The 52,379-nt window shown below is 43.4% G+C and overlaps 2 protein-coding genes across 4 annotated transcripts; both read left to right on the top strand.

Annotated features, from left to right (window-relative positions):
* The first annotated feature begins 286 nt into the window (after positions 1 to 286).
* Positions 287 to 33,737, top strand: LOC118794268 (myosin phosphatase Rho-interacting protein-like). Of its 3 annotated transcripts, none has more exons than XM_036552485.1 (24): positions 287 to 1,017; positions 4,335 to 4,412; positions 6,120 to 6,185; positions 9,489 to 9,640; positions 9,874 to 9,958; positions 10,352 to 10,511; positions 11,299 to 11,656; positions 12,627 to 12,747; positions 16,454 to 16,555; positions 17,002 to 17,058; positions 20,810 to 20,878; positions 20,991 to 21,080; positions 21,164 to 21,273; positions 21,815 to 22,226; positions 22,935 to 23,054; positions 23,420 to 25,447; positions 26,656 to 26,803; positions 27,391 to 27,508; positions 27,612 to 27,771; positions 28,574 to 28,684; positions 29,216 to 29,302; positions 30,026 to 30,236; positions 30,459 to 30,544; positions 33,044 to 33,737. In XM_036552485.1, exons 1-24 carry the CDS (start codon positions 895 to 897, stop codon positions 33,113 to 33,115), a joined length of 5,124 nt encoding a protein of 1,707 aa, XP_036408378.1. In that variant the 5' UTR covers positions 287 to 894; the 3' UTR covers positions 33,116 to 33,737. The 3 variants fall into 3 exon arrangements, with proteins under 3 accessions (XP_036408378.1, XP_036408379.1, XP_036408377.1); XM_036552486.1 differs by having other exon boundaries at positions 11,296 to 11,656; positions 30,026 to 30,188; XM_036552484.1 differs by having other exon boundaries at positions 11,296 to 11,656.
* Positions 33,738 to 37,058: 3,321 nt separating this feature from the next.
* Positions 37,059 to 44,866, top strand: LOC118794722. The gene is made up of 7 exons (XM_036552983.1): positions 37,059 to 37,257; positions 38,410 to 40,949; positions 41,505 to 41,598; positions 42,310 to 42,359; positions 43,122 to 43,192; positions 43,749 to 43,804; positions 44,397 to 44,866. The coding sequence occupies exons 2-5, from the start codon at positions 38,415 to 38,417 to the stop codon at positions 43,161 to 43,163; spliced, it is 2,721 nt and encodes a 906-aa protein (XP_036408876.1). The 5' UTR covers positions 37,059 to 37,257; positions 38,410 to 38,414; the 3' UTR covers positions 43,164 to 43,192; positions 43,749 to 43,804; positions 44,397 to 44,866.
* Positions 44,867 to 52,379: the final 7,513 nt, after the last annotated feature.

The following is a 52,379-nucleotide window of genomic DNA, read 5'->3' as shown; positions in this document are numbered from 1 at the left end:
ATACAGAACACTGTGGATCCATGTCAACCTTTGCGACAACATTAAAAAAAATCCAAGTCGGCCAGGCAAAGGCTATCCACGCTCTGCACTAGTTGATGTTGATGTTCCCTCAAAAAGTGTTCACACGGGTTATGCCTTGTTTACCCTCAAACAACATGGCGTTCTGGGGGACTCTCGCGAGATAGAATGGAATTCCAAAGGCAAATCTGAAAGGTTGGTACCTCCCTCCAAAAAAGGGGCAGAGCCCCGGAACATTGGGTCAGAAATAAAAACATGAAATGGAATGTAGTACGAAATCATCGGACTAGAGCGCCTAGCGCCACTCCACGCTCACAGGATGTTTCGGCGCGGGACGAACTGTCGAGGAGATTTGAATTACAAAACACAAAATTCCTAATACATGCGTTGTGCAGGGGCTGGCATTTAAGTTTAAGCAGAGGAAAACTTCGTTAGCGATGTACAGGACTGCAACCTCCATCTCATTTTTTTCATACACATATGGGATCTTAACGTCTTTTCGTGGATAGTGTTACTTTTGTGGACTACTGCTGCGGGTAATGGGTTACCCTGTTTGGCAGAAAGTTTTAGATTAAGGCTAACTAGTGTAACTGCTATCTTGATATCTATAAAATTACTTGAAGTTGTATTAACTTTGCATGCAGGCCGTGGATTGCGTTAAATCAACACAAAACTTGGGAGCTGTCAGAACATCTGAAAACTGATAAAGTTACTTGGTTACATTTTTGGAACTCCAACGTCAAGCGGATCATGCTTTGGATTATACTGCATTCTGTCGAACTTGGATAACGCGACCGGACGAAGAAAAAATTGTGCCTTTTTCGTATTGTGGACTTGCAAGTACTTCATTCTTTTTGGAAACGTAAAGCAATAACAATGTCTATCTCTAGAGATAATTCTTGTAAGAAATTTCAGGCGAACATATTTAATAAAAACAAGTGTCAAAACTGCTTTAAACCTCGGGAGCTGCATCTATTGACGGATGAAGATTTGAATCAGGTAACGTCAGCCCAGGCAAACACAGGTTTTCTTGTTGGTGGAATGAGAATCCCGTCGGCGTATTATGCGTCTTGTATCTAATAACTTTACTGAGCGGAGACAGTCAATCGGTGCTAGTTCGAAATGTTTACTGGTAGTTATCTGTTGTAGGAGTGTTGTACTAATTGCAGACGATGCAGATGACGGAGAGGACAACTTGCTTGATGAGGGCGGCTTAACATTCAGATAACATTCAGATCCTCCCCGACAGTCATGACAGCGATCTTGAAGGCTGAAATCAGGTGTGATCAAATGAACCAGTCATTTTCGAGTTCTCCATAATTATCCCGTGATTTCCAGAAAACAAAAGTCCTTTTCTCGTGATAAATTACCTCGTCATCTCGAGAAAACGAGCTTTGTTATCTCGAGATAACGGCATAAAAATAATTGCAAGCACGGCCGTTCTCGGTTTCAAAAATGATTTGAATGATTTCAAAAATTCTGTGAAGTGGTGCACCTTCGGTTAGCCATGTTGCTATTTATTAACCTAACTCGGTCTTTACAAAAGAAAGAGCCCGTGTCAGGCCACCAACCCTCCACGATTTCCACCTGGTTTGGTCCGATTTCAACAGAAGGAAATTCCTTTGACAGCGGGCGGACAAGCAAGTGTTACATTCTTTCTAAATTCACAGACTGACAGCTTGTAGTGTAGGCTGCGTGCAGGCTTCGTCAGATCTATATACGAGGTAATTAACTTGCAGGGAAACTTCTGCGTTTATCTTGTGTTTCCGATTACATACCTGACAAGCTCTAACACACCTGTAATTTTATGTTAGTTTTGCTGCTGAACGCCGCGGTAATGGATATTGTTTTCATTGCTGTGCGATGATAGGTACATACCGCTTGATCGCATACATCTAAGTACAAGTCTTAAAGGAATTCCGCAGATGTGTTGATTGCAGTGTTCAGCCTGTCTCAGATGTTGTGTCAGATTGTGTAGTTCAGAAAGAATGTACTTGCGTAAAACGAATATGTAGCGGTGAGGCACAGGTTTCTTGACGTAAACATTATGTAAGCCGGTTTCTTGTTTGAAAACCAACCAAAAAACTATTTATATTCCACTTAGTTAATCTATTACGCCATATAAAATAAATGTTGTGTGTCTTAGGCAATTCTATGCATTATTTCAGGAAAGTGTAATTCACCACAACCCTTGTGGACTAGCCTTTAAGTCAAGCTTTATACAAAAGTTGAATTCATGCTCAGCGTGAATTGTGTAACAAAACCAGAGACGACCAGGCTATCAACCTTGTGCATTTGGCGTGGATGGAACTTGATGTAATCTCACCTGTAATTGTCCATTCTGATATAAATTAGCTGGAAAGTAAAATAATATTAATATTTATACTATTCATTTTTAAATTCTAAAAGTAAATTCTGCATGAATTTAAAGATCATATAGAATTATAGAATTCTACATTATCTTTAGAATTATATCTACAAGATAATGTAGAATTGGTTTGACTGTAATAACCTATTGGCTACAGCCTGAGTGCTCACTCATGTTTAAAGCTCCTCTGTCATCGTAATGACCATTTTCTATGTTCTTCATGAATAATGTTGTAAATGAACATAAGTTTCTCAGTTTTACCGCAGACTAACTAGGTAGAAAGCCTAAACTCAGTGTCTTGATTCTGCCCAAGCCGTTATTCATTACGGTTCGGCCCAAGGCATTGTTCATGATGTAACTGGCAATTTCTTATTAACGAACTGCTCCTGCTGGTTGTGGACCACAGGTCCTGTTTCAGCTCCCTTAAAGAACAGAGTGGTCAACGACCACATTTCCATGAGCGCACATGGTCAGTTGCAAGTTGTTGCCACAGGTTTAAATGGCTGGTCACGACAACATCCCCTCCCTATTCTTGACACCTGTAAAGGTTTTGTCAAACAGGGGCATTCTCACCTTAAGTTTTATTAGTCAGAGATTTGATGACACAACCTGTCCATCAGCACCTACAAGATGATGGTTAGTAATGACTAACCAGGAGCTCCCACACAAACGTTTTTTCCCACACAGGTGAATTAACAAGTCACATTTCCAGCGCAGTATTTAATGCTATTATTTTGTAAGGGAGGGAAGGAGAAGGATATTGCCCCACCTCAAGTCACTTCAAGCTGTTGAGAGTCATACCTCCCACAGGTAGTTTCCATTATTATATAAAAGACAGTGCTGAGTCAAAAATCCAAGGTTTGTTGACAGATTTACAGGAAAACCTTTACAGGGTAACCTGTCAGAGTCAAAACACAGTGTTCAACAACTTCTCAAGTAATGTTTTCTTAACGCCATTCCCTGTAGGAAAGCACTTTCTTACCACAGTATAGCTCTCATTACAAAGTAATTTGCCTGGAAATTATAATGTGTAATATGTAGTTTTGTGGACACAATAAAATTAATGGCAGAGTTAAATGATGTTCTGATGCTGCTCACTTGCAGAAAACCGCTGCTGCAGGTTTTGTGAAATTAAACCGGGAAAGGCAGGATACCAGCTGTAGGCTAATGAGTAGAGACAGGTGATCAATGTTTATGACAGCTCACGGCTGTCATTGTGGGAGCGTGCCTGGTGGATTTTTCCAGACTGCTCATTAAACTCTGTTTCGCAGCTTTTCGTTTTCTTTGTTTTTAGCAATGAGTTACTGCCATGTTGTTGCCATCACTGCGGCGTGAGGTATCCTAAAAGTGACAGTGTGAAGAAAGTAGTGGAAGTTTTATCAAGGCAGCTCATTCCTGAAACCAGATCTCAAGTTATTAAGGGGTATCAGGTTTTTTTTCTTTCTTTTTTGTTTCTTTCTTTACTTGTAGCTATTGAAAAGAGTAAATTAAGTAAGCACTTGTTGAAAAAGAAATTAATTTCAAGTTTTCTGAAAAAATTGAAATATTGAAATTTTGTTATATTTAAATTAAATTTAAACCTAGAGAAACATTTCTGGTTGGATGCATGCAAAGTAGATGGACCTTACAATGCTAGTCAGTGAATCCTTGGTATGTTTAACCACATGCTCTGGGTTTACTGTCTGCACACTTGCTGCTTCCATATACATGATTGTAACTGATGCCCATTTAACATACTGACCCATGGCAACAATTTGTAACTGACCAGTGGCACATTGTTTACAGAGAAGCGCAACCCAATAAATTACTACTTTGGGTTTTATTTGAATATTCTGGTAGCACTTTAATTATTGTGAGGTCCCTTTTTGTGTGCACCTCAAAGGTGTCTCTCTATCTGTTGTCCTCATTTTAGTGGCTGACTGACTTTTCTCTGATCTCTCTTCTGTAGGCCAAACCTATTTATGGAGGCTGGTTGTGCTTGGCCCCTGAGGGGACTGATTTTGACAATCCGATGCAGAGATCGAGGGTAAGAGCGTGTGTGATTGGTTATCAGGCAGGTGGTGGGGTGGGGGGTCATAGGTACACAGCCAATCCAGTAAATGTGAAATGAAATCACAACAAAATTGTGCAGGTAGATCGATTGATTGGATGTTTGCCCAGTTGGTGCTTCAGGTGTTAAAGCGTTTCAGCCCTTTTTTAATCTGACCTTTTGGTTCTGAAGTCCACCCTACACAGTCACGGGATTGTTGGTGTTAAAACCTTTCATTGATCCTTTCGGTTTGTATATCTGTCATTGCCAGGGTTGGAAGGGTTACTTTTAATATGTATTCCACTACAGATTACAAAATACTTGCCCTAAAATGTAATTTGTAACGTATTCTGTTAGATTACTCAAAGTAAGTAACGTAATCTAAATACTTTGGATTACTTTCTTAACAGTTTTTTAAAGAATGTTCATCCGACTAAGGCTCTGAATGGTTGTTTCTAGAATGTTCACTTAGCACTGTTGTGGCTGACATTTTGGCACCCCCATGTTAAGTCTATGGGCATTTCATCGCAGTTTCTTCAGAATTGTAAATGTTAATTCAAAAACTGTTCATTACACAAAAACATGAGTTAGGAAAGGCACAAGACACCCTAAATACATTGCTAGTGAGAAAGGAGTAGCTTATCAATTTAATGTATAATATGCGTAGTGGAAAATTGTTGGAGTAATCGCGGTTCTGAACGTGTGAAATTTCACTTGTTTTGTCACTGTATCTACTCGTTAGCTAGTTAGTTTTAATACTATACCTACTAGCCTACTAGCTAGCTGAATAGCTAATCCAGTGCAGTCAAACTATGTAAGATAGCTAGCTAGTGATCAATATTAGCTTATCTGCTCATTAGCTAGTTAGTTTTAATACTATACCTACTAGCCTACTAGCTAGCAGAATAGCTAATCCAGTGCAGACAAACTGTGTAAGATAGCTAGCTAGAGATCAATATTAGCTTAAATAATGAAAAAGAGAACTTCCTTCAAGATGCTTCTTCGGGTTAGAAGTCGACTCTTTTGAAGCAGATAGCAGTTTGGTTGCTGGCAAACACAGCTTGCATTGTACTGTTATGTTGCGACCTTTTCCAAATTTGAAAGTAAAATGGTCCCAGTATTTCCGTGACATAAATGAGTTGAGCTGGTTGCTTTCTGTCTCCGGCTCCATTCTACTGTTTTGTGAGTCAGGCAGGGTGTGCTCTTTCTTCTTCTTTTTTTGTGAGGGGCATACGGGAGATACACCCCAGAGTTGCCTATCATTGGATAGATTTTCCAACTGAATAAACATTAAATGAAAAAAATAAATGAAATTAAATGAAAAAATCCAATGTAATCCCTTCAGTAATCTAAATATTTTTAAAATGTAGCTGTAATTTGATTACCATCAATTTAAATGGTAACTGTAACCAAATACAGTTACTCATTTATTTCAATTTTAAATACGTAAAGCCGTTACATGTATTCCATTACTCCCCAGCCCTGGTCATTGCCAGGTCTTGTATTAGTTTGCGTATGCACTAATAGGAGCCAATATAAACAGCATGCTGTGGCTATATTGATCAGAGGGTTGTTTCTACAGTGTCACAAAACATATTTTCTGTCACATTGATTTGGCCACATTGATGATTTGATGTGATTTGTAAAATTTCTTCTGTTGTGTTGTGAATGGTACTAAAGCAATGTGCTACTGTCTCTCTATAGAAATGGCAGCGCCGTTTTTTTGTCCTGTACGAAACTGGCAGCTTGCGCTTTGCTTTGGATGAACTGGTAAGTCATTTTTAAGTTCCTGTCTTTATGGTGTTGCTGTTGTCCTTAGTGAGTTGTCCATTGTGAGTTCTCAGTGTTAAACCCTTAATTCACATGCTGAAACTCCAGGCAGCCAAACTACACTCTGATGTTAGAATTATTTATTTATTTTGGAAAATCTAAAAATTTATATTTTCATACGGGCTGCAGCACATAGATAAAACAGCATGAGTTTGAAGTCTTGCTCCTCCAAGTTCACCTGTGTGATGTTCACCCTGCTGGTGGTCGCAGCCTTCACAACTTAGGATGCAGGGAACAGGTGTAGTGTCAGTTTTTTTGGGTTTCCGTGGTACTCTATGTTGACTGCCAAATTACTGCCAGGTCGAGCACCTTCCACAGCAAAGGGCGGTTTCCACAGGGCTCCAGCTGGTCGTTCAGTCACAGAAGCACAACAGCAGAGCAAGGGACCGTCAAACAGGGAACACAAACAGAAATAGACTTGCGCTGGAAATATATATATTTTTTTACATTCATAACTCCCTAAAGGGATTGAGATGGCCCACGTTCAGCTTCATATTTCATCCAGATGTGGGGCTTGATGTGAGGCCGGATGTTTGCAGTTTTTCTCCCCCCTCTCTGTTTGACGTTCAGCTCTTTTCCCACCGGCTTCATGGCTGAAGTCTATCTCTGGTTTTGGTCCTATAGTGTGGCGTGGCAGTACATGCCGTTACTGGAGCGCCGAATTGGTGACTCACGCCGCCATCACGAGAGCACAAGGGATCTCTCGTCTGTCGATCTTTCTGTTCCTGCATTGCGTAAGCGAAAGCACTGTGTTCTCAGGAGCTGAGCCAAGCTCAGAAACATGAGAAATAAATGTGATGGCCGATGAGTCTTAAAAGGATCTGAGGCCTCTTTACTGTGGTGTACCGCTTGAGTGCTGCCAGAGCATTTTCTCCGTTTTAACCATCAGATATGGGCACACCAGTCCAATCACAGCTGTAGGACACAGGTTTTGTTAAACTAAAAATTGAAGATAAAACCCTTCAAAGATCAGAAAGTGCATGTTTGAAGGGACTAAGCTGATTTCCACCACCCCTTACTTCCCATTGCATTTATTTGAAGTTCTTGATCAAACAGAAATAGCCTAAAGCACTGTGGGATATGTTATCTGGGTTTAATTATACCTGTTTGACAGCCTACAGAGATGCCTTTGGAGATCTCAATGTTAACGCTGGTCTAAGGGGATTGGATGGCATCAGAGAGAGAGAGGGACAAGGGTAAACACTCTTTCTGGTTTTAAAACCTGTTTCACAGTGCTGTGATTAAGGCCACAGACATGTCTAGGCAGATGCATTGCATAATTTGGAAGCATATCCTTGTGTTTTGGTTATTGCCATGACTTGCCATTCTTGAGCTGTAAAAAGCCCCTCAGTCCCTGCGTGCTATAATGTTTGAGTCTTAAAAGGAAGCCAGGGTTCTTCTATGCAACCCTAGGAAAGTGTTTGCTCGGACATATCAAGCGTATTACAGAGCTGCTTAAGGACTATTTAATTATCTCATACAACCTTTTCCGGAGTTCCTTTAAAGTAGTTATTCACATTACGCAAATGGAATATAACAATAAATTAAATAATTGTTGGGTCAGGGTACTGACGTTTTTTCTTCAAAGTATGTCACTTCAAAGTAAGTGTTACTTGAAGGATCTGTTTGATTGAATCATTTCATAAAATCAGTTCAGTTAAAGATGCATGTCATTTTTGGTTTTGCAATCACACCAGAGCCATTCCAGTAACACAGAGAACATGACGTTGAAATTTGTGTTGACCGTGATTATTATTTTCCAGGTGGCTTTAAAACTTTCCTAAAGCACATTCACTTTCAACTCTTGTGTGCTTCTGCGCATGGGGAGGTAGTTATTTTTAAGCCCCAACCATCTGAATTGTAAATAGAGACCCCATAAAACTCCAACAATTGAAGGATGTGTAACTCTTACTCTGTGCTTGAGAGTCAGGTCCAGCCCAGGTCCAGTGTCAAGAATATCAATGGCAAAAGTGTGACCATGGAGGAACCTTGCAGAGACCACTTTGAGTCCGATTGGTCAGCCATTGAGTGAGATTTTTCCATTTGTTTGACATTGCAGACTGCAAAATAAGCATGACTGAGCCACAATATGGTTAATGTGGAACTGATTCAGTTATTTCTTTGGCCTTGGTTGTTAAATGATTTTAAAAGTCATTAAAGGATTTCTTTTCATTTTGTGTAAGAGTGTCCTGTAGGGCCTGAATTTGGGCTTCTGTAGTCTAAAAGTGCAGGCACCCCTTGCTGAAGTTGTTTTGCATAAACACATAAGGCTGCACTGAACACGTTGCCTAACATGGTGGGGAATGTTCTTAAAAGAAAACAACTTTTGGGCTCCCGAGTGGCTCAGTCAGTAAAAGCACTCGTTCTGAGTGTAGACTGAACGCTACGGCCCAGGTTCGAACCCGACCGTGTCACTAGCTGACAGTGACCGGGAGCTCACAGGCAGAACACGCTGGCCTCATTCCGCCGGGGATAGCGGCGGGTATGTCGACAGAGGCTTTGGTCCCATTAGCAACAGCGACCCCTGCTGGTCGATCAGGTGCCTATGGTCCACCTGCCAAAGCTGCATATGGAATGCCTTCCAACGACTCATCTCTGTGCTAGCTTAGCTTGTGGATCGCGAAAAGAATCAGCAACTGACATCACGTGGCTCAGAGGAGGGCACGTGCTTGTCCACACTCTCCCGGATTGACAGTGGGGGTTGTGCAATGGGACCGCATGATAACAAATTGGACATTCCAGAATTCGGAGAATTGGCCATTCCAAATTGGGGAGAAAATGGAAAAAGAAAAAAAGACTTTTTCTCCCTTTTCATGCATCAGTGAACTCACGCTAAATGGGCTTGCATACTACTGATGCTTTGAAAAAAATAAACATGGCGGCATGTCATCTTTTTTCGTGTTCATCAAAGCGTGGTTTTGCCCAACATTGCTGTTTAGCTTAGGAAGCTTTGTGAAAACTCAAAACGCCTAACATCTTTCATTTTTAACGAGGTTTTTAAAGCAGCTGTGGTGCTTACTGTACTGCAAATACCATCTAGTATTTAATGAGCATTTTTTAATGAAGAGTAGGGCTCATCCATAGGAGCAGGACTGGTTTCAACATGCACAGCACAGACAGCAGAACATTAGGGAAGAGCCAGGGACCTGGTACTGTGGGAGCTGCATCACCCCCCCGTATATGTTCCCTTTATCAGAACCGCTGTGTGATGACATGTCGCTTGCTTCCCCTGTCCCCTCCTAGCCCACCACCCTCCCACAGGGTACAGTGAACATGAACCTGTGTATGAATGTCATCGACGCAGAGCAGAAGACGGGGCAGAAGAACGCCCTGTGCATTGTGTTGCCCGATCAGGAGTACTACATCCGTGCTGAGTCTAAGGAGGTCATCACCGGGTGTGTAACAAAACCCTTGCCTTTTATCTCAAATTATTTTTTTAGTAACTGGAACCCTCTAAATCCAGGATCTCAGTGTGGTCCACACTTACCCACACTCACCCACATTCGCCCATACTCACCCACACTCATCCACACTTACTACCTTCTCTCTTTGAGGAGCAGCCTGCTGGGCTGGCATCCTCAGCTAACAGAGAGCCAAATTTTACTCTGTTCCAATTCCCTTTCTCCAGGTGGAGTGAGCAGCTGCTGGTGTATCAACAGACCATTGAGCTGAACATGAAGAAGAAACGTAAAGTGGAGCTTAGCACATCCCAGGTAACACTTCCCAACACAGCTTGAGCTGACCATGGGCAGTTTGCGGTCAAAAGCTGAAAAGCACAGCCATCACTCCCTTTGATATTTGCTATGATCTTTTTTTAAATCCGGGTGATATGTGCAGTGAGTGGGGATTTGTCTGCAAATATATTTTCACTTAACAGCTTGTCTCCCATAGGAGCCAAAGGTTATTTGTCAAGTGTGATTGTTCATTGTTTTTCCAGTTTGTAATTCTGTTTAGCATAAAATCACAGCAGCACCTTGAGTTCATGTATGGCAATGAAATTTCAACATGGTTGCAACTCTGCAGACACAAGTATGACAGTTCTCTGGGCGCAATAAAGAAGAGCTCTAGATGCTTGGTTACGGTGACGGCGATGGTGTGCTTTTCAGGAACCAAGACCAACAAACATAGTGGAGGGGATCCCAGAAGCAGAGAAGGTTCCTGACTCACGGTCAAGCCTGTGGCAGGAGGAGCTACGCAGCAGGGACCCGGTGTCAGCCTTGCCTGCAGCAGACGCCACTCCCCTGGGCTCACCGCTGCCCCCCACAGGTGTGGAGGAAACCCAGACGTCAAATGGACAGCCTGAATTTCTCACATCCTTTTCCTGTGTCATTGCTTCCGGCCGCTGCTATCCATACTTACAACACTTACAATTTCAACATATCTATATTTATCTATCTAATTGGAACTTGAACATTATTTTGGTGTTTTATGGTAAAATTCAAGTATGTATTAGAAAAGAAGCCCCAGAGAAAGAGAATGTTTGGGCACACCAAGCACCTACAACATAAGTCATGGTTGATTTATGAAGGCTTGTTTTGTCCAACCAAACACTTTCCCCTGGTTTATTTGTTGTTGTTTTTTCTACAGAACAACCCCAGGTGCCTTTCAAGCATGTTTTGAATGAGTGTCTGTTACTGGTAATGGTCCTTCTTGCTGGTTGCTCAAAGCATGTGTGCAGTTCATAGGCGTGTAAATCACTCATAACCAAACACAAGACACAGAGGCCTGACCAGCACCACCTTCTGATAATTACACCCCCGGGAGCCACTTCAAATGAGGAGTGCGTGAGAGTGAGCTAAGATAACAATGCGGGCGTCTGCAGAGCACATGCTGCTCTGAGTGCAGACGCACGAGGCCAGCCTGCAGGGTCCTGCAGCATGAGGAAAAACATGCCATTATGCCACTGATGAACTACAATAGTAAAAAAGAGACATAAATTGTCATAACAACTAACGTGTGTCAGTCAAAAAAGTATTCCTAAGTATTCCAAAAAATTCCTAGTTTCCCTAAAAAGGTTGTTCTATCTCTTTTTTATGTACTTTCCCCCCAGTAGGAGAGGTGACCCCGGATGGCCTGACCTCTGACCTCACAGATGACAAGGTGAATGGGGTCAGCCTCGCCGCAGCATCACAGCACCCTGTGGGCGGCAGCTGGTCCGGCGTGCAGGGAGATGGCCGGGGGGGCATCCCCCACTGCCCCTCCCCGACCCCCAGCGACCCCTTCCCTTCTGGGCTGCTGCCCAATGGCTCCCATGTCAGTGGCTTGGCCAGCTCCCTGGACTCTGAGGGGCATGGGGACGCCAAGGCCTCTCGGCGCACATCCCGCCCACGCCGTCGCAATGCCGAGAAGCGCGGCCGTGCCCGAACTCCAGGCATCCAGGAGGGGGCACCATGCTCTGTGCCCGAGGAGAGGTGAGGGGTAGACATGGAGACAGCACAGAAGTGGGTATGGGGCTGCAGTATGTATGGGGGTTGTGGGCAGGTCACACTTTGTACTGAGAACATCACTAAAAGCTGTAAAAGGACAGGTCTGCTGCTCTGTCCACCCACAGGCCTGGTCTTGTCAGGTTAACAGGTAGAAAGAAGTCAACTTTTCAATCTGAAGGTGAAAGGAAGACTTCTTTTCTGATTTGCTGTTAACAACAATGACATCATCTTGTTACCACAGCTAGCAGTGTGGGTCTAGGGGCACTATTAAAAAGGAATGACCCAGATTAACACATGACCACATTTTTGATGCCTCTCTGGAGTGTGTGAGTATGTGTATATATGTGTGTACATACAATATGGTATATACATAATATAGTGCATAGAGAGCATGTATATGCCATAGCAAAAGTACTCAGCTATCTTGACTAGACATTAAAATGGTAAATGGTAAATGGACTGCATTTATATAGCGCTTTTCTACTCATTTTGAGTACTCAAAGCACTTTACAGTTATATGCCTCACATCTACCTACCAGTGGTAGAGGCTGCTATATACAGGCTTACCAACTAGCCACTGGGAGCTGTTGGGGGTTCAGTGTCTTGCTCAAGGACACTTCGACACTCTGCCAGGACAAGCCAGATTCAAACCAGGGACCTTCCAATCCCCAGTCAACTGCTCTACCTCCTGAGCCACTGTCGCCCCCAAAATTAAGGTTGTTGGTGATTATTTGGACTTCTTCCTATTTTGAAAGCTGGATACCAACAGTTATCATTCAGTAGGTTAACCTTCTTCTACTCAGTACCTTCCGGATGGTTCCATAGTGCCTATGTCTTGTGTTAATCTGAGCTGTGTTGCTCTGTTTTACTTGTGTTTGTTGGCATTGCATGTGAAATGTTGGGAGCCTGTGTGCATTCCTGTCTCTGTCTGACTGCTGGGGTGTTCGCTTCACAGTCGCTGCAGTGTGGCAGACAGAAGGGCAGCGCAGGAGCCAGGGGACAAGGAGGGGACGGTAGAGGCAGGCGGGGCCAGCAACCGGCGGTGCCGCAGTGAAGCTCACCACTCCCAGAGAGAGGTAGCGTGGGCCCCTTCCACAGCTGCGTTATAGTACGCAGCCTCTGCCCTTCCCCGAAATGATTCACCCTCGTGCTTGGTCTTGCCAGAGTCATCGTGTGGTCACCCTGGCTGGCTGCTTGCCTGATCTCGTACTTCCTGTTTCATCACAGCTTCCTGTAATAATGATGGTATCCAGGGCCGTCCTATACTGGAAAAATGTAAACACTGCAGAATGCCAACATGTTTTTCACATTGTCTGTTAGCTTAGCCAATGAGCAAGTTTCCAGAGCTTACATTTGATATGTCATATGTTTATACACAAGGCTGTTTATTGAATTAGGTCAATTAAGTGCCTTAAATAGGGTTATTTATGGGTCACGGATACAAACGGTAAGTCCCCCGCCCATAGTGTCAAGTTTCATAACTGCTACACCCCCATTCTTATCGCAAAGCACTGTGTGCCCTTCAAAGTGCTGTTCTGTGGGTCTCCTGGCACAGCCTGTCCTCCATGATGAGTAATGTTACATTTGCTCACTTTTACTTTGGTTGCGCTCAGGCAGGTCAGAGGTGAGAGTGGGGTTGGTTACGCCCCGGCCCTCCCCTGAATCCACAATTTCCTTCCCCCCGGTGGCCCTGCATCCCATTTCCCACCCTGCTGCAGAAGGGAGAAGAATTATTCCCTCACAAAAAGAAAGCATAGCTCCTGTATTGTTTGGTGTTGTTTTAGTTTTAACTTAATTAGGGGTCCAAGCACGTAGTGCTGGAACCCTATTGTGTTTGTTTCGACTTTTATTATTTTTCTGCCCTAAAAGTGTTTGCACAGCAAAAACTATAGATGCTAGAGCTACCAAACTTGGTATATAGGTTCCTGTAGTCACCAATTTCTCAGGTAAAAAAATACTGATTGGCCAGATGGTGAAGAGCCACAATGCCTTTTTGGGCTATAACTCTTGAACCGTTTGGGATAGAATCAAAATTCTTTTCCCCCGATTCCCTGGCTCTAGATGAACAAAAAAGCCAGTTGGACCAAAATGATGCGCCGGATTGGATTTTCCGCCGTTCTGAATTTTTGCAAAACCTTTAAAATCTATCTTCTCCTAGACGGTGTGACTGATTTGCACGAAATCTGGTACACAGCATCTTCAGACCAAGATCTTTAAATATTTTATGAAGAAAGTTGCTACATTAAAAGATGTGGCCACAGTAAGCCAGTGAAATTTGTGGGCCTGCAGTCTATTGATATAATAAGCTATAACTCCTGAATGCAATGTCCAATCATCACCAAACTGGAGATCCCTCATCTCCAGGCCATTAGACTCAAGCCTACCAAATTTGGTGTAAATCCGTCCATAGGTGGCACTATAGCAATCAAATGTTCCAAACTCCTAAAGCACTTCCCCAATCAAGTTCAGAATTTGCATGCTGTGTCTTAGTCAAAGGTCCTAATATAGTCTATAAAGACAAGTTGATAGCTCAAACAAGATGGCCGCCATCAGCCAATCAAATTTCAGCAGCAGCTTAAACTGACTTAACTATGACTTATTATCATGAAACGGTATGTTCCTAGAAAACATTTAAATACCCATTACTCTGGCACGAAAGTAGATATTTCAACTAAATTTCTTGTGCTTCATCAAAGTAAAGGATCCTAACTGGGAACTTATGAAACCTCCGTGTCAGTCATTTTGTGTTTCATCCATCTTTGATATTGTCAAAAACACATTTAACCATCTCCTCCTAGAGCTTGGCACAATGCAGTTTTGTGTATTACATCTTTGGACGATTGTCTTTAAGAGATGTTAAAGGATAGTTGTCAGGTTGAACAATATGGCTGCAGTGTACCCACAAATTCACCCGTGAAGGCGCCATAAAGGAAGAGTGGCCATATCTCTGCAATGCTTTTGTTCATTGGCATAAAACTCGGTACACATGCTTACCATGAGGCCTGGGTGGAACACACCAAGTTTAGTGAAATTTGGCCACTTTGGGGTGCTATACTGAAAAACCGGTTTTAACACCCATGTTTCCATGTACTAGATGTTAATGACATTTTGTTCCAATGGACATCACAAGGCACAGACCACACAAAGAAAATCAGATATTGCCACCAATTTTTGTAGATCATTACATCATTACATGTCAGGTCCGAACTGGGAAATGAACACATAATTCAATGTCCAAGTGGCATGGCTGGTAAGATACAATCAGTTTGTATCACTTAAAAAAGGCACATCTCCTGCACCTTTTAACCTACTGCCACAACTAATACACTAAATAGTGTTGAAGAAACACTTGGACTTTCCGTATTGGCCTGAATGAAAGACAGGGTTTTTTATTCTACTTCAAGTACTGAAAAGTAGAGTTGTCTTGCATGGGGTGACCAGACTTTTTAATGTCATTATACATTAACAACAGCAGATGGTGCCATTTATCTGAGATTGTTCAGTGGTATTAGAAATCCCAGTAGACTAGTTTGTTTTTATTTTTACTTAAATAAATAAAATTCATTTTATAATTAAATAAAATTCATTTGAAAATGTGATTACAATTTACTTTTATTTAAATGTGACAATTTCATTTAAAAGATCAGCATACCTTGTTTTATTCAGTGTGTTTTACTCAAGTCAAATGAAATTATTTTCTTTAAAAATTAAGATTTGATCTTCAAAAAACCAAAAAAAAAAGTGTTGAAAATGGGGGGTCATTTTCTAATCAGGGACATCTTATTATATTCAGCTAATACGGTATATTCTCTGTCATTTTTCCCACCATGTTGGATTTTTTCAAATACCCAAAAATTGCACTCCTCCAACAGCGTTCACACTTCTTATTGCAATGTCCCAAGAAGGCACACTGCATGGTGGAATACTACACTTTGCTACATTCCAGATGGCTACACCCAGATCAACATTAATTGACCTACACACCTAGACTCAGGGCAACTTTCACTGACCTGAGATGGCAAAAATCATTTGGATTCTTCTAATGGCAAACATTCTTGCATATAATATGTGTATTTCACAATGGCAAAAAATTGACCTATTTAACATTTACATTAACTGTCACATTTACATGAGAGCTTATATCGATAGGACAATAAGCTTAAGGTGATCAAGCTTGGTGTAAATCCATGAATGGGTGGCACTATAGCAAAGAAATGGCCATATCTCCTAAACCAATTCCTTGATAAAGTTAGAATTTTGTACACTGCATCTTGGTCAAAGGTCCTGATAAAGTCTTCAAGGACAAGTTGATGACTCAGAAACAATGGCAGCCATCATCCATTCAATTTTTGGCCGATGTGCTTGGACCCTGTAATCGCCGCTTGCGGCTATATTTTAAACTTGCCGTTGGTTCGATGCAGTGGAGTGCAGTGCAATTTTTGGAGGACAGGACTGGCACGCTGAAGCCAGGGACGTTGATGTGGTGACTGTAGTAAGCTTTAGTGGTTGAGGACCCCAAAGATTTAAGGGCCAGTTCTGTCTTTATTATTAGAATTATTATGACGTTTTAACTACATTTTTTTCTAGAAACCAAATAACTAAACCCTAGAATTAACCATAACTAAAAAATAATGAGTCATCAGGATTTCATCTTTTTTTTACTTTTACCAAATCCAAATCTTAGTCTCTGAGGAAACATCACCACAGACCTGCCAAGACTCTTTGGAATCACAGTGTTAATTGGAGTGTGTGATATTTAGACTGAGAGGTCTCTCTTTGCAGGAGCAGGATGGGGCACAAGGTTCAGATCGTCTAACAGCCCCTCTCCAGCCCCTTAGAAGAGCCACGTCACTGGACCGCAGGACCACAGAATCTGTCATGACTGTGAGTGACATGAGTGCAGTTAATTTGCTTAATTTGGGGACAACTATTTGTTTAATAAAGAGAAAACCAATCAGTGGCAGCAGTGAGCTACATATTGGCAAATATGAAGACTTTGCTGTATTTGAAGAATATCATGAGCTTGCTTTCCTTCGCTCTGCATCATAAGCAGGCACAGGGTTTAGCTATTAGCATTAGTAGGCTCTGGTATGGCGCTGTAGCCATAGCTTTTCTTATGTGCATATCAGATGGAATAATATTAGCTATAAGGAAAAAAACACAATTGGATTCAGATGAAAATCCCACCTCCAGTGTCTTAGTATAATGCAGTATAGCAGGCTGAAGTGCCGCAAGTCAAAGTTAAGCCTGCATGTCTGCAGACACGAGTAGGGTGAGGCCAGAAGGCGACCGCACGAGCAGCCTTCAGCCTCTGCTGATCTCTCCCACAGCCAGACCTGCTGAACTTTAAGAAGGGCTGGATGGTGAAGCTGGACCATCAGAAGAAGGTGGGTTCTCTGGCCCTTTTTTTTGTCTTTGTTTTTTTTTCAGGAGGGGGGCAGTACTGCTGTAAGGTAGCCCGTCTTACAAAGGCATAAAAGGTAATCTCTCGCTCTGTTGGATGAGTGATCACATGATTTTGTGTCCAATCATGGCTTGCCCTCGTTATTCTCCCCTGCTGACGATTCTCAAAAAAAACCTCAAGGAATGGTTCATTCATTACATTCATCAGCTGGTGATCGGGCTTTGATTAAGATGTGATGTCCAAAGAAAAAAAAAAACAAAAAAAATGAGCAGGGTTTTTTTCCCATTCCCCTGGCAGGGACTGAATCTCTGGCTGTTTTGATCACTGAGACAGCCACCTTCAAATGCCATGGGGAAATTCTAATAGGATGACTTGTGGGAAGATTTGGATCTGTGCGTTAATTACTCTGCCATGCTAGTTCCCCAGCCTTAGATCTGATGTAGACTGAACTATGCTGATCTGACAGAAGCTGAACACCGGATTCCACATGTGAGCACATGTAGAGGTCTAGTCTGTAATACACTTGTTCTACACTGTATTGTTTAAAGAATCCGGCATTTTTAGCATATTGATAGCTACTATCTCAGTAATGTCTCACTATAATATGCATTGATGTTAAGGCAGCTTCAATCAAAATGTGCTTGATTAATGCTCGCTCTGTGGCGAACAAGGCTCATGTACTTAATGACTTGTATACACAGGAAAATTTAGCTTTCCTGTTTCTGACTGAAACCTGGCAACGGAACATGGAATTTATCCATTTAAATGAACTGTGCCCTATGGATTGTTCGTTTATTGGGACTCCACGTCTGTCTGGCCGTGGTGGAGGTCTCACTGTGGTCTGGAAGAATCGGTTCTCTTGCCAGTTGGTGAGCACGGAATCTTTTACTACTTTTGAACTACAACTGACAAAAATTGGTCGACTAAAGCCGTATTATTGTGTTTTAATTTATCGACCCCCTGGACCAGCGGGTCAGATTTTATCTGAGTTTACTGACTTTCTAACTTCTATTATTAAACTGGACAAAGTGTTGTTACTTGGAGATTTTAACCTGCATATTGATGATGCCACAAATTGTGTAGCCACTGAATTTCTTAATATTACCGAATCTTTTAATTTCAAGCAACATGTTTTAGGCGCCACTCACACGGGTGTGCATACTTTGGACCTTGTTTTTTCTCTGGGTCCAGATATTGATCATATCCGTTGTGAGGACCTCTTGATCAGCGATCATAAATGTATATTTTTTTTTATCTCTCTGCAAATGCTGACCCTTTGTGCCTTAAAAGAACGTTGCGGTCTCGCATAATTACTCAGAGTACGGTTGATCAGTTTTCAGCGCATTTTTGCCGTGATCTTAATACAAATCCTAATGATGTCGAGTCTTTAATGCAGTCTTTTAATGAGCATTGCTCCACGCTGCTGGACAAAGTGGCACTTTTAAAGGTTAGGACTAGGGCTATCTGCAACACTTCGCCGTGGATGACGGACGCTGTCCGCTGCTTGAGACGGAAGTGTCGCAGGACTGAACAACTATGGAAAGCCACTGGGCTAGAAGTGCATCGCCTATACCTTAAAGATCTTCGACATTATTTTAATGCATTAGGAATGGAAGCCCGGACTGCTTACTTTGCTAACATAATTTCTTCTTCAAAAAGAAATCCTAAGATTCTATTTGACACTATTAAGAACCTCGTTTCCCCGCCCCTTTCTACACTACCATGTTCTTCTGTCAACGATTGTAATAAGTTCCTTACTTTCTTTGTGGACAAGGTAATGGCGATTAGATCCAGTATTCATCCTGTAACTTGCCCGTCTAGCTCTAGTCCCCCTCTATCTCCTACTGTTCTGGACAATTTCCAACCCATCAGCTTACAAGATTTGATGGATTTTATTAGGAAAATGAAGCTATCTTCTAGCCCTCTGGATGTCATACCATCCTCTCTATTTTTAAATATTTTATTGGCCCCACTGTATTAGCTATTGTTAATTCTTCATTGTCTACAGGATGTGTCCCCTCTTATTTTAAGCATGCCACTATCCAGCCCATAGTAAAGAAACCTAACCTAGATCCCACTCTGCCCAAGAACTATAGGCCTATATCAAAACTTCCATTTTTGTCCAAAATTTTAGAGAAGGTTGTGGCCAATCAACTCACCGCTGCCTTGGAGAGGCACAATATTTATGATAAGTTCCAGTCTGGGTTTCGGAAATGGCATTCTACTGAAACTTCTCTTTTGAGGCTTTCAAATGATATTTTAATGTCCTCTGATGCAGGTGATTGTTCTGTGTTAGTACTACTTGACCTCAGTTCTGCGTTTGACACAGTAGACCATCATATCCTGATGGAGAGGTTAAGTGACTGGGAATGCATATCTGGCACAGCATTAGACTGGGTGACATCCTATCTCACTGATAGAAGTTTCACTGTCTCCATTGGAGATTTTGTGTCTGATTCCGAGTTCTGATTGTTACTCCAGAAAAGGTTGCCCCTATGATTAAGCAAAGTATTGGGACTCTTTCCTCTGCCGCCCACTCGAGCCTGCATAATTTAGGGGTTATATTTGATCAGTCCTTGTCATTTGACATTCATGTTAAGCAGCTGAACAGATCTTGTTTTTTCCACCTAAGAAATATTAGTAAACTGAGATCAAAAGTTTTAAATTCAGAACTAGAGATGCTCATCCATGCCTTTGTCTCATCTCGTATTGACTATTGTAATGCACTTTTTTCTTCGCTTCATATGTCTGCCCTTGATCATCTGCAGGCAATTCAGAATGCTGCTGCAAGACTACTTACTAGGTCAAATAGACGGTCTCACATCACCCCTGTACTTATATCTCTTCACTGGCTTCCTGTGAAGTATAGGATCCAGTTTAAAATTCTCACCCTTACTTACAAAGCTCTGCACGGTCAGTCTCCTGCTTATGTGGCTGATCTACTTCGCCCTCACTCATCAGCTCGCTCTCTTAGGTGTAATAAGCTAAATTTACTGTCTGTCCCATGCACCCATCTAAAGACCCGTGGCGATCGAGCTTTTGAGGTCGTTGCACCGAAACTGTGGAATGCTCTGCTCACACCCTTAAGGTCTGCTGATTCCGTGGATTCTTTTAAAAGGCAGCTTAAGACACATCTGTTTAGACATGCGTTTGGGTAGTCTGTATGCACCAGGTCTATATTTTATGTATTTATATATTTATTGTGCATTTTATTGTGTATTGTACATTTTTATGTATTTATTGTGTATTTTATTGTGTACTTGTATTTTTATTGTGTATTGTGTATGTATGTAGTAGCTCGGGGGGTCATTTCATCTTCTGTGTTTTCTCTCTTTTATATTGTATAATGCTCATGTAAAGCACTTTGTCACCCGTCTGTGAAAAGCGCTATAAAAATAAATTTTACTTACTTACTTTTACTATTGTACTGCTTGACTTTAGTATAACACTAACACATGCACATGCCACAGGGTGAATCTATGGAATTTCTCTGAGAAATTATTACTAACTCAATATAATTGTCAAACGTTAATGTGTCAGCAGGGATGTACCACCAAGTTCAACACTGCAGTTCAGATTAGGAAACCTGGGAAAGTGGTTGGGTGGACACACCAAGCATAAAAACAGTCTTACAAGGCTGATCTATAAATGGTCAGTAGGGGCCTTCAAACTCTTTCGCTAGTTTTGTGTAATGTCAGTGTCTTCTTAACATTGTTCTGTTTTTCTTCTTTAAGTGGCAGAAGTTCTGGTTTGTCCTGACCAATCACAGCTTGCGATACTACAAGGACTCCATTGCCGAGGAGGTGAGCTTGAACCGGTCGCTCGTTACAGCATCGGCTCTGTGCTTTGGCAAATGGGCAGAGCCCAGGGCCTGAAGGACTCACCCCATGTCTGTCCCTCTATTTCCTTGTTCAGGCCTCAGATATGGAGGGGGAGATAGACTTGACCACGTGCTATAATGTCACTGAATACCAGGTCCAGAGGAACTATGGCTTTCAGATACATGTAAGACATTTACCCATTTCTATATTATCTTTGCATTTACTCAAAATCTGTGAATAAGTGATTGAATGAATGAATTCAATCAGACTCAGGAGTCAGTGCACACGCTGTCTGCCATGACGGCCGGGATTCGGCGAAACTGGATTGAAGCGCTGATGAAAAATGCACGCCCATCCACTGCTACAGATGTGGCCAGGTCAGTCAATATGCAGGGGAGTCTGTGAACCAAGACTGGAGGTCAGTGAAACAGGAAGCGAGGTCATTAAGCCATTAAGACAGTAAACCAGGAGAATGTCAGTAAGTTATTAGCTCTATGTGTGTGCCTCTCTACTGTCATTTTAACTTAATTTTAACAGGACTTTTCTCTGTAGGATAAGTGTGTTATGCGGCATACTAATAATGAATGTGTCTATCTGATTAGCCTGACAAAATTGTGAAGTGCCTTAGAATAAGCCAGCATCTGAATGCAAACACATTTTTTTTCTGTTTCATTGGATGTAGCAAGCACTCACCTATTCAGAGGTGCTTACAAAGTAGTTATAGTTGTGTGTAGAACCAAACGCATTTCTTGGGATTTTTTTTTTTTGATAGAGCCACTGAAGACTCATTTGACTTGTGAGATGTTATACTGTTATTGCTAATATTGCTAATAATGGTTCCACCACTAAATAAGAGTAATTAAAATATTAATAATGAAATGATAATACAAATAATAACTGTCTCCGTGATGTGATCAGCCCTCATGGTCTCCCCAAGCCTGATGTGACACAGACCTTCACGGCAGAGGCAGGGTCAAAGAGGACGCGCACCCGGGCACGCAGACGGGAGGGGCGCGCTAAGACCGTCGACTGTGCGGGGTTCCGGGCCATGCCCGAGACGCAGCCTCCACAGGGTCTGGCAGGGGAAGCGGGGGAGGAACACAGGGGGGTGCGCGAGTACGAGGCAGTACCCTGCTCCTCCCTCAAACCCGGGCGGGGCACAAAGCAGCCATGGACAGTGGAGGAGGAGATCGAGCAGCGATGGCTGCAGGTGGAGCGCACGGCCAGCAGGGAGGAGTCACGTGTGGCCCTGTCCCCAGTCGTGTCCACAGAACCACCCTGTGGAGGCAGTGCCGAGCTCGAGAGGCAGCTCCAGGCCTACAAGAGAGAGGTGGGTCTATCCATCTGTCTGTACTCCTGTCTGCCTATCTGCAGAGCCAGCACATCTTTAAACAGCATTATCACATTAAAGTACGTTATTGTCATTTAACAAATGCAATTATCCAGAGCAACTCAAAATTTCTATGTATACAGCTGGATACTTACTAAGGCAGTTGTGAATTAAATACCCTGCCCAAGGGTACAGCAGCAGTGCCCCAGTGGGGATCAAACCTGCAACTTTTCGGTCGCAAGCCCTGCTCCTTACCACTGCACCACACTGCTGTCCATTATTATACCATTACATCATAATAAAGGTGTATGAACATGCAATGAAATCACAGCTACAAACAAACAAAATGAGTTGCAAATCCATGCTAGGGGCATTAAAGAAGCTAAAAAGACACTGATGCGTTACACAGTAGAGCACCTCCTACTGGTCAACTGGCTACATGTGTTGCAGCTGTAGTCCATGTCTTTCCAGTCCCCATCTGATCCAGGATCATTTTCCCTTCCATCCTGATCATAATCTGCACTGATTTGTGTGAAAGGCAGTTGTTGTTCCAGGGTCCTTGCTTAGGCCCATATCAATATTTGGTAGTGTCTCAGTAGCAGCCATGCCATACAAATTTCTCAAATGTGAGAGGTGAATGTGAGAGATATTTACTGATCCAGCTCCGTCACAGTCTGCTCTGTAAATGCATATGGCATTTTGCTGTAGGTCGAGGAGCTGAGGGCACAGCTGAAAACCCACCACCAGCAGCAGTTGGACCAGAGCCAGCAAAAGACGGAGGTCCAGCTGGGCTCAGCTCTGAAGCGGGAGCCACAGGTCTGCTCACCGGTAAGCACGGGACATTCTCCTTCACCTCTGCTGTCAGTCAGAGGCCCCGCCCTGATATATGCTGTCAGTCAAAGATCCCCACCTTGATATATGCTGTCAGTCAAAGACCCAATATTGATATATGCTGTCAATCAACGACCCCGCCTTGATATATGCTGTCAGTCAAAGACCCTGCCTTTATGTCTGCTGTCATTCATATTCCCCATATGTCATATGTTGGATATTTAATTTCCTTCAAGATATGTTGAATATTCATGCCCTTTTTTAAGTAAATGGAGATATTCATATTTGATTTCCACATGAGCAACCTGCTCTGGTCATCTCTGCTGAACACTAATCCACATCTCTGGTCTCCCTTTCCAAAGCTGGATTCTTTGAGTCTTGAGGCTGAGAGCCCAGAGAGAGCAGCCAGTTTGCCAGTGCTGGATTTGGCGAGGAAGTACCAGGAGACTGTGACACTGCTGCAGCAGCAGGAGGAGAGAAAACGCAGCATGCAGGCACAGCTTTTGTCCCCTTCCTCCCCTCCCGAAACCCACGGGCCGGTCGCCAAGGAAACCGAGGGCATCCGCGTGAAAGAGCTCAACATCCTGCTGCGGGACAGTGAGGGCAGGCCCCAGGGGCTGAAGGACCTGCTGTTGGATGGTAGTCCCGTGTCAGTGGGGGAGCTGGTGAGGCTGCTGGGCCTGCATGGTGATGCTGAGTCTTACCTGCCTGGCCAGGAGGGCATGCTGGGAAGGACCGAGGAGCTTAAGAGCCATGCCACAGAGCGGCCAAAGGAAGAGCAGAAGCTGGCTCAGGAGGTGGAGCTGCTAACCAGCAAGAACAAGACACTCCAGCAGCGCTGCCAGGAGATGGTGAACCAGCTGACTGAAGCCAACAGGGAGATTGAGAGGTTGAAGGCCCCGCTCACCAGCCAGGAGGCCAGGCAGCAGAGCCCCCTCATGGCAGAGGAGATGGAGCGGCTCAAGGCCCAGCTAGCGGAGATGGACGCCGAGGGGCGGCTGCACCCAAAAGAGGCCACCCTGAAGGGCAAGGGCCTCCAGGCAGAGGAAGACTGCAGCAAGGAAGCCCTGCTGAGAAATTGGGAGTGGCTTTACCCGCAAACAGAAGTCACTGAAGCCAAACTGTCAGAGGAACAAGCTCAGGAGAACAAGCTCCACCTTGCGGAGGGGGCCTGCAGCAATCTCTGTGCCCAGATCGAAGAGCTCCAGGGGAAAAGCCAAGAATGCAAGAGAGATCAAGGGGGGTCAAGCGCAGAGAGTGAGGTTAGGATCCAGCAGGAAGAGCTGGAGGGAGACAGGAAGTCAGAGGGAGGGTACAGTGCAGTGTATGGGGGTGAGGAGGGAACGAAGCAGAGCAGTGAAAGATGTGACCCAGGTGCCGATAGGATCCAGCAAGCGGCTGAGGCGATCAGGATGAAGTCTGAGGCCCTGGGCAAACTATCAGAGGTTATAGGAAAAGTAGAAATGAACATGGAAAGGGTGATGAGCGAGTTGTTGAGTACAGCAGAAAAGGGAACCGGGTCCGATTTGGTCCAGTCAGAGGGAGAGGGTGTGGACCAGGCTATGATGAGGAAGTTCCTGTTGGAGGGAGAGTTCTGGGGAAGATTGCTGAATGTTCTGGAGGCTGGCCCATCTCAGGTGCAGGAAAGTGAGCCTGCAAACGGCTTTGTGCGCGATCTGGCAGAACACATGACGGTGGAGAGGAAAATGCTACTCTTGGCACAAAGGCTTTTCCCCTCTCCAAAGGTGGATTTACTAAACAGCAGAGACATTCAAAGTACAGGGATGAAAGAGGATGGGAGTAGAACTCAGGGAAACTTGGGTATTATTGAAAAACATGAAATAGACACAAATGTTAAAACTAAGCACAGTGTTTCAGACTTTTGCAACCTTTTTGATGATTCCGCAAGTGGTCTCATCAGGAAAGACCTCATGGAGACGCTACAGGAGAAGGCATTTCTGCTGGATCAAATAGCCTTCGCCATTCAGGCCTCTGCCAGTGTTGAACTCCGAGCCTTGGCCCAAAGGCTGGGTGACTTACAGAGCCAGAATGGACATTGGTCAGCTTGGGTCTGGGGAGCAGCTTTGGAGACGCATGCTTCCTATCTGATAAGCTGGCTGCTGCTTCAGAGTAGGGTCCTGAGGGAAACTGAGCCCGTGGCTCAAGCGGCTCCAATGGGCTGCACAAGCTGTGCTGAACTCAGGAGACAGATCGAGGTGCTCAGAACCAAAGTGGTGCACCCTGGGAGTCCAGCGAGTGGGGAAGGCATTCCCTCAACACGCGTCCTGATGGAGGGCAGGTCCACTGCCCCCCTGTGGGGGAATGAGGAACAGGAAGAGGACATGATGTCACTCCGTATGAAGTATGAGAAGGATCTCGAGGACCTTAAGGTGGTAGTATTACTCATCTGTGGCATTTTGGGTGTGTCTGTGGGTTTTTTGTTATACATGATTCAAGATTCAAGATTCTTTATTTGTTGTATGCATTATACAGTATCTTGACCTTCTTAATACTATTATTATTACTATTTACTGTAAATGCAGTACTTATAATAATATTACCTAGGTATGCAAGACAATCTCGATGTTTGACAGGCTATCATGACATCAAACAAAATCTGAAATTAAAAATATAAGTAAATAATTCCAGAATATAATTCCCATTTTAAACCAGAAATACAATTAATTTGCTATCAGTTGAACAGGGTTCAGGTTACTAATTTCCTGATTTCCTGTATCTGGCAAGGAAAAAAAAAAACATGAAGCTATGAAGCTATCAAAACAAGTGTATTCCTCTGGAGGGAAATTAAATGCTTCTACTTTAGCCAGACTGAGCCATCTGTAGTGCCAGCTCTGTAGAAAAACACAGTGCAGCTGTCCACTTTTATTACCTTGAATTGTTCATGTTTACACATCATTTGCCGTTATGTTCACATATGGGGCTCCTCAAACAAACATCTCCAAAACATTAATCCACTCCATTTGGTAATATTGAATCCCACAATATGCAAATGCTAGCTGTTTGAGTTAGCTAACGTCATCTTTTCCAATACATTTGTCACATACTCCCAGGTTTCTAAGAAAACAAAGTAAAGCTGTCATTCCTAATTATTTTTGTTGGAATACATGGAATTTAGCTTTGGATTCTTCCCCAAGGTTCCCCTTTGTAAAAAATGGTATTTGGATTGGCAATTGGCAAGATATCCCACAAGGATTTTCTCACTGCCTGTGTCACCATAGTTTGTTTATTGATACTCACATTCTCTACCTGCCAGACTGTGGTTGCAGTTTCCACTGGAGGTGTGTCTTCTTTAACCACTATGACTCTTTGTCTTTGGGAAACATGTTCAAGCATGTTACATTTTCCAATCTGATACAACATTGTGGGTTTGTGATCACTAAAATTGAAAAGATACTGTACAAGAATATCAAGAAAATGTCAAGTATCAACAAGGAAAACTTTGTTTTCACTTGGAGTTCATGACTAAATACCACAGTGCTTTCAATGAAACACCCCTAGTCATCGTGTATAGTTTGTGGGGGAGCGGAACAGTGGCACTAACCTTTCTGAGTACTCTGCTCACCTGCTCTCCCTGCAGGCGGTGTGTGAACGCGGCTTCGCTGCCATGGAGGAGTCCCACCAGAAGGCCATGGAGGGGCTCCAGCAGCAGCACCAGCGGGATCTGGAGCAGGAGCGGCGGGACCGAGACAGGCTGCTGGCAGAGGAGACGGCGGCCACCATTGCCGGTGAGGGGGCGGGGCCAAAGGGAGGACCAGCTTACCCAGGGCCAAGGCTGGATGTTTGATCTGTTCTGAAAACTGTGGTGACACAATAACGTGAAACAGAGCACATGAGCCTGAAGCAGTGCTGCGAAATTTTCCACACAGCAGAGCTCTCAATTTAGCACTACTAAGCAACATCATGATGCATATGTCATGATGTTGTACATTATGATTTCAAGATGTGTGCACCACTATTAATCTGTCCATCTCTCAACCATCCATCCAGTCTATTCTAGCAGGTGGCTGGGCCTATTCCCAAAGGAGAAGAGCAGTGCATAGCATTCAATGATCTTTGGCTAAGCAAGGAATATACACTACAACCAATGGCAAAATGTGTTGTAGGAGAAAAATATCCATACCATTTTAGTTCAATCAGTTTACCAAGTCTCCAAACTGATCTTAAAAAGCTTTAGATTTGGCACTAGACAGTTTAGGATGGAAAAAAGTCTCAATGGTATCAGAAAACTCTTTGAATCTAATCCTGCCGCACCTGAGGCAGGCACTCCATGTTTTTCCTGTTTATCTGAACTCTTGTTTCTCCACATCCTCAGCGATCGAGGCCATGAAGAACGCACACCAGCTGGAGCTGGAGAGGGAGCTGGAGAAGGCCTGCAAGGCGAACGGTGGCACGGAGGGCGCAGACATCGAGGAGATCCGGAGGCAGCACGAGTAAGTTTGTTTTTCTAGTTTAGTAAAAATGTAAACATATGTACGTGTATATATTATACATAGTACATATGTGTATGTGTTTGCATGTATATTGTATATGCAGAGAGGAGCTGGTGTTGCTCCAGCAGGAGCTGCAGGCTGTGTCGGAGCACTACTCCCAGAAGTGCCTGGAGAGCGCTCACCTGGCCTCTGCTCTGGAGGCCGAGCGGCAGGCACTCCTGCAGTGTCAGAGGGAGAACCAGGAGCTCAGCGCTCACAACCAGGTGAGGGGGCGTCCCAGGTGCGCAGACACTTCCGCGGCTGCAGGGTGCAGATTTAGGTCTCAGGCCTACTCCCCTGCATGCTCCCCCATCTGCTGTGACACTGCCGGCATGTAGAAACTCTTCAGAACACTAAACAGAGTGTCTGTTTTAACTTATTTCGCTCAGGATTGTTTTTGGTGTCAACTTAAAAGAAAGATGCTCACCTAATATGTAAGAAATATAGTAAATCTTTGCCATTTCATGAGTCACTCCTTCATTTTTATCTATACCTGTGTTGAAGCTGTGTGTTTGTTTGCTACACATACATTCCTCTTTGGTGTGAAGAATTGTATTAAGTACATTATGGAATGGACTGAAAGACAAAGTATCAGATTTGCTTTGGCTAGTATTTACTGCCTGGGTCACCATTTGATTTTGTAATCACATCCAGGTCTGTAAGCACAGCTGTTAAGGTTTTGGCTTTGAAAAGGTCCTTCCTCAAGCTGCTTTAAGTCCAGTGCTGTGAGGGGTGGGGGGGCAGGGTATTTGCCTCTTACAGTTATTTGTATTTTATTAACTCTTAACTACCAAGTGTATTTTAATGTCACTTTAATGTAACACCAAAAATGAAGAAATGCATATTGTCAAATATACATAAGCATGCACACAAAGAATTACCTCATATATCAATTGCAAATTCCAAAACCCAAAAAGAAGTAAGCAGCTCAGAAACAAAGCTGTCAGTGTTTTCAGGTTACCAGCCTTTCTCAAGGTTTCGAAATGTAATTGAAAGGTGTGAGTGACCCAGGTGCTGTTTTCACAGGACCTGAACAACCGGCTGGCCATGGAGGTCACTGAGCTGCGCTCGATGACCTGTCAGGACGAAGGAGACACCTGTGGCCTGATTCCGGGGAAGGAGGCGTATGAGCTGGAGGTCAGAATTCACCAGACTACACCGAAACACATGAGGCTCACTGAAATCAGTAACTGATTAAAGGGGATCCAACATGGCATAGCTGCAAAGTCGTTCATAGGCCTAGATACAGTGTAAAACAATTAGCTGCTCAGTTGGGGTCAATTCCATTTTATTTCTGTCAATTCAGGGAATGAACTGAAGTTCAGTTAATGAATTTAAAATTGCTAATCCTTCCTATCAAGATTTTTCAACTGAAAAATTTCTTGTTAGAAATACTCTTATTTGGAGAATGGTATCATCTATTGCAGAATTTTAAAAATCACAGTAATGCAGTGAGACAGTAAAATGTCTGGTGTCTTAAAGTGGATAAAAAACTGACTGAAATAAACATTTCTGTCACTATTTTTTTCTGTTTGCCACTAGATGTCACCAAATTGTGCTTCTTTTGTAGTTACATACATCATGCAGGACTCTACACTGCTACAGTCATTTCCGATTGGACACGAGGCAGTTAGGCACGTGTGTTCAACCCCTCTCTGTCTGTCTCAGGTGATGTTGCGGGTGAAGGAGTCCGAGGTGCAGTACCTGAAGCAGGAGGTCAGCTCCCTGAAGGAGGAGCTACAGACCACCCAAAGAGTGAGTTCTGAGAGTGGGGAGAAAACAAGCAAAGTGTTAAGGAGCTTAAGGAAGACACGTGGGTCAGAAAGGAGAGCTCCCAACAGATGATGATGATGATGACGATTAGAATAGATTACATTTATGTAGTACCTTTCAAGGTTCTCACAGCACAGCACAGCCTCACCTTTATCACCACTAATGTGTAGCACCCATCTGGGTGGTGATGGGTGCTACATGCAGCCATTTTGCATCTCAGCTGGAATTTGAAGTTAATGTTATACAGGCCTAATTATTATGGCCAATGTATGACTGTGGGAGTGTGGAGCAGAGGTTAACAGGCAGTTGGGGCACTGCTGCTGTGTCCTGGAGCAAGGTGACAAATCTGATCTGCTTCAGCAAACATCCAGCTGTACTTAAAAAATATAAGCCCTGCGTGTTGCCCTGGATATGCAGAACTAGGAAACCGGAGTGTTATGTGCAATATTAAAGTGATTTCAAATAAAATGTATGTCTGATTTAAAAAACACAATATGCTGTTGACTTGTTACAAATGTCATTTTAATTTGCTCCAAATTTCATGTGTTGGAGAGCCAAACTGTTAGACTTCTGGGAAAATACCAGAGTATTGTCTTGTATAATTATCTCCTGTTGGTATTGCTGTACCTAGTAATACTACTATTTCTACTACTGCTGAGAATGATGATAATAATGATTATTAATCATGATCTCTGCCTCATCCAGGATAAGAAGTTTGCAACAGACAAGTACAAGGACACCTACACGGAGCTGAGCATTGTCAGAGCCAAAGCAGAACGTGACCTGGCCCTGCTCCGGGATCAGCTGCAGCAGGCCCACGATGCAATGGGGAAGCCATTCCTGGAGGAACTCGAGCAGAGTGGTTATGGTATAAGACCATGCTACTCCCTGTTAGCCCTGTCCCCAGCGCAGATAGGCAGGACTATGACTTTGCGTTGCATGTACCTTTGCAAGCCACTCATAAAACATACACAGAGACTTCATGGGCATTATTTCACTAGATTATAGAGCATTCATAAGAGCTTAAGCAATGGTTTACAATGACTAATGTACTGTATGTGGCTGATGTATGTTGTTTCGCATGTACTGTTTCTCATGTGCTGACTGTTCCTTGACGGTTTCTCTTTTCTCATGTTAGACATCATGAAGTCCAAAAGCAACCCAGACTTTCTGAAGATGGCCACCACAGCTGCCAGAAGTTCAGACCGCATTTTGAGGTCAAAGGTAAGCATATGCCAACACCACAAGGTTACCACATACAATAGATGCTATGAGGCCATGAGAATGGTGTTCTCTTTGCTTTTGAGACAGCTCTTACACATAGAGAAAGGTTAGGCCCAGAATGTCTGGTTCTGGAGTTCACCAGGTTTTCCGGCTCTCCTTAAACCACTAACTGGGCAGGAGAGTTTCATCAAGTATAACTGGGGCAGTGGCTGGATGAGTGCTTAAGTGCTTATGAACCTACTGGTCTGTGGATGTGTAGTTGTAGATGTACTGAGAAAAAAGGGAGCATTCTCACTCTAGCACACACTCCTCCCTTGCCAAGAGCAAGTGGCTCCCTGGTGTGTAGGCGTCCAGCACTGACCGTCCACGGAGCAGTCACTCGGTTACAGTTACGCCGACGCACACAAAACATGACGGTCATTTGAAAGTCAGCTCACTCTTGCACATGCAAACACACACGCATGCACACACTTTACATTATCATCATTTTTTCATTTTTTTATTGGCATTTAGTAGACACCCTTATCCAGAACAACTTACAATGGTTACAAGTTTTTTTTTCACAATGTTATCCATTTATACAGCTCGATGTTTACTGAAGCAATTGTGGGTTAAGTACCTTGCCCAAGGGTACAGCAGCAGTGCCCCAGCGGGGAATCGAACTAGCAACCTCTATGCTACACTGCCACCCATTTAGCAGACACCCTTATCCAGAGTGACTTACAATTTTTACCATTACAGTTTTTATCCATTTACACAGCTGGATACTTAATGAGGTTAGGTACTTTGCCCAAGCGTACAAGAGCAGTGCATCAAACCAGAAGTCTTCGGGTATAAGCCCTACTCCTTACCACTATGCCAAACTGTGTACACACATACATTATGTGCACATTCACTCACACACACACACACACGTAAGCAGTGATACACACAAGCACACTCTCACTCAAGTACTCACACACACACATACACTATATGGACAAAAGTATTCGGATGCCTGACCATTACTTTGTAATGACATTGTATTCAAATACATATACTTTAATATGGAGTTGGTCCCCCTTTTGTAGCTATAACAGCTTCCACTCTTCTTGGAAGGCTTTCCACAAGATTTTGGAGTGTTTCTGTGGGAATTTGTGCCCATTCATTCTGTAGAGCATTTATGAGGTCAGGACCACGTCTTTGTAGTCCTTGCTATGTGCACTGGGGCACAGTCATGTTGGAATAGAAAAGGGCCTTCCCCAAACTGTTGCCACAGAGTTGGAAGCATAGCATTGTCCAAAATGTCTTGGTATGCTGAAGCATTGAGATTGCTCTTCACTGGAGATAAGGGGCCTAGCCCAAACCCTGAAAAACAGGTGTGGCCAAATACTTTTGTCCATATAGTGTATGTGTGCACACACACACACTTCCCACACTTAAAACAGGTGTACACCTCTGACTTTCCCTAGAAGCAGAGTGCAAATTTCATCCCTTGTATTCAGTGCTACTGCTTTCCCAGATGTCTTCCTATAATTACTCTGTGTCAGTACTTCCCAAACTCCATGGATTGTTGTTTTTGTCTGTGCTGCTACACACACAGCAATTTTTATGTTTTGGCATGTTTTTTTTTGGGGGGGGGGGGGGGGGTCATTGATTTCATTTCAATTTTATCTACTTGAGATGAAAGAAAAATGGAAAGCACTGTGAAGTAAACAATGATTTTCGAATTGGAAGTTGGCTTAGAATTGGAAGTGCCGAGTGGCTCAGTTGGTGAAAGCACTCGTTCGGAGCTCACAGGCGGTGCACATTGGCTTCGTTCTGCCGGAGATAAGGGTGGGTACGTCAGCAGGGGCTTCGGTCCCATTAGCAACAGCGACCCCTACTGGTCGATCGGGCACCTGTGGTCCATGTACCAAAGCTACATATGAAATGTCTTCCTCCGATTCATCTCTGTGCTAGCTTAGCTTGTGGACCGCAGTGCGAAAAGAAGCACCGGCTGACATCACGTGTCTCGGAGGAGGGCATGTGCTTGTCCACATTCTCCTGGATTGGCAGTGGGGGTTGGTGGGGGGGTTTTGTTTTCCCTCTTGTATAATTCAAAGAGGAATTCCTTACTGATGTCTGATGGAAATACACCTTGTGTGTTTGTAAGTAACAAATTTAATAATAATAATAATAATAATAATTGCAGTCCTTAGTCCTTATTGTTTGCTGCACATTCATTTCACATTCATTCATTGTTCACATTCATTTCACATTCATTGTTTCAGTCAACTGAAAATACCAAACCACCAATTGCTTACCCACAAACATATGGACAGTGTGATAAAAGCAGTCTTCTGTGACTGCTTTTATCCAGTAAGAGGCAGATCCTGTGCTAGCATGTTAGCTTAGCGCTACAGCCTCAAGCACATTACTGTGTCTGGAAAACTGCTGCTGGGGGCTTCAGACCTTATGCTAATCACCTGACAATGATGGGCAATGATGTCATTTGCTTTGTGTCGGTTCCTCTTCCAGAGTCTGAAGGAAGGCCTAACCAATGAGCAAAGGCTTCACCTGTTTGACAACCAGGAAACAAAGCAGTTTTGATATTGCAACCTCAATGTACATCAAGAGACACCATTTTAGCTATATTATCCCTTTGGAGAAGCACTGTGACACTGATAACACACCTTCTATATTAAACATGATATTATATTATAAAGCATAATATGTCTGGAAAAGGCGTACCATTTACTGTGACTTTTGATTGCCAAGTTCTATATTAAATATTCAGTTTACTTTAAAATGGGGCTCTCATGTCCATTTTAAACACTACTGTGTAAGCTACTGTTTTAAACGTGTAAATATCATAGTGAATATGTACATATTTAATAGATGAACATCAAAGCATAGGCTACTTATTACTGAGTCTGTTGCATCTTACCTCTATCCTGAACAATAACTGGCCTTTGGCATTGTGGGTAATGTAGGCTTTGGTCTGTGTGATGATTATAATGTCTCCCTCTGTGTCCCTCACAACGTCAGGGCAGATGGCTCTAGTTTTTGGATGAACGTGATTTCCACAGACACATATTTTACATTTTTCCAGGTTTACAGTGCAGTCTGGTGGAACATTACATGTCAGCCCCATCCACTCTGATTCTCCTGAGTTATTTATGTAAGCTCCAGTGTGCTGCAGATATGAAATCAATGTCAATAAAGTTGTTGAATGAACCCTGTTACAGTTTTTCTTGATTGCTAAGACACATTTTCTGAAACATTCACCATTTTCTCAAAACTACACACACATTCTCAAAACGTCATTCTCATCTGTACAACCAGCTAACTTTACGGTCGAAATCAAACTTTGCCCTCAGACAATACACACAAGCAATCAAAAGCACATACTACATTAATCCCACTAGAGGGATTAATTCAAAACACTCTTACCAAAATGTAATTTCTCTTTTTGAGAATCTGCATTATATTGAACTTTGTAATATTGTAACTTTACTGACATACAGATTACCCGTACAGGAAGACACCATCAAGAGACATTCAAAGCAATACTATATAACACCTTTACAATGTCACACTGACAAATTACTGTATGAAGAGAGCAGAAATTTTCCAACCCTTTATTTCCAGAAAACCATAAGGAAGGAATGGTGGCACATAGGGTAGGCAGAGTACAATTTTGAAAAAAAAAATTGAAAAACTTGCAAAAAATATTTATATATACATAAGATAAACAAATGTAATTCCATACTGTAAATCTAATTACAACTACTCTGCATCATCATCTCCTCTCTGGTCTGGATCTGGCCACAAAATTTCATCAACATCACAAAGGATGTTTTCCCTGGCCAGGCAATGCAGGAAATATGCCCTGGTATGTCTAATCCAGCCTTGGATGGCTTCTATGGACACATTCCCACAGGCCTCCTCCATGGAAATCAAGAGGTTTTCTCCTGTGTAGGGGTTACTGTCATACATTTTCCACCGCCATGCTGACAAAAATTCCTCTATTGCATTGAGGAATGGGGAATATGCAGGTAGAAAAAGATTTATGAATGTGGGGTGGTCATTGAACCAGGCACGAACCAGAGCAGCTTGATGGACACTAACGTTATCCCAGATGATAACATACTGGGACTGCTCTGGTTGCCCTGGTTCCCCTTCCTGTTGAAGTCGCTGGTAAAGTTGACCTAGGAATTCAAGCAGATGTGCGGAGTTATATGGACCCAAAGTGGCATGGCGGTGGAGGACCCCTTGATTACTGATTGCAGCACACAGAGTCACATTGCCTCCTCTCTGGCCAGGAACCCTCACAATGGCACGGTGACCAATGATGTTCCGTCCCCTTCTGCACCTTGTTGTGAGGTTAAACCCTGCCTCATCAACAAAGATATACTCATGGGGCTGAGGCATCCCATCAAGTTCAAAGATCGCATGCAAATAAATGGCCCTATTTATAGAGATCCTGTGATTCTGATTGGTGTGTCACTAATTTAGTGGCTTTGTGTTTACACCTGGGGAAAGGTGTGCTCTTTGAGTTCGGATGATAATGACTTGAGTGTATTGTATCGGTTGAGTGTGTTTGCTGAATGAACATGTAGTGCAGTGAATGATTCATTTGGCCACTTTTACATAGAGTTTTGCAAAAACGGTTTTAACCATAGAAACTTGTGTGAAAACATGTGAATAGTGTTTACAGTTGTGAGAAAAGTGTGTATCTTTTGAGAAATGAGGCAAGGCTATAGGTTTTCTTGCTGAAGGAACCGGTTATAGTGTGTTAGCAATTGGGAAAAACTATGACAGAGCAAAGATGCTTTGGAAAGAATCTTTCTAAATGAATGTGATTAAACAGGGTTGGAAGATTTTAACAAGGTTTAAGTGTGTATATATGTGTGCCTGTGTCTGTGTGTGTGTGTGTGTGCGCGTGCATGTTTTAATTGTGTGCCTTAATAATGTATTTCTATTAAATCTGTTGGCAATTTGGGGGAAAGTCATTATTATAGTTAACTGCCTATAACTGTATATCATATAACTGCATACTGCTTTTTATTGCATAGAAGGTTGGTGATCCCGGTAAATCCCTCTCAGTTTACTTACTATTCTGTTATGTGCATATTCCTGTTAAGTGCATAACATCAGCAGTCTCAGCACATGCAGTTATCAGGACTTGACTATAACCGTTCCTGTCTAAGATTCCCACCAGTCTGTTCATCCATCAGAAAGAAGACTGAAGGTAATGACAGCATGCGTTTCATCTCACCTTGATCCAAATCTCTGAACTAATAAATTGCAGTGATTTGAATTTGCATTGTATGGTACAGATGATTACCACAAAACCAATGCATCAAAATCAGAAACTGCAGTTTAGACCAACAGGGCATGAAGGTCAAAATGTACTTCATATACCTTACACTGTTTACATTAGATACATTAAATATAATTCCAGAGTAAGGACATTAAAGTGTAAAATGTATCTATTTAAATGTATATTTTAGGTAACAGGTAACACATACACATTGCCTCCAGCCTGATACTGAATCTTGGCCCATCCTCTGAGAAAAATTCAGAGGAAGGCATACTGAAATTCCAACACACAGAGAAATCTCACGAATAGAATCACAATATATACCATCATCACAATAATACGCCAACACTTTGCTGGAGGCCTGCCAATAATTTTTGTAGCCATTCATTTGTTCTCTGCACCTGACAACAACTACCTACACAGAGGTATGTTGTGGTGAGTTGTATGGGTATATATAGTATGAACTGTGTGTGCGTGTTGTATGTGTGTATAAAAGTTATCAATTGTGTTTATGTGCAGCATAAAAGGTGGCAGTGTAGCGCAATGGTTAAGGAGCAGGACTCGTAACCGAAAGGTTACCGGTCCGATCCCCGCTGAGTCACTATTGCTGTACCCTTGGGCAAGGTACTTAATCCACAATTGCCTCAGCTATATAAATGGATAACATTGTAAAGAACTGTAACCTATGTAAGTAGCTTTGGATAAAAGCGTCTGTCAAATGAATAAATGTAAATAGAATACGTCAAATTGCAGTCTTCGTGAATCACTGCGGATTAGGGTGTCTTCAAGCAAATTCATTTTCAAACTATTAGCGCATGAACCTACAAACGTACATGCGGAATACATGTGACTGGTTCCTGTCATTTGACTTTTTTTTCGTTTTAACTATGTTAAGTCTCCCTGAGCATTCAGAAATTTAATTTTAGTATGAAAATATGAAACCCTGTATATGTAATGCTGCAGTCACCAAAAATGTTAATTTAATATAAAGAAATTTTACACCGGTGCTTTATATAGCTATTGGATTTACGGATTACAGCATAGTATATTTTTATAATTTATAAGTTAATCGTACCACTTTTCATTGTTACTATTTACACGGCCCCTCCCCTTTGTGTAATAAATGCCGCCCATCATGCCTTGCGTACGGCTACAAGATGAAGGCTGGTTTGCCCGTGAAGTGAAGTCATCGCTCTGTCCGTTCCGGTTACTGAGGGGTTTCAGGAAGTACGGCGTCACTGTAGCTAGCTAAGATAGCTAGCGCATCTGTTTATTTAATTCACTAAGACCGCAGAGTAGATGCAGATCAGTTAGCTAGCCGTTACCTTTCAGAGAGTACGGAAGAAATCTGGACCTCCAGAAAGATGAGGACTGTCGCTGTGGTCTGATGGAATCGCTCCTTTTTAAACTCCCCCTTCCAGTTTAGGTAAGTTTTCTCGTAGAGACTGCAAACATCGGCTAGCCATCTACGCTAACGCAACTTCTTTTGTTTCAGATGCGAAGGGCCTGTCTTACACTGGCCTCTGTGACAATAGATCGCTAGGTAGACAGGGACTGCGATCGGAGTATGAAAAGGGTCATCTTTTTATGCCATCTAATTTGGATAGCTAGCCAACGTTAGCAGAGTTGCAATTCAGTTTTAAATAAAATAGTGTCTAGCTAGCTAACTTGCTAATTTAGCCAACTAGCTGTCTAGCTAGCTAACTATCAGTAAAGTGTCAGACAAAATGACGGGAGTAGGATTATAGTATTTGTGCATCCAAGGACTGTGTTCATCGGTAACTGATTAGTCGACTGGTAATTACCCATAGTTGGTTAGGTAATTATAAAGTGTTCAGGTTTAGGCTGATTCCTAGCTAGCTAGTGTGGCTTCAGCTACCTAGCTAACCCATTGGTGTGAAAGCTTGCTCGTAACGTTAGCTCGCAGGCTAGCTGTCGGTAGCTACTGTTTCAAGCTACTGTCAGATTTAGCTTGTCATTCCGCGTAGTTTAGTAGCTAATAACACACCTTTTAGAAACGCATTTCTGTAGCTGTAATTTCCCTGGGCTGCGATAAATGTATTTCCTATGTAAAGAACCTTTAGATATCTTAAACTATGATCGGTCAATGTAGATATCTCGGATAGTTTGTCGCTTTATATTTATCTCGGGACTTGTATTTAGGAGTATTGCTGAAGAAGAGTACGGCAAGATAGTACGCTAACTAATAAACTAGCAGGGGGCACGTGGAAGAAAGCATGATTTGAAACAAAGTTTTAATGTCTTACAAATTACGTTTGCATTGTTCCCTGTTGCTAGGAAAAATTAAACTAATGTTTCGAGCTTGGTGTTGATTTTGTTTATTTTCCGACCGAAAATCGAACCGAAGATTTTTTGGGTGGTTTGGTGTGGTTTTACCGCAGCAGATGTTAAGTTGACGAGATATTAAAGAAAACCCGCTAAAAGTTCAAAAATCTGTTACGACGGCTGAAACATTACCCTGTAATGCTGATATAATTGTTTGTGTCATGACGTAAACCTTTGGCCTGATTGAACCCTCGTTATCCCCATACTCACGATAACATTACTTGTTTTGCAGTCGATATGGATCCCCTACCTCAGAGGCAGCCAATGGAGGATGGACTCCCAGAATCCCCCTCTGCCTGTAGCCTGGCTTTCGACCTGTCAAGCAGACGCAGAGAGAGCCATCTGAAGCCTGTCCCCATGGATCCACTGCATGTGGCAAGGGCACCCAGGTGGCGTGGTGGGGAAGACAGCAGGGGGCCGGGGCTCCAGGAGGGGGACTCTCCATTCCACGCCCCCCCGCCATCCCGGCGCGTCCGACCAGACGACGCCTTCTCTAACACCACTGTTACGCTGTCCTATGTCAGTAGCTCCCACGGCTTCTCTGCCCAGGGCCCTCTCCCCCCTCGGCTCCAGGCTGTCCCAGCATTTGCCGATGGGCTTTCACGGGGCTCCCCAAATCGCGACTCTGAGGTTGATGCTATGGCAAGGGAGTACGCAGGGGGCCACCACAGGCAGGCCACTGGTGGGATGGGGTCGCAGCTGGAGGCATACCCTATGGCCTTGCCTATGGAGAGCTTGAGAGGAGGTGATGGGGGAAGGGGAGGAAGATTAGCCTGCTTCCCAGCACAGACCCCGGAGGTGAATGGGACACCTGGCGCCAGTCGTCCCTGGGGCGCATCGAGGCTTGGACCCAGCCATTTGAACAGTCTCGCCAAAGGCGCAAGCAGACCCAGTGAGGATGGGGCAGGAGACAAGAGAGGGCTGCAGAATGGTGTGAGCAGGGAATTGTGGGATTTGGAGTCTTCCCGGGAGAAACCCTCAAAGCTCCAAACTACAGGAGGCTCTTACTTTACTTCCAGACCCAGAGGGATAGGTTCTCCCCAGGGAAGCAGAGCTTCTGGAAACTTTCACAGTCCTTTAAACAAGGACTGCATAGTCACTTTGGAGGAGCCTTTGTCCCCTGGCGAAAGCTCATCAGATGAAATGGAGGATGCACTTATTCTGCCACAGGCGTTAAATTCTCCCAGCGCAGAGAGCTGTTTGGCAGAGGAAGCTGCTGATGACATCACTAGAGAGAGACCAGTGAAGGGCGAGGGTACCAAGTTCAGGGTGGAGCTTGTGGAGGTGTCCACCACCCCAGAGGACAGCTGTAGCAATGACAGCGATGTCATAGAAGTACCTGTCAGTAGCGGTTTGACAGCACCACTGATGGGGGTGGCAGAAATGTTCAGGACACAGCCAGAGCCTCAGGACCAACTATCAGAGCCGACAGGACCAGTGCACCCTATCCCCAAGAAGGAATGGAATGTTCCCGAGCAGCATCTAAACGGGAATGCATTGGAGGAAGAGAGAACAGCTGAAAGGGAGAAATCACCTGCTTGTGCAAGGCAGGGGGGGATGAGGCTGGAGGCTGTCGTGCGGAGCATCACCCCTTTTAGGTGCAAATCGTCCGGTCATATTCAGCCCTCCGAGAAATGCACCAACCCTAAAACTCAGGCCAGTAAAGTGCGTGGCAGTTCCGGGGCCCCCAAGGAGAGAGCGCATGAATCGGAGGTTGAGGAGGCCAGTGTGACGGTGACTCTGTTGCAGGAGGATGACAGCGATGGGAATGACGTCACTGCCGGTGGCCAAAAAAGCCGGCGCTCTACCTCGGGTCAGGCGAACGCGAGCCTCCGCGACTCTGGTGATGCCAGCACATCATTCATGGGACCACCCATCCCTGCTGCTATTGCAGGCACCGGGGAAGCCGGAAAGGGGGTGGAGGGTTCTCCGTCCCGGGTTGACCGGCAGAGAAAGGCCCCAGGAAGCCCTGCCCGGGCGAAGATGCGGCGGAGGAGCCGGGCCCAGCCTACTGGAGCCTCGCCGGGGGGCCCAGCGAAGAACAAAAAGCGGAAGAAGCGTGGCCAAGGTGGCCAGTCGTCCATGTTCTCCCCAAAGGAGCCAGAGATCAAGCTGAAGTACGCCACCTACAGGGAGGAGAAGAGGGAGGCCAGGGCTGACGCCTTCGCACCCTACGTGCGCTTAGACGGGGGGGAGTTCTCCACCTGCACTGTGGTGAACTACCCGGAGGAGGAGAATGGCAGGAAGAAGGGGTCGCGGTGCCCGGCAGGCCCTGGCTCGGCGACTGGTGCGGTCCCCACCACCTCCTGTCTGCAGCTGGGCCGGCTGGACGCTGAGGGCCGGCGTCAGAGGGAGCAGGTATGCTGCCTCTGTGGCCACTCGGCCAACGTCATGGACCTCGGAGACCTCCACGGGCCATACCGCCCCCACGGTCGCCGTGCAGGCCCTGGGGCACCCTCCATCCGGCACGGACCTGAGGACAACGAGGCCTGCAGCGACTCGGACTCCTCCTGCTACGGGCGGGGATGGAAGCCAGGGGCAGTTCAGGAGGTGGTGGCTCGCCATGGGCAGGTCTCGGATGCTGGCAGCCCCCAGAGTCCCGCGGCCAAGAGGCGGCGCCTCAACCCTGGTGACCAAAGTGACACTCCCACACCACCTGCCAACACGGAGTTCTGGGTCCATGAGGACTGTGGCGTGTGGTCGGCGGGTGTCTTCCTGGTCAGAGGGAAATTATACGGGCTGGAAGAGGCCATCAGGCTCGCGCAAGAGACGGTGAGATTTGTCCCGTGGTACACATCAAGTACGCACATGCCAAAAGTATGATTGCAAAATTATGATTGACCCTCCTGCTGTCGGCAACATAAGATGGTCTCCAGAGCATTTCAGTGGGCGCAGCAGAAAAATACAAGTTTCTTGAAAAGGAAATGGCATGAGCAAATATGTAACCGGCCGTAATGAAAAAGGTCATCCTGTGTCCTTTAGTCCTTCATTAAATCCCCCCAAAAGTGTTTAAGTGGAAGGACAAGACTGGATGAGCACAGAAAAGACAGGAAATTTAAAAATAGTGCTCTTCAGCGCTCTGCTGATGACATTGTCCTCTCACGCTGTTTGGCTTTTTACACAAGTCAGACGCAGGCTTCAGGTGGAGGAAGTGGGTGTCATGGATTATTTGAGGTGTCCAGTGTCATTTGGAAGTTTGATTCGATTAAATTATCTCGAATATAATTTACAGATTTGTTTGGGCTGTCATTAAGTAAAATTTGGCAGAAAGGATCAGATGAGCTCCTGCATTAGTAGGCTGATGTCATTTGCCTCCCTATTCTCCAGGTGTGCTCTGCATGCCACGGGCTCGGTGCCACGCTAGGCTGCTTTTTCAAAGGTTGCCCCAGTAAATACCACTACAGTTGTGCGGTGCAGTCAGGTGAGTGCCCCCGTCACATGAGGTCACTTTCTGCCTGAGCTGTCACGCAGATGTTTCCTAAGATCACTGCCTGTTGGTGCTGTCAGGTGGGTGTTTCTTGACATCACTTCCTCCTCATACAGGTGAGTGTGACTGGAGATGATATCTGGTCTGGGGTTTTACCAACCACCACCTGCAGTACACATTGCCACTAAGTAATACATCCAGGGATTCATTTCCATATAAATAAACCACCTTGATTATAATAATGCATCTTTTTTGCACCAGTCAGCATTATCAGAGAGAATGATCAGTCTAAGGCAAGTGTGTGTATCATTTTAGCAAGGTACTTAAATGTAGCATTAAAATGCCTTGACCAAGGATACAGCAGCAGTGCCCCATCCAGGAATCGTATGTGCAACTTTACATGGCCCAGTAATAACACCACACAGACCCCAAACACAAAGAAAGGTTCTTAATCTTCCTAGCTGCCAGTGTCAGTGTTAATTGTAATCAGCAGTTGAGAGCATTGGTACATGCTTGCATTAAGCATTATGAAGTGAATGTGTTGTGTAGGCTGCAGTGTTAGTCAGCTGAACCTCTTGGATGGATGGCAGCCTGCTGCCTGTTCCCAGCGTGTGGGAGGCTATCGCAGTGATCCCACTGAACTCCAGGGTCGTTCGGCGGATCTGTCCTGTTTTTAATGACTCGCGCCTGTGTTTCTCCCTGCAGACTGCATGCTGAACGAGGATAACTTCACCATGAAGTGTCCGAAACACAAGGTACTAACCAACAACAGCAGTTTTGTGCATCTACTGCAGCTGACAGCTGGAAGTTTGCCCTGTGTCTGAGCAAATGAGTTGATTGTGCTTGGGTGCATGTGTGCGTGTGAGTGTGTATATATATATATATATATATAATATATAATGGGTCCCTCCCCCAGTAGGCTTTTTAAGATTTTAAAAATGCAGCATGGCTTCTGAACTGCCACTGTTTTGATCATTTGTATGAAATGGGTCAATGGTGGCTGGGTCAGGTTGGCCAAAGCATCATGTTTTATTTGGGTTTAGGCTGTAAGGGAGAGAGTTGTCCAATAAATTAATTTAAGAAGTGTTTGGCATTTGGCCTTTAACAACTTTGTTAGCTTGTTGTCATCTAGGCTAGAACCATTACAGCCAGGTTTGAATGATCTTGCCTTTCTGTTTTTCACTTTATCATTTTATTCTGACAGCTTCAAACGCACTTCAAGTAAAATAACAAGAAGTGCATCTTAGAACAGTCCTCGGTCCCCTTCAGATCTTAAAAACAAAAGGATGATTGCAAATTGCACATTGGACAGTTGTGTTGGCCCTGGGAGCAGCAGTGTGTAAAGTCCAGCTAAAGTTCAGTAAAGTCCCGGTGCTGAAGTTGCTGTGTTTCAGTAGGAAAGCTGTAAATCTTGATGTACAGCCCTGCATTTTGGGGACAAAGGTGAAGGATGTCACATGACATCCAGCAGGAAGTAATGTAATGGCTCCTTCTTTCATGTGTTTTCTGCTGTCCAGAATAAATCCCTCAAAGGTGTGTCCAGGATGGAGAGCAGGTGACAGGAGACCAGAGGGGGGCGCATCACCAGGTTTGCAAAGTGTTTTATTGTGTGTGTGTTGTTTTTTTGTGTGTCCCTCAGATGACACACACTTGATGTTGTGGTTTCCTAACTTTAGCCTGCCTGCCTGTAAGAGCCAGGTACTATTCAAGACTTACTTGAATCTCAGGATTGTCACCAGCGTCTTCCTTTTTAAATGTGTATCAGAAAGAAGGATTGTAGTGCCTTTGGCATAGGCTAACATCCCACTTTGTGTACAGGGGGGTTGTACACAAGGTTTACAGTTATAACTTGCTGGCTGGCGAGTATAAAGTTAGCATCTTAGCAGACATGGCAGTGTTGGTGAGGTTCCTAACTGATATGCTAACATACTGTTTCTGAGAGTTCATGTGTAGCTGTGTGTGATTACATTCCATGTTTATTTGCTGTTCAGGTTTTTCTAAACCAAACTTGTTTGAGCTAGCTAGTAGCTTAAGATAATTGTCATAGCCCTCACATACATACATGTGTGCTGTAAACTGTCACTGTGCATCTGTGGGATTGTGTGCATATGTGACATGCCTTTGATCATCCTTTTCCCCACCAGTTCTGTGCACTCGCTGGAGTGTGGCGGGCTTACCTCTGCTGAAACCGGGACAGCTGGTAAGGCTCCTTTCTCCAATGACCTCTTGTTACTACAAGGCTGCAGGTTTTACTCTCAATGAAGTGATGTCTGATTAAATCGGTGATGCTGAGATGAACAGCTGCAGTCCTGCAGTCCAGAGCAGATGGTCTGCTGCTCTTCCTTTGGCCTCAGCACATCATTGTGTAAATTATGTTCTTTCTGCCACCAAGAACTGACCCTGGGTCAGCATAGCCACCCATGTTCTTGTCTCCAGTCATTCAATGTAAGAGGTGGATGCTGTTCCAGGACCATTTGACAATTGGGAGGGAAGCTTAAGGACTGCACAGGAGCTGTCTGTCTCTAATTATGCTCCTGAATTATTGGTGAATATTTCAATGGCATTGCCACTATTTGAATGCATTACCAGGTAATGGGATGCCTTGACTTAAAGCAATCGCTTGGTGTAGCACATTGCTGGAGGTGCATGGAATGATTTCACCAAAAACACACAGCAATAAGCATCCAGTATGCCCTAGTAGAACTTGTTTAGCTTGTTTTAAAAAATCAAAATGGCTGATTTTAAAGAAAAAGGTTAATAGCCAGTCTCTCCCTTCTCTTGCCCTGTCGCAGTTTGTTGGTGAAGACTCCCCCCGCTGTCACTCCTACAACCATGACAACGGCATAACGATGACATCACCCAGCCTCTGCACAAGGGTTCCGTTCAGCACAGACCACCGCCCCATTCATGAGCATTCCAGCCCTGTCACAGACCGGTCGCTGGCACAGACTGGTCACCGCAGCCGACGGTGGCTGTGGCTCTCACACAGTGCTGTACCTTGCGCTCCTTGGGGAGTCAGACCCAGATTCAATCTAACCACAGTGCCCATCGCTCTTGAATCTGGGCCCTAGTGTTTTGGATGGCTTGGAGGCGAAGGTAGAGCATTGATGGGAATCAGTAAGTCAGTGTCATGTAGTGACAGTAAGGAGAAAATAGGGTGTATTTGTACAATCGCTGGAAGCTATAGATGAGGATGATGGTGGGCTCTATATGAATTTTATACCACGGCAACCCTGTTTCATCAGTTTATTACCAAAGTATCTCCACAAATATGTCAAAATTCTGATTGCCGATTTGTCGTCTTTTGGGTAAATGTTGGTTTTTTTTTTTTTTTTTAAACTAGCTGGATCTTGAATATTTGCATATTTTATTTTTGTCTTGAAAATTGCTCTTGTTTTGTAAAGACAGTATTGTGGAACACTTCACGTGAGAAGAGAGCAGCATAGAGAGGATTGATTGATCCTCCTGCCAACCCCATTGTGAGTTTGTCTGCTGTAAACCACACATCTTCAAATGTTTTAACCAAGTTCCTCTGGAGAGTTTGTCCGGTCAACAGTCTAGGGGTTGTGTGCGTGCACATTCGTGAACATAACGTGCATTCTCAGAGCTCATTTTCCAATCGGAGGATCTGGATCCCTTTTCATTCCGTTACCACTATTCTCCATCATTTCTTCATGTTGCTTTCAAAAGCTCCCACAGTCAAGACATAGTTGGCCACTAGGGTCTGTTTCTAAAATGCTTTAGACTGGGAACTTTGCATCTGTTTGCCCACGTTAAATAGAACATGTGTAGACTAAAGTCAGATAAATTCACCCATATCATTTTCACAACTCTCGGGTTCTACCGGGGAATTCCTGACCTCGAGTAAGTATTCACCACATTGGTTTTTAGATTAGACACTGGTTCATAAACTAGTGACTGGCAGTTAGGGTGGATGTTAGCCAGTCTAGTTTGCTTTTGTTTCTTCATGAGCATATGACCACATTTTCACATTTGTTTTTCCCTTGCTCGAATTGCAAATGAGTAGAATTTCCGGTCCTTGACAGACTCTTCATAGAACATTTAAGTGCATTTAAGTGTTCTTTTGCTTTTACCACTGTGATCCATTGTTCATTTTACTTGGTCCCATTGAGATGAGAAGTCTCTCTTTTAAAGATTGACCAATTGGATTGAGCACAAACAGAAGTGTGCAGATTGAGATGTGAAATGTACACTCCTCAGTTACAGTGCTAATGGGTAATGCATGTAAAGTCCTACAGAGTAATGGCAGAATGATTGTGACCGTTTTTCTGGAATAATCCACACCCAAGGAGGAGGAATATGAATATTTACTGAAACAGAAACAGAACACTTGTGTATATCAGTTTGTTTGGAGCTTTTATGTGTGTGTGTGATATTTGGTGACAGACCTATTCAGAACTGTAATGAAGACCCATTTGTAGGCTAGGGTAAACATCTAGGTAATATTATATTGTAGACCGAGGATACATGACCCTGGTCCTAGGTGATTTAAGCCACCTTAGCCACCCTCCCCAGCTCCAAGACCCAGAGAGACCTGCAAACCTCCTGGTCTCCTGAAATTGAGTAGGAAGTTCTACACTTATCCATACTTACACATATATCTACACAGGTGGTTGTTCACCGTGTTGAGGAGAATGGTTTTTGCAGCTGTGGGGTGCTAGCTGTACACTTGGGCCTACTGCAGTCTGTGCACCAGAGAGTAGAGGATATAAACTATGGTTTGTTTTTGTGTGTTGCCCAGGTGTACAAAACATAAGATTCTGCACATTCTGTGACACAACACCCCTGTCTGCTGAAACTGAGTACAGCAAGAGAAGAGGGACAGAAAGGTGTTGTTGCCTGTGAAATGTCACTTCTGCTTTTTAGAGCTTGTTTGTTAAAATCTTCCTGAAACAGCTGCACTATTTCCAGATAAATGTGCAGCTCGGGCCGCATAGCCCAGTCCGTCGGCTTAGTGTTATTCAAGTTGTTCCTGCAGTCCCGTGGCCTAGAGGGGATGCAAACAGGGCAAAGGTCAGCAGACTTGTGTGAGAGGGACAGGCTTCCTTGCACTGTGTGCATGCATGTATGTGTGCTAGAGAGAGCTTGGGGGACGGGGGCTTTTCAGAGCGCCCCTCATCGCAAACTGCTGGGCTTGTCCTCTATGCCCAGCCTTTCATGTCTGTCCAGTTTAATTGAGGTTGGGGCCGTTGGAATGCATCTCATTTCAAATCTCTAAGGATGGCAGCCGAAACACACATGCTGAAAATTGCACAACCCGCACAAACGTAGAAGAAATGCCAAACGGCACTGCTGAACCTGCAGGCTTTAAAGAACTGAAAGACACTGGGAGAGAAACACAAGCCTGTCCAGTCTGTCATCGTCACCATATGTTATTGTAATGATGTAATTTTTTTCAGCTGATTAGTGTGTCCTTGCTGGATTCGTGAGTCTTTTTCATGATCGAATCTCAGGGAGTTTTATGATATATATATATATATATATTATTATTATTATTTTTTTTTTTTTTTTTTTTAATTCTCACATCAGATCTGGCTCTGACTCAGTTGGGTTCTCTCTCTGAACTGGAGATTAGCTAAGCAGAGGTGCGCACCCTTCAGCGGCACCCTGCTCTTCACCTCGCAGCACATTCCAACACATCGTAACACATTCTGTTTGATGGTGGCATTTGTTAATATGAGGCATTTCTAAAAATGAGTCAACATTGATGGTTTAAAATTGAAACATCTACATGTATTTTATTATCATTATTAATGTTGTTATTGTTTGAAGCCATCTGTACAGGTAATTGTTTTCCTGCTGTGTAATTGGTTTGACTTCGGTCAGGCAGAATGGTGTGGTACTTTTGCTAGAGGGGAATGTTGTGGGAGTTGCTGTAAGAGAATTTTTTTGACAAAACACCTCATTTGAATGAAAACACCTCAAAAGTGAGCACTTAGGCTTGCAAGACAAAGCAGAGTTCACATCTCAGAGTAATATACTTAAGGAATTTATTTATTGATTTTTAAGATTTCATGTTTGCTTTTATTATTGTTCTTCCTCCAAACCACCCATTGGGGTGAAGGCAGTTTGGGCTGCTCAGTATTTTTGGCCTGTTTGAAGGTCACTGTTGTACTCTCTCTTTGCAGGTTTGTGAATTTGAAGTTTGACAGCAGAAAGATAAATACAATATTAATTCAGGTATTTAAACAGTAAATACAGTTCTGGTCACTGCATTGAAATGAAATGGTATGTAATAAGAAATGTTAGTAATCTCTTAAACCATCTGTAAAACTGGGCTTCTACACCACAGGAGTGGTAGACATGCATTTACATAAACAGGAAAATCTCAGTGTGCTTCTCCTTTAATGGCTGTTTCATAAGCATAAAAATAATATCTCGCCCGGTTTGATGGGTAATGATACGATTGCTCAGACATCTGCTGGAGTGGGCAATGTTGTTAGATTACATAAGAGTCATTAATTATTTGTGCCAATTCTGTTACCAGCAAAGAGTTGCTCCAATGTGGTGTAGAGACCGACAAACAATGCATTCTCACTGGTAGTAAGATCAGAGGGGTACAGATGTACCATTGACAGACACAGTGCAGTCTCTCCCAACAGAGGGACAGCTATGTTCATTTAATGTCCCCAAGGAATAAGAACAAACTCCCTTTACCCCCCCCACACAATTCGTACACAATTCGTGAACGTTGCATATTTAATTTCTTCTATCTTTGACATGTTGCTTTCTTCATTAGGATGATAAAACATGCAGTAATCGATTAGACTTGGTCCAAATAGCATGTCTCTTTGTTTGATTTTTTTTTTTTTTTTTTTTGGTAGGTATGTGGGGTAGGATGCAACAGAAACCAATGTAAATGATTAGTATGAAGTACATGTAAAACCATTTAAATGGAAAAATATAGAGCCTCTGTTTTCTGTCCCCTATTGGTTACTTGGTCTGATATTCTTTGAGACTCTTCCTTGGAACGAAGATTCCAGCTGTTTGGAGAACAGTGCTCAGAAGGCTTTCTGTCTGACTGTGTGCCATCTGTCATTCCTTTACAACATCCTTGTTCCGAATGAGGATCAACCAGAGGAGACTAAAACCAGTGTCTTTTTTTGCATCACTGCTTGTAAGCTATTGCCATAGAACCCCGCTCACATTCCTTCACATGGACACAGTAGACAGTTGCCAGTAGGAAGCCGACAAGTCTCTTTGGTCAAAACTGATGGGAAGTCCTAGAAACGTAGGTTGCTAGAAATATTAAGGATTTTTTAATATTGTAAGTGTAACTGACACTGCTCAAAGGATTACTGTACACCATGTATTTCCTGCTTTTTTACATGATTGTTATTGTTAAATAAAGTGTTTGTTATCTTACTTTATTTTGACATTTGCTCTCCTCTTCTTTTGAGTTTTCTCTGGGATATCATGAGGCTGTCCTGCTTAAAGTACTGACCAGCTAATGAGTTTATGTGTTCAGAGGTTTCTTGACAGAATGTGTCTTTTTTTACCCCTTTTCCACTGTAGAGCTAGAACCAGGCTGGTATGAGCTGAAGCCAGCTGCACACCCTGTGAAGTACAATTAAATGCATCCACTTAACATCATTCAGAATACTCAGATTGAGATGACTGCCTGGATTTACCATAGCATAAGTCTTAGCATTATTCTAAGATAAGCCTGCTAACAACTGGATAGGTATAGGAATAAAATATATTTTTTTAAAACGACAGCAACTATAAAATGATCTTGTGATGATCCTCTGCTGGCAAGTCATTGCAATGGTATTTAGAGACATTTCACTAAGAACTGGTCCTGCAGCCTGCCATGTTTTAGACTGTGCAGTGTATGTGTACCTGTGGATGGTGATGGAGATATGCCTGGTTTCCGTTTGTGTAGCAAACATGCCTGAAACCCCAACACTGGCCAGCAGTCACTGGCTTATTCTCACAGGTGTAACCTCTCAACATCATGCTGCCTGCACTGCAACTGTCACTACCTCGTCACTTAAAGGGTACCCCCTAACTGTTGACCACTTGGAGGTGCAACAAAGAAGGTTCCATTTTTGCCATGGTATGTGATCTTTAGTTATGTTAGATGTGTCATGTTGAATGTATTAAATCTTTTTTTTGTTCTGAATTTCAACAATGATATAGGACAGACTTTCCTGTGTGATAATTATTTTCAAGCCCAAATGTGCTGAGTGTACCATGTGTATATAGTCAGTTATTTCAGTAAAGGCATTATGCGTTTGGTGTGTTTTTACCTTCTAGAACAATGGTAAAATGGTATAGCTGTTGAAGGTGTACATTAGGACAGGTTTTTGGGGGCTTGGAAGTACTTGGAAGCGAGTCTGTACAGAAACATTAGCTTGCATGACCGCATACTCTGCAGCTGTAACAATATGGCTTCGACATTCTGCTTATAGCGTATGATGTAATTACTGGTAAATTCCACTGTTTGGGCTGTCAGAATGCTCCATTTCCTGTTGCCAGTGGGCTACTAACACCCCTCTAAGCCATCTGAAACTTCAAAGCAACTGGAAAAAAATCAAGCGACACTTCCATGTATAATTTTTCTCCTTTATCTTTAATTTTTTAATGAACGTAGACGGGACTCCAGAGGAAGACAGCTGTATTGCAACGGCTGAGTTGGAAAGGTTCTAGCATCATGTTTTCTACTGGCTAAAACTCAATACGCACAAAACACGCACATACCATCAAAATGTCACATAACGGATGAACAATGGAATGTCTTTACAGTGCTGGGACCACATTACATCATGAGAGTTTGCCAGGACTCAGTGTCCGAGCATTTTGAGGGAACTGGGCAGCTGTGCGCAGTGATGCGCGGTGTGGATCTATGTGAGAAGACGAAGCTTGACGTAAAATCTGATGTCCCCACAGAAGTGCAGAATTGTCCACTGCTCTTGAACACTGACAGTATTCCATGGTGTGAGCTGACATTATCTGAGGCAGACAAAATTAACTAACAATCGTATTTAAGTAAAACAAAGTTCACGATGATGTTGATCATTTCTCATCGTGGAAAGAGACAGTGCGGGTTGTTCTAGATGCTTATTTCCAGAATAATACTGGTAAATACATGCAATAATTTCTACAAAACACAACACACAAAGAAAGTCTACAAAATGGCCCATACTTTTTTCATTTCGAATACAGGTACATACAGGCCTATAGGAAATTCAGCCTTTAATCGAAGACATTAATTTTGTTTTGTTCTTTCCATTTTTTTTCAGTCTTGGAGAGATTTTCGCTTGAAAGGTACATCTCTAAAACAAATGAGGAGAAAGTCACATTTTATTACAAGGAAGGACAATATTAAGAACCTCTTTATACCACCAAGAAGATGGTCAAAAGCAGCCAGCATCTCCATGTGGCCCAATTACGTCAGGCTTGGTCATATACAGCATATACAGTACAAACAGAGCACACAATATAAATTAATAATTACAATTTATTTTTGTCATTTTTAGCCCTACTGTAGATTATTTCCAGAGATCATGACAAGCGTTCTCCCTCTGGAACATTCTACTAGAAATGGTGCAACAGCAAAATTTCACCCCACAGCAATCTTCAAAAAGTTTAAGCTAGCACACTTCCATTACGATTTTGAAGGATATGTTTGTTTCTTTAGCTTCATGCAGTTTAAAAAATGCCCTTGCATACGCCTTTGTTCATATTTTTTTCTGTAAACATAATGTACACAATTATAGTCTAATAAATCCGTCAGTCACCAGATTGGTTTCAAAAAAAAAAAGTTAAGAAAAAAAACATTTTAATGGCTCCATTTTCTTACATAGCATAAACACGGATTGACTGAATGAATTCAGCTCAATGGCTCTGCGCTGAGACAGCATCAGTCCGCATGTGCACCAGTTGACTAATGACATGGAATGATGAATGGAAATAAAAAGCAGAAAGTGTTGACAGGCGGAGCAGTCGGTCAGCAGCCTAGTGAGCTGGTCTTGAATGAAGCTCTAATTAGCCTGTTTTGAGAGAGCCTAAGTGTGCATGTACGTAACTCCTGCTACACTCCGTATTTTGCTTATTTGTGCGGAGTGTATTAATAATCAATTACGACATGCCTATGTTCAGATAGCATTTTTAATGTAGTTGAAAAAGTCTCCACTGAATGCTCTGGTACATGTCCATGGAAGTGTCATCCAGTGTTATAGCTGTTCAATAAACCAAAAGAGCACTGCGCATCATTAAAGAAGAACTTCACAGGGACGCTGTACAGTTGCCAGAGCAGGTTCATAATCCTTTTGTAACTTTCGACTGTCATATCTTCAGATGGTATTCATAGGCCACAGCCTGCTCAGATCAGAGCCGCGTGCCCAATTTTGTTTAATGCCGCAGTCATGCTAAAATCAGACGGGGGGAAAGCTTTAATTGGGAGATCTGAAGTCTGTGACTTTTCTGAGGAGCCCATGTAATGTGACACAGGGTCAGGCCCAGTTTGATCAAAAGGCTAAGGCCAGAGCAGTCTCCCATTCAAGGGTCAGGCCCAGTTTGATCAAAAGGCTACGGCCAGAGCAGTCTCCCATTCAATAGAGCCAGTCAAAGCATTCTGTAATTTGGAAATGTATCTCCTCAAAAAAACCACCCAGGTGTAGTCAATCAATTAATCATTCACCTGTGACATCATCAACACAGTCAATAGATTAAGAATTATTAAATTATGATCTCATAAGGGTGGGGCCATATTCATTCAAAGACCATGTTAAAAATGAATATGATGACAT

Source organism: Megalops cyprinoides, chromosome 19 (genome assembly GCF_013368585.1).
Source record: "Megalops cyprinoides isolate fMegCyp1 chromosome 19, fMegCyp1.pri, whole genome shotgun sequence".
Classification (NCBI taxonomy): domain Eukaryota; kingdom Metazoa; phylum Chordata; class Actinopteri; order Elopiformes; family Megalopidae; genus Megalops; species Megalops cyprinoides.
Note: the sequence above shows the minus strand (reverse complement) of the source record. Positions and strands in the feature narration are given on the sequence as shown.

Coding starts and splice junctions, on each gene's coding strand:
- LOC118794722 (XM_036552983.1), top strand. CDS start 38,415: ATGGATCCCCTACCTCAGAGGCAGCCAATGGAGGATGGACTCCCAGAA. Junction 41,599..42,309: donor CAGTTGTGCGGTGCAGTCAG/GTGAGTGCCCCC, acceptor TTCTCCCTGCAG/ACTGCATGCTGAACGAGGAT. Junction 42,360..43,121: donor TGAAGTGTCCGAAACACAAG/GTACTAACCAAC, acceptor TCTGCTGTCCAG/AATAAATCCCTCAAAGGTGT.
- LOC118794268 (XM_036552484.1), top strand. CDS start 895: ATGTCTATCTCTAGAGATAATTCTTGTAAGAAATTTCAGGCGAACATA. Junction 1,018..4,334: donor CGGATGAAGATTTGAATCAG/GTAACGTCAGCC, acceptor TCTCTTCTGTAG/GCCAAACCTATTTATGGAGG. Junction 29,303..30,025: donor AGCTACAGACCACCCAAAGA/GTGAGTTCTGAG, acceptor TGCCTCATCCAG/GATAAGAAGTTTGCAACAGA.